Below are 72089 nucleotides of genomic sequence, written 5' to 3'. Positions count from 1 at the left end.
CTATTGGATATGGTGCGTACCATGATGTCTCTTATCGAATTACCACTATTGTTCATGGGTTAGGCATTAGAGACAACCACATTCACTTTAAATAGGGCACCACGTAATTCCGTTGAGACGACACCGTTTGGAGAAACCTAAGTTGTCGTTTCTTAAAGGTTTGGGGCTGCGACGCTTATGTGAAAAAGTTTCAGGTTGATAAGCTCGAACCCAAAGCGGATAAAATGCATCTTCATAGGACACCCAAAACAGTTGGGTATTCCTCCTAATTCAGATCCGAAAGCAATATGGATTGTTTCTTGAACCGGGTCCTTTCTCGAGAAAAAGTTTGTCTCGAAAAGATGAGTGGGAGGATGGTGGAGACTTGATGAGGTTATTGAACCATCACTTCAACTAGTGTATAGCAGGGCACAAAGAGTTGTTCCTGTGGCACCTACACCAATTGAAGTGGAAGCTTATGATAGTGATCATGAAACTTCAGATCAAGTCACTACCAAACCTCGTGGGATGACAAGGATGCGTACTACTTCAGACTAGTACGTAATCCTGTCTTGGAAGTCATGTTGCTAGACAACAATGAACCTGCGAGCTATGGAGAAGCGATGGTGGGCTCGGATTCCGATAAATGGCTCGAGGCCATAAAATTCGAGAGAGGATCCATATATGAAAACAAAGTGTAGACTTTGGAAGAACTACTTGATGGTCGTAAGGCTGTTAGGTACATATGGATTTTAAAAGGAAGACGGACAATAATGGTAAGTATCACCATTAAGAAAGCTCGACTTGTCGTTAAGATGTTTTTCGACAAGTTCAAGGAGTTGACTACGATGAGACTTTCTCACTCGTAGCGATGCTAAGAGTCTGTTGGAATTATATTAGCGATTACTGCATTTTTATGAAATCTTGCAGATAGGATATCAAAACATTGTTTCCTTGACGATTTTCTTGAGGAAAGGTTGTATGTGATACAACCGGAAGGTTTTGTCAATCCTGAAAGATGCTAATAAGTATGCAAAGCTCCAGCTATCCTTCTAAGGACTAGAGTAAGCATCTCGGAGTTGGAATGTATGCTTTGATGAGATGATCAAAGATTTTGGTGTATACAAAGTTTATGAGAAACTTGCATTTCCAAAGAAGTGAGTGGGAGCACTATAGAATTTCCGATGAGTATGTGTTGTTAACATGTTGTTGATCGGAAATGACGTAGGATTTCTGGAAAGCATATAGGGTTATTTGAAAAGTGTTTTTCAATGGAAAACCTGGATTAAGCTACTTGAACGTTGAGCATCCAGATCTATAAGGATAGATCAAAACGCTTAATGGTACTTTCAAATGAGCACATACCTTGACATGATCTTGAAGGTGTTCAAGATGGATCAGTCAAAGAAGGAGTTCTTGCCTGAGTTGTAAGGTATGAAGTTAAGACTTAAAGCTTGACCACGGCAGAATAGAGAGAAAGGACGAAGGTCGTCCCCTATGCTTAAGACGTAGGCTCTACAGTATGCTATGCTGTGTACCGCACCGGTTGTGTGCCTTGCTACATATCTGGCAAGAGAGTACAAAGGTGATCAAGGAGTAGATCACTAGATAGCGGTCAAAATTGTCCTTGGAGTAATAAGGACATGTTTCTCGATTATGGAGGTGATAAAGAGTTTGGCGTAAAGGGTTACGTCGATGCAAGCTTTAACACCTATCCGAATGACTCTGAGTAGCAAACCGGATACATATAGTGAAGCAACCATTTGGAATAGCTCCAAGTGCAGCGTGGAAGCAGCATTTACAATATGACCTAAAAAATTGCGAAGTACATACGGATCTGAATGTTACAGATCCGTTGACTAAAACCTCTCTCACAAGCAGAACATGATCAAACCCCAGAACTCATTGAGTCTTAATCACATGATGATGTGAACTAGTTTAATGACACTAGTAAACTCTTTGGATGTTGGTCACATGGTGATGTGAGCTGTCAGTGTTAATCACATGGTGATGTGAACTAGATTATTGACTCTAGTGCAAGTGGGAGACTGTTGGAAATATGCCCTAGAGGCAATAATAAAAGTGTTATTACTATATTTCTTTGTTCATGATAATAGTCTTTTATTCATGCTATAACTGTATTATCCGGAAATCGTAATACACGTGTGAATACATAGACCAAAATATGTCCCTAGTGAGCCTCTAGTTGACTAGCTCGTTGTGATCAACAGATAGTCATGGTTTCCTGGCTATGGACATTGGATGTCGTTGATAACGGGATCACATCATTAGGAGAATGATGTGATGGACAAGACCCAATCCTAAGCCTAGCACAAAGATCGTGTAGTTCGTATGCTAAAGCTTTTCTAATGTCAAGTATCTTTTCCTTAGACCATGAGATTGTGCAACTCCCGGATACCGTAGGAATGCTTTGGGTGTACCAAACGTCACAACGTAAGTGGGTGGCTATAAAGGTGCATTACAGGTATCTCCGAAAGTGTCTGTTGGGTTGGCACGAATCGAGACTGGGATTTGTCACTCCGTGTAAATGGAGAGGTATCTCTGGGCCCACTCGGTAGGACATCATCATAATGTGCACAATGTGACCAAGGGGTTGATCACAGGATAATGTGTTACGGAACAAGTAAAGAGACTTGCCGGTAACGAGATTGAACAAGGTATCGGTATACCGACGATTGAATCTCGGGCAAGTACAATACGTTAGACAAAGGGAATTGTATACGGGATTGATTGAGTCCTTGACATCGTGGTTCATCCGATGAGATCATCGTGGAACATGTGGGAGCCAACATGGGTATCCAGATCCCGCTGTTGGTTATTGACCGGAGAACGTCTCGGTCATGTCTGCATGGTTCCCGAACCCGTAGGGTCTACACACTTAAGGTTCGATGACGCTAGGGTTATAAAGGAAGTTTGTATGTGGTTACCGAATGTTGTTCGGAGTCCCGGATGAGATCCCGGACGTCACGAGGAGTTCCGGAATGGTCCGGAGGTAAAGATTTATATATGGAAAGTTGTTGTTCGGGTTCAGGAAAAAGTTCGGGTTTTTTCGGTATTGTACCGGAAAGCTTCCAGAAGGTTCCGGAGGATTCCGGAGGGGTCCGGAGGTCCGGAAATTGTTCCACCACGTCCAATACAGAAGCATGGGCTGTAAGGGGGCACCCTAGCCTTAATGGGCCAGGGGAACCAGCCCCCCAAGGCCCATGCGCATGGGAGAGGGGAAACCCTAAGGGGGAGGGCCTCCACTTGACTTGGGAGGCACTCCTCCCCCCCTTGGCCGCACCCCTTCCTTGGAGGAAGGGGCAAGGCTGCGCCTCCCCCCTCTCCCTTGCCCCTATATATAGTGGAGGGGAGGGAGGGCAACCATACCTGAAGCCCTGGCGCCTCCCTCCCTCCCGTGACACCTCCTCCTCTCCCGTAGGTGCTTGGCGAAGCCCTGCAGGATTGCCACGCTCCTCCACCACCACCACGCCGTTGTGCTGCTGCTGGATGGAGTCTTCCTCAACCTCTCCCTCTCTCCTTGCTGGATCAAGGGATGGGAGACGTCACCGGGCTGTACGTGTGTTGAACACGGAGGTGCCGTCCGTTCGGCACTAGGATCTCCGGTGATTTGGATCACGACGAGTACGACTCCTTCAACCCCGTTCTCTTGAACGCTTCCGTTAGCGATCTACAAGGGTATGTAGATGCACTCTCCTTCCCCTCGTTGCTGGTTTCTCCATAGATAGATCTTGGTGACACGTACGAAAATTTTGAATTTCTGCCACGTTCCCCAACAGTGGCATCATGAGCTAGGTCTATTGCGTAGATTCTTTGCACGAGTAGAACACAAAGTAGTTGTGGGCTATGATTTTGTTCAATATGCTTGCCGTTACTAGTCCAATCTTGTTTCGACGGTATTGTGGGATGAAGCCGCCCGGACCGACCTTACACGTACTCTTACGTGAGACAGGTTCCACTGACTGACATGCACTTGGTGCATAAGGTGGCTAGCGGGTGCCAGTCTCTCCCACTTTAGTCGGAATGGATTCGATGAAAAGGGTCCTTATGAAGGGTAAATAGCAATTGGCATATCACGTTGTGGTTTTGCGTAGGTAAGAAACGTTCTTGCTAGAAACCCATAGCAGCCACGTAAAACATGCAAACAACAATTAGAGGACGTCTAACTTGTTTTTGCGGGGTATGCTATGTGATGTGATATGGCCAAGAAGAATGTGATGAATGATATGTGATGTATGAGATTGATCATGTTCTTGTAATAGGAATCACGACTTGCATGTCGATGAGTATGACAACCGGCAGGAGCCATAGGAGTTGTCTTTATTTATTGTATGACCTGCGTGTCATTGAACAACGCCATGTAATTACTTTACTTTATTGCTAACCGGTAGCCATAGTAGTAGAAGTAATAGTTGGTGAGACAACTTCATGAAGACACGATGATGGAGATCATGATGATGGAGATCATGGTGTCATGCCGGTGACGATGATGATCATGGAGCCCCGAAGATGGAGATCAAAAGGAGCAAAATGATATTGGCCATATCATGTCACTATTTGATTGCATGTGATGTTTATCATGTTTATGCATCTTGTTTACTTAGATCAACGGTAGTAAATAAGATGATCCCTTACAACAATTTCAAGAAGTGTTCTCCCCTAACTGTGCACCGTTGCTACAGTTCGTCGTTTCGAAGCACCACGTGATGATCGGGTGTGATAGATCCTTACGTTCACATACAACAAGTGTAAGACAGATTTACACATGCAATACACTTAGGGTTAGCTTGACGAGCCTAGCATGTACAGACATGGCCTCGGAACACGGAGACCGAAAGGTCAAGCATGAGTCGTATAGTAGATACGATCAACATGAAGATGTTCACCGATGATGACTAGTCCGTCTCACGTGATGATCAGACACGGCCTAGTTGACTCGGATCATGTAATTACTTAGATGACCAGAGGGATGTCTATCTGAGTGGGAGTTCATAAGATGAACTTAATTATCCTGAACATAGTCAAAAGACCTTTTGCAAATTATGTCGTAAACTCGCGTTTTAGTTCCACTGTTTAGATATGTTCCTAGAGAAAATATAGTTGATAGTTGATAGTAGCGATTATGCGATCAGTAGAAAGCTTATGTCCTTAATGCACCGCTCAGTGTGCTGAACCCCAAACGTCGTTTGTGGATGTTGTGAACATCGGACATACACGTTTTGATAACTACGTGATAGTTCAGTTAAATGGTTTAAGTAGAGGCACCAAAGACGTTTTCGAAACGTCGCGGAACATATGAGATGTTTCGAGGGCTGAAATTGGGATTTCAGGCTCGTGCCCACGTCAAGAGGTATGAGACCTCCGACGATTTTTTCTTAGCCTGCAAACTAAGGGAGAAAAGCTCAATCATTGAGCTTGTGCTCAGATTGTCTGAGTGCAACAATAACTTGAATCGAGTGGGAGTTGATCTTCCAGATGAGATAGTGATGTTTCTCCAAAGTCATTACCACCAAGCTGCTAGAGCTTTGTGATGAACTATAAGAAATCAGGGATAGATATGATGATCCTTGAGATATTCGTGATGTTTGACACCGCAAAAGTAGAAATCAAGAAGGAGCATCAATTGTTGATGGTTGGTGAAACCACTAGTTTCAAGAAGGGCAAGGGCAAGAAGGGATACTTCATGAAACGGCAAATCAGCTGCTGCACCAGTGAAGAAACCCGAGGTTGAACCCAAACCCGAGACTAAGTGCTTCTGTGATAAGGGGAACAACCACTGGAGCAGAATTACCCTAGATACTTGGTAGATAAGAAGGCTGGCAAAGTCGATAGAAGTATATTGGATATACATTATGTTAATGTGTACTTTACTAGTACTCCTAGTAGCACCAGGGTATTAAGATACTGGTTCAGTTGCTAAGTGTTAGTAACTCGAAATAAAAGAGCTACGGAATAAACGGAGACTAGCTAAAGGTGAGCTGTCGATATGTGTTGGAAGTATTTCCAAGTTTGATGTGATCAAACATCGCACGCTCCCTCTACCATCAAGATTAGTATTAAACCTGAATAATTGTCATTTGGTGTTTGCTTTGAGCATAGACATGATTGGATTATGTCTATTGCAATACGGTTATTCATTTAAGGAGAATAATGGTTACTCTATTTATTTGAATAACACCTTCGATGGTCTTGCACCTAAAGGAATGGTTTATTGAATCTCGATCATAGTGATACACATTTTCATGCCAAAAGATATAAGATAGTAATGATAGTACCACTTGCTTGTGGCACTGCCATGTAAGTCATATTGGTATAAAACGCATGAAGAAGCTCCATGTTGATGGATCTTTGGACTCACTCGTTTTTGAAAAGTTTGAGACATGCGAACCATGTCTATTGGTGTATACGCATGAAGAAACTCCATGCAGATGGATCGTTTGGACTCACTTGATTTTGAATCACTTGAGATATGCAAATCATACCACATGGGCAAGATGACTGAAAAGCCTCGTTTTCAGTAAGATGGAACAAGATAGCAACTTGTTGGAAGTAACACATTTTGATGTGTGCAGTCCAATGAGTGCTGAGGCATGAAGTGAATATCGTTATGTTCTTACTTCACAGATGATTCGAGTAGATGTTGAGAATATTTACTTGATGAAACACAAGTCTGAATTATTGAATGGTTCAAGTAATTTCAGAGTGAAGTTGAAGATCATCGTGACAAGAGGATAAAATGTCTATGATAAGATATAGAGATGAGTATCTGAGTTACGAGTTTTGGCACACAATTAAGACACTGTGGAAATTGTTTCCGCCTGGAACACCATAGTGTGATGGTGTGTCCGAACATCATAGTTGCACCCTATTGGATATGGTGCATACCATGATGTCTCTTATCAAATTACCACTATTGTTCATGGGTTAGGCATTAAAGACAACCACATTCACTTTAAATAGGGCACCACGTAATTCCGATAAGATGACACCGTATGAACTATGGTTTTGGGAAACCTAAGCAGTCATTTCTTAAAAGTTTGGGGATGTGACGCTTATGTGAAAAAGCTTCAGGCTGATAAGCTCGAACCCAAAGCGGATAAATGCATCTTCATAGGACACCCAAAACAGTTGGGTATACCTCATGTCTTAGATTCGAAAGCAATAAGGGATTGTTTCTAGAATCGGGTCCTTTCTCGAGGAAAAGTTTCTCTCAAAAGAATTGAGTGGGAGGATGGTGGAGACTTGATGAGGTTATTGAACCATCACTTCAACTAGTGTATAGCAGGGCACAAAGAGTTGTTCTTGTGGCACCTACACCAATTGAAGTGGAAGCTTATGATAGTGATCATGAAACTTCAGATCAAGTCACTACCAAACCTCGTGGGATGACAAGGATGCGTACTACTTCAGACTGGTACGTAATCCTGTCTTGGAAGTCATGTTGCTAGACAACAATGAACCTGCGAGCTATGGAGAAGCGATGGTGGGCTCGGATTCCGATAAATGGCTCGAGGCCATAAAATTCGAGAGAGGATCCATATATGAAAACAAAGTGTAGACTTTGGAAGAACTACTTGATGGTCATAAGGCTGTTAGGTACATATGGATTTTAAAAGGAAGACGGACAATGATGGTAAGTATCACCATTAAGAAAGCTCGACTTGTCGTTAAAATGTTTTTCGACAAGTTCAAGGAGTTGACTACAATGAGACTTTCTCACTCGTAGCGATGCTAAGAGTCTGTTGGAATTATATTAGCGATTACTGCATTTTTATGAAATCTTGCAGATAGGATATCAAAACATTGTTTCCTCGACGATTTTCTTAAGGAAAGGTTGTATGTGATACAACCGGAAGGTTTTGTCAATCCTGAAAGATGCTAATCAGTATGCAAAGCTCCAGCAATCCTTCTAAGGACTAGAGTAAGCATCTCGGAGTTGGAATGTATGCTTTGATGAGATGATCAAAGATTTTGGTGTATACAAAGTTTATGAGAAACTTGTATTTCCAAAGAAGTGAGTGGGAGCACTATAGAATTTCCGATGAGTATGTGTTGTTAACATGTTGTTGATCGGAAATGACATAGGATTTCTGGAAAGCATATAGGGTTATTTGAAAAGTGTTTTTCAATGGAAAACCTGGATTAAGCTACTTGAACGTTGAGCATTTAGATCTATAAGGATAGATCAAAACGCTTAATGGTACTTTCAAATGAGCACATACCTTGACATGATCTTGAAGGTGTTCAAGATGGATCAGTCAAAGAAGGAGTTCTTGCCTGACTTGTAAGGTATGAAGTTAAGACTTAAAGCTCGACCACAGCAGAATAGAGAGAAAGGACGAAGGTCGTCCCCTATGCTTAAGACGTAGGCTCTATAGTATGCTATGTTGTGTACTGCACCTGAAATGTGCCTTGCCATGAGTCAGTCAAGGGGTACAAGAGTGATCTAAGAATGGATCACAGGACAGCGGTCAAAGTTATCCTTGGTAACTAGTGGACTAAGGAATTTTCTCGATTATGGAGGTGATAAAGAGTTCGACGTAAAGAGTTACGTCGATGCAAGCTTAACACCTATCCGGATAGCTCTGAGTAGAGATACCGGATACGTATAATGGAGCAACAATTTAGAATAGCTCCAAGTAGAACAGTTATTTGGAATAGCTCCAAATAGAACGTGGTAGCTACATCTAGGAGATGACATAGAGATTTGTAAAGCACACACGGATCTGAAAGGTTCAGACCCGTTGACTAAAACCTCTCTCACAAGCAACATGATCAAACCCAGAACTCATTGAGTGTTAATCACATAGTGATGTGAACTAGATTATTGACTCTAGTAAACTCTTTGGATGTTGGTCACATGGCGATGTGACCTGTGAGTGTTAATCACATGGCGATGTGAACTAGATTATTGACTCTAGTGCAAGTGGGAGACTGTTGGAAATATGCCCTAGAGGCAATAATAAATTGGTTATTATTATATTTCCTTGTTCATGATAATCGTTTATCATCCATGCTATAATTGTATTGATAGGAAACTCAGATACATGTGTGGATACATAGACAACACCATGTCCCTAGTAAGCCTCTAGTTGACTAGCTCGTTGATCAATAGATGGTTACGGTTTCCTGACCATGGACATTGGATGTCATTGATAACGGGATCACATCATTAGGAGAATGATGTGATGGACAAGACCCAATCCTAAGCCTAGCACAAAGATCGTAGTTCGTATGCTAAAGCTTTTCTAATGTCAAGTATCTTTTCCTTAGACCATGAGATTGTGCAACTCCCGGATACCGTAGGAATGCTTTGGGTGTACCAAACGTCACAACGTAACTGGGTGACTATAAAGGTGCACTACAGGTATCTCCGAAAGTGTCTGTTGGGTTGGCACGAATCGAGACTGGGATTTGTCACTCCGTGTAAACGGAGAGGTATCTCTGGGCCCAGTCGGTAGGACATCATCATAATGTGCAAAATGTGACCAAGGGGTTGATCACGGGATGATGTGTTACGGAACGAGTAAAGAGACTTGCCGGTAACGAGATTGAACAAGGTATCGGTATACCGACGATCGAATCTCGGGCAAGTACAATACCGCTAGACAAAGGGAATTGTATACGGGATCGATTGAGTCCTTGACATCGTGGTTCATCCGATGAGATCATCGTGGAACATGTGGGAGCCAACATGGGTATCCAGATCCCGCTGTTGGTTATTGACCGGAGAACGTCTCGGTCATGACTACATGTCTCCCGAACCCGTAGGGTCTACACACTTAAGGTTTGATGACGCTAGGGTTGTAAAGGAAGTTTTGTATGTGGTTACCGAATGTTGTTCGGAGTCCCGGATGAGATCCCGGACATCACGAGGAGTTCCGGAATGGTCCAGAGGTAAAGATTTATATATGGGAAGTCCTGTTTTGGTCAACGGAAGAGTTTCGGGGTTTATCGGTAATGTACCGGGACCACCGGGAGGGTCCCGGGGGTCCACCAAGTGGGGCCACCAACCCCGGAGGCTTGCATGGGGCAAGAGTGGTGAGGGACCAGCCCCTAAGTGGGCTGGTGCGCCTCCCACAAGGCCCAAGGGGCAGCTAGGAGGAAAAAAAGGAGGAAACCCTAGGCTTAGATGGGCCTAAGGCCCACCCTAGGGGGCGCCTCCCTCTCTCCCCTCTTGGTCGCCCCTTGTTTCCCATCTAGGGCTGCCGCCGCCCAGGGGTGGCAACCCTAGAGGGGGCGCACCCTCCTCCCTCTCCCCTATATATAGTGAGGCCTAGGGCTGCCCATAATATGCGATTCGATCTCTCGTTCGTGCAGCCCTGCATCTCTTCTTCCTCCTCTTCTGTGGTGCTTGGCGAAGCCCTGCAGGATAGCCACGCTCCTCCACCATCACCACGCCGTTGTGCTGCTGCTGGATGGAGTCTTCCTCAACCTCTCCCTCTCTCCTTGCTGGATCAAGGCATGGGAGACGTCACCGGGCTGTACGTGTCTTGAACGCGGAGGTGCCGTCCGTTCGGCACTAGGATCTCCGGTGATTTGGATCACGACGAGTACGACTCCTTCAACCCCGTTCTCTTGAACGCTTCCGCTTAGCGATCTACAAGGGTATGTAGATGCACTCTCCTTCCCCTCGTTGCTGGTTTCTCCATATATAGATCTTGGTGACACGTAGGAAAATTTTGAATTTCTGCTACATTCCCCAACACATATCCCTGACGGTTTCTGGGTCGTGTGGGAAGGACCCCCTATCGCCCACACTCACTTGGCGACGGTTCCAAATGCTGTCGCAGAAAGGGTTTAAAAACCGTGTGTATAGCACTGACGCATACCAGTGTATATATATTTTTTGATATGTTCCTAGAGAAAAGTTGAAAGATGATAGTAGCAATGATACGGACTGGGTCCGTGATCTGAGGATTATCCTCATTGCTGCATAGAAGAATTATGTCCTTGATGCACCACTAGGTGACAAACCTGTTGCAGGAGCAGATCCAAACGTTATGAACATTTGACAAGCTCGGTATGATTACTAATTGATAGTTTAGTGCGCCATGCTTTATGGCTTAGAACCGGGACTTCAAAAACGTTTTGAACACCACGGTGCATATAAGATGTTCCAAGAGTTGAAATTAGTATTTCAGAATCATGCCCGTGTCGAGAGGTACGAGACCTCTGACAAGTACTTTGCCAACAAGATGGAGGAGAATAGCTCAGCTAGTGAGCATGTGCATAGAATGTCTGGGTACTACAATCGCTTGAATCAAATGTGAGTTAATATTCCAAATAAGATAGTGATTGCCAGAGTTCTCTAGTTACTATCACCAAGCTACTATAACTTCGTTATGAACTATAATATGCAAGGGATGACAAAAATGATTCCTGAGCTCTTCGCAATGCTGAAATCAGTGAAGGTAGAAATCAAGAAAGAGCATCAAGTGTTGATGGTTGACAATACCACTAGTTTCAAGTAAAAGGGAAAGGGAAAGAAAGGGAACTTCAAGAAGAATGGCAAGCAAGTTGCCACTCCCATGAAGAAGCCAAAAGCTAGACCCAAGCCTCAAACTGAGTGCTTCTACTGCAAAGGAAATGGTCACTGGAAGCAGAATTGCCCAAAACATTTGGCTGATAAGAAGGATGGCAAAGTGAACAAAGGTATATTTGATATACAGGTTATTAATGTGTACCTTACTAGTGTTCGTAGTAGCCCCTGGGTATTTGATACTGGTTCAGTTGCTAAGATTAGTAACATGAAACACGAGTTACAGAATAAATAGAGACTAGTTAAGGGCGAGGTGATGATGGGTGTTGGAATTGATTCCAAGGTTGATATGATCAAACATCGCACGCTCACTCTACCTTCGGGATTAGTGTTGAACATAAATAAATGTTATTTGGTGTTTGCGTTAAGCATGAATATGATTAGATCATGTTTATTGTGGTTATTCATTTAAGTCGGAGAATAATTGTTGTTCTGTTTACATGAATAAAACCTTCTGTGGTCATACACCCGATATAAATGGTTTATTGAATCTCGATCATAGTGATATACATATTCATAATATTAATGCCAAAAGATGCAAAGTTGATAATGATAGTGCAACATACTTCTGGCACTGCCGTTTAGATCATATTGGTGTAAAGCGCATGAATAAACTCCATGTGGATGAATTTTGGAATCACTTGATTATGAATCATTTGATGCTTGTGAACCATGCCTCATGGGCAAGATGACTAAAATTCCGTTCTCCAGAACAATGGAGCGAGCTAATGACTTATTGGAAATAATACATACCGATGTATGCGATCCGATGAGTGTTGAAGCACGCGGCGGGTATCATTATTTTCTAACCTTCACAGATGATTTAAGCATATATGGGTATATCTACTTAATGAAACACAAGTCTTAAACATTTTAAAAGTTCAAAGAATTTCAGAGTGAAGTGGAGAATCATGTAATAAGAAAATAAAGTTTCTATGATCTGATCGTGGAGGCGAATATTTGAGTTACGAGTTTGACCTTCATTTAAAACAATGTGGAATAGTTTCACAACTCACGCCACCTAGAACACCACAGCATAATGGTGTGTCCGAACGTCATACTCGTACTTTATTAGATATGATGCGATCTATGATGTCTCTTACCGATTTACCACTATTGTTTTAGGGTTATGCATAAGAGACAGCTGGATTCACGTTAAATAGGGCACTGTCTAAATCCGTTGAGATGACACCGTATGAACTATGGTTTGGCAAGAAACCTAAGCTCGAACCCAGATCGGAGAAGTGCGTCTTCATAGGATACCCTAAGGAACAATTGGTTACACCTTCTACCACAAATCCGAAGGCGAGATACTTGTTGCCAAGAATGGAAACTTTCTAGAGAAGGGGTTTCTCTCAAAAGAAGTGAGTGGGGGGAGTAGAACTTGATTAGGTAATTGTACCTTCTCTCGAATAGGAAAGTAGCTCATCAGAGAAATATGTTCCCGTGATGCCTACACCAACCACAGAGGAAGCTAATGATAATGATCATGAAACTTTGGATCAAGTTACTACAGAACCTCGTAGGTCAACCAGAGCACGTTCCGCACTAGAGTGGTATGGTAATCCTGTTCTGGAAGTCATGTTACTTGACCATGATGTACCTACAAACTATGAAGAAGCTATGATGAGCCCAGATTCCGACAGATGGCTTGAGGCCATGAAATCTGAGAAAGGATCCATGTATGAGAACAAAGTGTGGACTTTGGTGGACTTGCCCGATGATCGGCGAGCCATAAAGAATAAATGGATCTTCAAGAGGAAGACGAACACTGATGGTAATGTTACTATCTACAAAGATCGACTTGTCGCAAAAGTTTTTGTCCAGTTCAAGGTGTTGATTACGATGAAATTTTCTCACTTGTAGCGATGCTTAAGTCTGTCTGGATCATGTTAGCAATTGCCGCATTTTATGAAATCTGGCAAATGGATGTCAAAACTGCATTCCATAATGGATTTCTTAAAGAAGAGTTGTATATGATGCAACCAAAAGGTTTTGTCGATCCTAAAGGTGCTAACAAAGTGTGCAAACTCCAGTGGTCCATCTATGGACTGGTGCAAGCATCTCGGAGTTGGAATATACGGTTTGATAAGTTGATCAAAGCATATGGTTTTATACATACTTGAAGTGAAGCTTGTATTTACAACAAAGTGAGTGGGAGCTCTGTAGCATTTCTAATATTATATGTAGATGACATATTGTTGATTGAAAATGATATAGAATTTTTGGATAGCATAAAGGATATTTGAATAAGAATTTTTCAATGAAAAAATCTCGGTGAAGCTGCTTACATATTGAGCATCAAGATCTATAGGGATAGATCGAGACGCTTAATAGGACTTTCACAAAGCACATACCTTGACAAAGTTTTGAAGAATTTCAAAATAGATCAGTTAAAGAAAAGGTTCTAGCATGTGTTGCAAGGTGTGAAGTTGAGTAAGACTCAAAGCCAGACCACAACACAAGATAGAGAGAGAATGAAAGTCATTCCCTATGCCTTAGCCATAGGTTCTATAAAGTATGCCATGTTGTGTAACAAACCTGTTGTGTACCTTACCATGACTTTGGCAAGGGGGTACAATAGTGATCCAGGAGTAGATCACTAGACAGCGGTCAAAATTATCCTTAGAAGACTACAGAAATATTTCTCAGTTATGGAGGTGATAAAGAGTTCGTCGTAAAGAGTTACGTCGATGCAAGCTTTTACACTGATCCAGATGACTCTGAGTCTCAATCTGGATACATATTGAAAGTGGGAGCAATTAGCTAGAGTAGCTCCATGCAGAGCATTGTAGACATAGAAATGTGCAAAATACATACGGATCTAAATGTGGCAGATCCATTGACTAAACTTCTCTCACAAGCAAAACATGATCACACCTTAGTACTCTTTGGGTGTTAATCACATAGCAATGTGAACTAGATTATTGACTCTAGTAAACCCTTTGAGTGTTGGTAACATGGCGATGTGAACTATTCGTGTTAAATCACATGGCGATGTGAACTGGATTATTGAATCTAGTGCAAGTGGGAGATTGAAGGAAATATGCCCTAGAGGCAATAATAAAGTTGTTATTTTATATTTCCTTATATCATGATAAATGTTTATTATTCATGCTAGAATTGTATTAACCGGAAACTTTATACATGTGTGAATATATAGACAAAACACTGTGTCCCTAGTAAGCCTCTACTAGACTAGCTCGTTAATCAAAGATGGTTAAGTTTCCTAACCATAGACATGTGTTGTCTTTTGATGAATGGGATCACATCATTAGGAGAATGATGTGATGGACAAGACCATTCATTAGCTTAGCATGTTGATCATTCAGTTCTATTGCTATTGCTTTCTTCATGTCAAATACATATTCCTTCGACTATAAGATTATGCAACTCCCCGATACCGAAGGAATACCTTGTGTTCTATCAAATGTCACAATGTAACTGGGTGATTATAAAGATGCTCTACAGGTATCTCCAAAGGTGTTTGTTGGGTTGGCATAGATCAAGATTAGGATTTGTCACTCCGAGTATCAGAGAGGTATCTCTGGGCCCTCTCGATAATGCACATCATAATAAGCCTTGCAAGCAATGTGACTAATGATTTCGTTGCGGGATGATGTATTACAGAATGAGTAAAGAGACTTGCCGATAACAAGATTGAACTAGGTATGTAGATACCGACAATCGAATCTCGGCCAAGTAACATACCAATGACAAAGGGAATAACGTATGTTGTCATTACGGTATGACCGATAAAGATCTTCACAGAATATGTGGGAACCAATATGAGCATCCAGGTTCTGCTGTTGGTTATTGATTGGAGAGGTGTCTCGGCCATGTCTACATAGTTCTTGAACCCGTAGGGTCCGCAAGCTTAACGTTCGATGATGATTTTATACTATATGAGTTATGTGATTTGGTGACCGAATGTTGTTCAGAGTCCCAGATGAGATCACGGACATGATGAGGAGTCTTGAAATGGTCGAGAGGTAAAGATTCATATATTGGACGATGATATTCGGACACTAGAAGTGTTCCGGGAGTACCGGGTACATATCGGGTCCCGGAAGGGGTTCCGGGCATCCCCTCGGCAACTACAAGGGCCTAATGGGCCAAGAAGGGGACAGACCAGCCCCTAGGGGGCTGGTGCGCCCCATGTGGGCAAAAATAAGGGGGGAAGGAAAGAGGGGAAGAGAGAAAGGAAGGGGAGCAATTCGGCCTCCCCCTTCCTTCTCACCTCCCTCCTCCTTCCTTCCCCCTCCGGATGAATATGGAAGGGGGGAGGCTGAATTGGGAGGCACCCAGGTAGGATTCCTCCTACTTGGGATGCCCCCTTGGCTGCCTCTCCTACCCTCCAACCTATATATATGGGGAGGGGGCACCACTAGAACAAACACCAACAATTGTTAATCGTGTGTGGCGCCCCCCTCCACAGTTTACGTCTCTAGTCATATCTTCGTAGTCCTTAGGCGAAGCCCTGCACGGATCACTTCACCATCACCGTCACCATGTTTTCGTGCTAACGGAACTCTCCCTCGACACTTTGCTGGATCAAGAGTTCGAGGGACGTCATCGAGCGGAACGTGTGCATAACTCGGATGTGCCGTACGTTCGGTGCTTGATCGGTCGGAACGAGAAGAAGTTCGACTACATAAACCGCGTTGTCAAACGCTTCCGCTTTCCATCTGTGAGGGTACGTGGACACACTCTCCCCTCTCGTTTCTATGCATCTCCTAGATAGATCTTGCATGAGCATAGGAATTTTTTTGAAATTGCATGCTACGTTTCCCAACAATATTACTCATATCATGCATATGTTGTCTTGCAATGCTTAGTTTTTACATCATATACACAATATTGAATGCCATCTCCTTAGTTGACACATCATATATGCGATTGCCCTCTACTCACTTGCTTAGTATATAAATCATATATTTGAATTATACCATGCCATGATGTTTACATAGACAGCATGTGTCTGAATTATGGCATGCCAACCCATTTTCTAAAGACATAATATAGTTATATCATCTCATCCTATTTACATAGTCATCATATTTTGAATTATGTCATTCTATCCGTGAATTATATCATGCCATCATGTTTCCATCGACGGCATGTTTGTGAATTATGGCATGCCAACCACTTTAATAGACACATCATATAGTTATGTCATGTCATCCTATTTACATAGTCATCATATTTTGAAGTATGTCATTATATCTTATTTAGTTAGCCATCATATATGTGAAATTGTGTCATGTTGTCCTGTTTAATTAGCCATCATATATGTGAAGTTATGGCATGCTATCCTGTTTGGTTAGACGACATAAATGTGAATTATTTCATGCCCTGTTTTCTTCCCTACTATCCATTGCACCTGTGTATCTTACAATGTTTGTACATTCAATTTCTTTTCTTGTTTATCAGCCATTTGAACTGGAGGGGGTGCTAGCAGTGTCTATGGGAGTAAACGGTCTTCAGAAAAGATTGTGCTACCCGTCGATGTAGATAGAACCACAGTTGTACTTGCCCAAGAACCAGCCCCCACACATAACCCAGACTCACGCAGATTGTACCCCTACCCGGTTGGATAGAGTACCAGCTACACCCTTTCTAACCACAACCCCAGTAGATAGTAACCCAGTTCCAGTTGACACAGCACCGTCTCCACCACAGAGCACCCAAACACGAGCAGTTAGTAAGGCAACTACAGTGCCCAAAGCACGAGGACCACCACTCTGAACCCCAAGTTAATGCTTAAAGCAGAAGAAGAATTATTCTCAGGTCAGGTTCCGTAGCTATGGTTCATATCCCTTTGCTCTTGCATCATGTATTTACTCGTACCAACTAATTTCAAATTTGAAGGATGCAATAAACACCAATGGCACAACAGGTATGTTTTAAACCTGTTTGTTTAAACGTGTTTGCTGTTGTAACTTGCTCTATGTCGATTTCAGTTTCAATTGAATAAACAGTAATGTTCTCATGACATGAACATTACAAGTGTTGTTATTGTTGTGTAGTTTCCCACACTTGTATTCTATCTATTGATACGTCTCCAACGTATCTATAATTTTTGATTGTTCCATGCTATTATATTACCTGTTTTGAATGATTATGGGCTTTATTATACACTTTAATATTACATTTGGGACTAACCTATTAACCGGAGGCCCAGCCCATATTGTTGTTTTATTGCCTGTTTCAGTATTTCGAAGAAAAGGAATATCAAACGGAGTCCAAACGGAATGAAACCTTCGGCATCGTAATTTTTTGGAAGAATATCATCCTGGAGGATTGGAGATCAAGTCAGAAGATCCTCGAGGAGCCCAGGAGATAGGGGCGCCCTCCCCCCTACATGGCGCGGCCTCCTATCTCGTGGACCCCTCGAGCATCCCCCGACTGACTTCTTTCACCTATATGGTCCCACGTACCCTAAAAACATCCATGGAGAAGATAGATCGGGAGTTCCGCCGCCGCAAGCCTCTGTAGCCACCAAAAACCTCTTGGGAGCCCTTCTCGGCAGCCTGCTGGAGGGGGATCCTTCACCGGTGGCCATCTTCATCATCCCGGCACTCTCCATGACGAGGAGGGAGTAGTTCACCCTCGAGGCTGAGGGTATGTACTAGTAGCTATGTGTTTGATCTCTCTCTCTCTCGTGTTCTCTCTCGTGTTCTCTCTCGTGTTCCCTCTATGGCACGATCTTGATGTATCCCGAGCTTTGCTATTGTAGTTGGATCTTATGATGTTTCTCCCCCTATACTCTCTTGTGATGAATTGAGTTTCCCCTTTGAAGTTATCTTATCAGATTGAGTCTTTTATGAGAACACTTGATGTATGTCTTGCCGTGCTTATCTGTGGTGACAATGGGATATCATGTGCCTCTTGATGTATGTTTTGGTGACCAACTTGCGGGTTCCGCCCATGAACCTATGCATAGGGGTTGGCACACGTTCTTGACTCTCTGGTCGAAACTTTGGGGCACTCTTTGAAGTACTTTCTGTTGGTTGAATAGATGAAACTGAGATTGTGAGATGCATATCGTATAATCATGCCCACGGGTACTTGAGGTGACAATGGAGTATGTAGGTGACATTAGGGTTTTGGTTGATTTGTGTCTTAAGGTGTTATTCTAGTACGAACTCTTGAATAGATTGATCCGAAAGAATAACTTTGAGGTGGTTTCGTACCCTACCATAATCTCTTCGTTCGTTCTCCGCTATTAGTGTCTTTGGAGTGACTCTTTGTTGCATGTTGAGGGATTGTTATATGATCTATCTATGTTATTATTGTTGAGAGAACTTGCACTAGTGAAAGTATGAACCCTAGGCCTTGTTTCCTACCATTGCAATACCGTTTACACTCACTTTTACCACTTGTTACCTTGCTGTTTTTATAATTTCAGATTATAAAAACCTTTATCTACTATCTATATTGCACTTGTATCTTCATCTCTTCGCCGAACTAGTGCACCTATACAATTTACCATTGTATTGGGTGTGTTGGGGACACAAGAGACTCTTTGTTATTTGGTTGCAGGGTTGTTTGAGAGAGACCATCTTCATCCTACGCCTCCTACGGATTGATAAACCTTAGGTCATCCACTTGAGGGAAATTTGCTAATGTCCTACAAACCTGTGCACTTGCAGTCCCAACAACGTCTACAAGAAGAAGGTTGTGTAGTAGACATCAAGCTCTTTTCTGGCGCCGTTGCCGGGGAGGTGAGTGCTTGAAGGTATATCTTTAGATCTTGCAATCGAATCTTTTTGTTTCTTGTTTTATCACTAGTTTAGTTTATAAAAGAAAACTACAAAAAAATGGAGTTAAGTTTGTCTCGTACGCTTCGTCTTTTTAATATCTTTCGTGAGTATGATGAAAAGGAAAATTGTGCTCAAGTGCTAGAAGAAGAAATCTATAGAATGTTTGATACTAAATCTTTGAATGATGAGCATGATTGCAATGTTGTTAGTATGAATTCCTTGAATATCCATGATGCTAATGATATGCAAAGCCACAAGCTTGGGGAAGCTATGTTTGATGAATATGATATTTTTAGTCCCCCAAGTTTTGATGAGCAAATTTATTATGATGAAAGCAAGCCTCCTATTTATGATGATTATATTGATTAAAGTGGGTTTGGAAGAGTGTCAACTTTAGGAAGTAATGATCCCACTATTTTGGAGGATGTTGAATCTTATTGTGATGAACATGAAAGTGGATTTGGAAGAGTGTCAACTTTATTTAGTGATGATTCCACTATTTCGGAAGAGGTTCCAATTGATTATGAGAACAAAGTTGCTACCTATGATGATTATTGTGATGACTTGTATGCTATTAAGAATAATTATAAACATGAAACTTGTCATCATGATTTTAGTTTTCAATTGGATTATGCCTCACATGATAATTATATTGTTGAATTCATTCATGATGCTACTGAAAATTATTATGAGGGAGGAATATATGCTTGTAGGAATTGCAATAATGTCAAGTTTCCTCTCTATGTGCTTAAAATTTTGAAGTTATGCTTGTTTTACCTTCCTATGCTAGTTGATTATTGTTCCCATAAGTTGTTTGCTCACAAAGTACCTATGCATAGGAAGTGGATTAGACTTAAATGTGCAGGTCATATTCTTCATGATGCTCCCTTTATGTTTCAATTCTTATCTCTTATGTGAGCATCATTGTCATCATCATGCCTAGCTAAAAAGGCATTAAAGAAAAGTGCTTGTTGGGAGACAACCCAATATTTACCCTTACTGTTTTTGTGTGTCCACATAATTATGCTACTGTAGTAATCATGTTTTATAGCTCTTGTTTCAATAAAGTGCCAAGTAGAACCTTTGGGAAGACTTGGGTGAAGTTTATATGATCTTGCTGTAAAAAACAGAAACTTTTGCACTCACGAGAATGGCTGCCATTTTTTACTGGAGAGCGCTTTTAGGTTGATTATTTTTGCAGGTAATTAATAGACAAATTACTCAGGTCCAGAAATTTATTTCATAATTTTTGGGGTTCCAGAAGTATACGTTTGATACAGATTGCTACAGACTGTTCTGTTTTTGACAGATTCTGTTTTTCGTGTGTTGTTTGCTTATTTCAATGCATCTATGGCCAGTAAATTAGTTTATAAACCATAAGGAAGTTGGAATACAGTAGGTTTAACACCGAAATGAATTTAGAATGAGTTCATTACAGTACCTAAGTGGTGGATTTATTTTCTTATACTAACGGAGCTTACGAGTTTTGTGTTGAGTTTTGTGTGGTTGAAGTTTTCAAGTTTTGGGTAAAGATTCGATGTACTATGGAATAAGGAGTGGAAAGAGCCTAAACTTGGGGATGCCCAATACACCCCAAGGTACTATTAAAGGACAACCAAGCAACTAAGCTTGGGGATGCCCCGGATGGCATCCCCTCTTTCTTCTTCGTTCATCGGTAATTTTACTTGGAGCTATATTTTTATTCACCACATGATATGTGTTTTGCTTGGTGCGTCATTTTATTTTGCTAGTTTTTGCTTTCTGTTAGTTAGAATAATGTTTTGCATCTTTAGTTTCAGTAAAAAAGTCAAGGATAGCCTTTGCCATGCTTATTTTGCTAGTATACATGTTGCTGTTTGAAAACAGAAAGTTTGCCGCTGTTGCAAAAATTCCCTAGAAAAGTTAGAGAATGGTATAATGTTTAATATTTTTGCATATTAAGATATGATAAATTTATTACATTGGGAATTTTATTTCATAATTTTTGGAGTCAGGAAAGTATTGTTACTCTTGCATTCTTTACAGACTGTACTGTTTTGGCAGATTGCTGTTATGTTTGCATTGTTTGCATATGTTTGCTTGTTTAATGATTCTATTTGAGGATAGGAGTATTAAATATGCAGAGACATTTAGTATTCAATGTTGAATAATAATGTTAGTGATTTGTTACAGTAGAAGATGATAAGGTTTTGCATTGGTTTATACTAACCGATCTCACGAGTTCTTGTTGAGTTTGTTGTGAATGAAGCTTTTGATAAAAAGAAGAGAAACCATGATATGAGAGGAATTAAGGAGACACAAAAGCTCAAGCTTGGGGATGCCCAAGGCACCCCAAGATAATATTTCAAGAAGTCTCAAGCATCTAAGCTTGGGGATGCCCCGGTAGGCATCCCACCTTTCTTCTTCAACAACTATCGGTTAGTATCGGTTGAGCCTAAGTTTTTGCTTCTTCACATGAGTTGTGCTATCCTTGCAATGTCATTTTATTTTGTTTTTCTTGCTGCTTGAATACAATACCAAGATCTGAAATTCTTTATTGAGAGAGAGTCTTCGCATAGTTGCAAAATCATTTAGCTACTCATTGATCTTCACTTATATCTTTCGGAGTAGTTTGTCGTTTGCTCTAGTACTTTACTTATATCTTTTTAGAGCACGGCGGTGGTTTTATTTTGTAGAAATTAATGAACTCTCATTCTTCACTTATATTATTTTGAGAGTCTTAAAAAGTATGGTAATTTGAATGAAAACTATCATAGGAAGTGAATTGGATGCTATGATCAATATGTTGCTTAATAATTGTTTTGAGATATAAAGGTAGTAATGTTAGAGTCATGCTAGTGGGTAATTATGAAATTGAGAAATACTTTTGTTGAAGTTGGCAAGTCCCGTAGCATGCACGTATGGTAAAAGTTGTGTGACAAATTTGTTGCATGAGATGCTCTTTTGATTGTCTTCCTTATGAGTGGCAGTCGGGGACGAGCGATGGTCTTTTCCTACCAATCTATCCCTCTTGGGGCATGCGTAGTAGTACTTTGCTTCGAGGGCTAAGTAGACTTTTGCAATAAGTATATGAGTTCTTTATGACTAATGTGAGTCCATGGATATACGCACACTCATCCTTCCACTTTGCTAGCCTCTCTTATTACCGCACAACTTTCGCCGGTATTGAACCCATTATTTACCTTCCTCAAAACAGCCACCATACCTACCTATTATGGCATTTACATAGCCATTTCGAGATATATTGCCATGCAACTTGCCACCGTTCCGTTATTATGACACGCATCATAATTGTCATATTGCTCTTTGCATGATCATGTAGTTGACATCGTATTTGTGGCAAGGCCGCCTTCATAATTTTCATACATGTCGCTCTTGATTCATTGCATATACCGGTACACCGCCGGAGGCATTCATATAGAGTCATATCTTGTTCTAGCTTTGAGTTGTAATTCTTGAGTTGTAAATCCATATAAGTGTGATGATCTTCATTATTAGAGCATTGTCCCAGTGAGGAAAGTATGATGAAGACTATGATTCCCCCACAAGTCGGGATGAGACTTCGGACTTTATAAAAATAAAAGAGGCCAAAGAAGCCCACCAAAAAGAAAGAAAAAAAGAGAGAAAAGTAAAAAAAGGGAAAAAGAAAAAAATAAAGAAAGAAAAAGAAAAAAATGAGAGAAAAAGAGAGAAGGGACAATGCTACTGTCTCTTTTTCCACACTTGTGCTTCAAAGTAGCACCATGATCTTCATGATAGAGAGTCTCATATGTTGTCACTTTTATATACTAGTGGGAATTTTTCATTATAGAACTTGGCTTGTATAGTCCAATGATGGGCTTCCTCAAAGTGCCCTAGGTCTTCGTGAGCAAGCAAGTTGGATGCACACCCACTTAATCTCTTTTGTTGAGCTTTCATATATTTATAGCTCTAGTGCATCGGTTGCATGGCAATCCCTACTCACTCACATTGATATGTATTGATGGGCATCTCCATAGCCCGTTGATACGCCTATTTGATGTGAGACTATCTTCTCCCACCTTTTTGTCCTCACAACCACCACCATATACCACCATAGTGCTATGTCCATGGCTTGCGCTCATGTATTGCGTAAGAGTTGAAAAAGCTGAAGCGCGTTAAAAAGTATGAAACAATTGCTCAACTCGTCATCGGGGTTGTGCATGATGGGAGTATTTTGTGTAATGAAAATGAAGCATGGCCTAACTATATGATTTTGTAGGGATAAGCTTTCTTTGGCTATGCTATTTTGATAGGACATGATTATTTGTTAGTATGCTTTGAAGCATTATTATTTTTATGTTTTATAAGATTTTATCTTGTATCATTTGGATCTGAACATTCATGCCACAATAAAGAAAATCACATTGAGAATCATACTAGGTAGCATTCCACATCAAAAATTCTGTTTTTATCATTTACCTACTCGAGGACGAGCAGGAATTAAGCTTGGGGATGCTTGATACATCTCCAACATATCTATAATTTTTGATTGATCCATGCTATTATATTACGTGTTTTGAATGATTATGGGCTTTATTATACACTTTTATATTACTTTTGGGACTAACCTATTAACCGGAGGCCCAGCCCATATTGCTGTTTTATTGCCTATTTCAGTATTTCGAAGAAAAGGAATATCAAACGGAGTCCAAACGGAATGAAACCTTCGGTATCATGATTTTTTGGAAGAATATCATCCTGGAGGCTTGGAGATCAAGTCAGAAGATCCTCGAGGAGCCCAGGAGATAGGGGCGCCCCCCCCCCCCGATAGGGCACGGCCCCCTGTCTCGTGGACCCCTCGAGCATCCCCCGACCGACTTCTTTCGCCTATATAGTCCCACGTACCCTAAAAACATCCACAGAGAAGATAGATCGGGAGTTCCGCCGTCGCAAGCCTCTGTAGCCACCAAAAACCTCTCAGGAGCCCTTCCCGACACCCTGCCGGAGGGGGGATCCTTCACCGGTGGCCATCTTCATCATCCCGGCGCTCTCCATGACGAGGAGGGAGTAGTTCACCCTCGAGGCTGAGGGTATGTACCAGTAGCTATGTGTTTGATCTCTCTCTCTCTCGTGTTCTCTCTCATGTTCCCTCTATGGCACGATCTTGATGTATCCCGAGCTTTGCTATTATAGTTGGATCTTATGATGTTTCTCCCCCTCTACTCTCTTGTGATGAATTGAGTTTCCCCTTTGAAGTTATCTTATCGGATTGAGTCTTTTATGAGAACACTTGATGTATGTCTTGCCGGGCTTATCTGTGGTGACAATGGGATATCATGTGCCTCTTGATGTATGTTTTGGTGACCAACTTGCGGGTCTCGCCCATGAACCTATGCATAGGGGTTGGCACACGTTCTTGACTCTCTGGTAGAAACTTTGGGGCACTCTTTGAAGTACTTTGTGTTGGTTGAATAGATGAATCTGAGATTGTGAGATGCATATCGTATAATCATGCCCACGGGTACTTGAGGTGACAATGGAGTATCTAGGTGACATTAGGGTTTTGGTTGATTTGTGTCTTAAGGTGTTATTCTAGTATGAACTCTTGAATAGATTGATCCGAAAGAATAACTTTGAGGTGGTTTCGTACCCTACCATAATCTCTTCGTTTGTTCTCTGCTATTAGTGTCTTTGGAGTGACTCTTTGTTGCATGTTGAGGGATTTTTATATGATCTATCTATGTTATTATTGTTGAGAGAACTTGCACTAGTGAAAGTATGAACCCTAGGCCTTGTTTCCTACCATTGCAATACCGTTTATGCTCACTTTTACCACTTGTTACCTTGCTGTTTTTATAATTTCAGATTATAAAAACCTTTATCTACTATCTATATTGCACTTGTATCTTCATCTCTTCGCCGAACTAGTGCACCTATACAATTTACCATTGTATTGGGTGTGTTGGGGACACAAGAGACTCTTTGTTATTTGGTTGAAGGGTTGTTTGAGAGAGACCATCTTCATCCTACGCCTCCTACGGATTGATAAACCTTAGGTCATCCACTTGAGGGAAATTTGCTACTGTCCTACAAACCTGTGCACTTGCAGGCCCAACAACGTCTACAAGAAGAAGGTTGTGTAGTAGACATCATCTATGTTGCTTTGTCTTAAACAGATATGATTTGAACTGTCTCTATCTTGATTTGGCAACATAAACTAGAATGATATAGACCATACAGTGACCATACTACATAGATATATGTTTGTTTCATGCTATTATCTTGTCCACCTTACTACTGAACTGGTTTACCAAAATGTCATATACAACATGGTAAACATGTGATCTATCTGCTAGCTTTTCTTTTAGAATCTGGACAAAATATTGGAGAAGAGTACCTTGTTATGCAATGGTAAAGGAAGTAATGCAGATAAGGTTCAAGATAGTGAGACATCCTTGTTGATCTCCAAGAAAGATGATAAAAACTATATTGAAGACACTGAGACAACCCCGAAGTCTTGTCTTGATGTAGTGTTCGAGTTACTGGCCACTACTGCTGGCACCAGCTCTTCGAACTCGCTGCCTGAATCAATTCGGCTTCTTGAGTCTCAACTTCAAGTTGAAAGACATCGATCAGATGTGCTGCGATAGGAAGCCGAAGGACTGAGGAAGTCCCTGCAGAATTCAGATGCACACTTTCTGGTGCAACAACAAGCGCTAGAGGATTTCAGCGCCAAACAAGAGAAAGCTAATAAGCTTGCTAAGCGTCTTGCCAGCATGGTGGATACCCAGGATATTGTTTCTTAAGCACTTGTGAAGTGGTTTCAGTGTTGGATTTGTCTTGATGTGGTGTTTATTTGCATTGGTCGCCAACTTTGACAACCAGTGTATGTAATATGATGCTTTGTTCCCCATATTTGCACTGGTGGCAAACTTTGATGCCTGGTGGATGTAATATGTGTAATAGCCATGATAGCCTAGCGTAAGTTGCTTGCTTATTTATTTCCTTGTTGTCTTGTTTATTTGTTTCCTTGTAGTCAGTGTTGTTCTTTTCCCGCGGTTTGCTAGTGGCCGCAATAACCTATTTTTCAAAACTAGGCCACAATAACCATGGGCTACATATTTACTGCAGTGACCATGGGCCTCCTACGGGCCGTAGAAACAATGGGCCTTCTACAAGCCGTAGAAACAATGGGCCTTCTACGGGCCATAGAAACAATGGGCCTTCTATGGGCCGTAGAAACAATGTGCCTTCTACGGGCCGTAGAAACAATAGGCCTTCTACGGGCCGTATGATCGATTGGCCAAACATGGGCCAATAACGGACCGCATTATGGGCCGTAAACAGGCTAGAGTTGGAATCGTCCATTCATGGGCCGAGCATAACGGGCCGTCGTTAATCGGCCGTATTTGATGACGTTGTGAAAACGACACAACAGATTAACGAGCCACAAACGGGCCGAATTTAATCACGGGCTGAATTTGGCCCACAATCGGAACAGGCCAGTTACGGACCGTAAGTAATTGAATGCTGCATATCAGCCCAAGAATAAATGGGCCCTCAGAAGTCTGAAAGATAACACGGGCTGGAAACGGCCCAATGGAATAATGGGCCATTAATGGGTATAAAGCGATACACTGTTCATTACGGGCCAGTTTCACCATGGGCCTTTAATGGGCCAAGAGTTACAAAGGGCATCATATGGGCCGGAAGACTTCATGGGCCATACATGGGCCAGAAGTTACAACGGGCTGGAATCATATTGGATGGCCCATATGACGCTATTGGGCCTAATTCGGATATGCCATAATGGGTCGTGAGTTAGCAGGTTGTAAATGGGCTATATGCGAATAGGCCGCTAGCAGGCTTTAAGTGGGCCGGCCATTACCTTTTGACCAAGTCAAACGGGCCTGCCTTTTGACCTGAATGGGCCACTGTTGGGCTGAGACACGTGTTGACATATCATAGGCGCGTCTCGTCCATTCGCTGGATGACAACTGTCTGAATGTTGGGCCGACACATGGATCTGCCGGCGGATGAGAATTTTACACATGGAAAATCCCCATTGGTCCGGGCTGTTAACGGGTTATCGGATCCAAACCGGAACCCGATAGCTTAACTACGACCCATTATGGTGGATGCCACGTGTCAGTTACCCTTGACAAAAGCACTTCCATGACGCGCCATTTATCGTCACGGAAGTGGACACTTCCGTGATGATAATTTTGGTAATGTCGTGGAACACTTCTACGACAACACATGTATGACTATCTTGATTCTGTCATAAAATTGTCATGGATGTACATGCATGACAGAAAACATGACCTACTATGACAAACACGTATCATCACGGAAGTGTATTTTTTTGTAGTGATGGATGCGCGCGTATTCAATTTAAAATGATCGCTATAGAGGAAAAAACAGTTGGTACTCCACTGGTCCACTTCGGAACTTGCTTGCTAGGGTTGTTCTCTTCTTCTCACTCTCTCACTCTCTCTAGATCTAAACAAGACCGTGGTGTCCACTCTCTTTGTCTCTCTCTATCTCTTCTATCCGGTTGACACATATTCGACCGGATACCTTCCGCTGGTGCTCGTCGGTGGTGAGGGAGGAAGCTGACGCGCGCCATCTTATCTGACTTGGCGCCAGCATGGGAGGTCCTCCTCACCCTTGCTCCCCGCCATCGAGTTGGTAGATCCCACCGCCTACCTCACCACATCCCGCCGACCGATGGTATAACTTTTTTTAGAACCGGCCTTGTTCTGATGGCCCAGCTCCCAACGTCGATGCATCCCTTTTTTCATCAAGTTAGGATTGCTCCCCATGTCGATGCATCCTACATGTGGATCTTCTTCTAGTATTACAAAGCTCTCCATGTACCTAGCTCCGTCGGCTTGTCGAACACTCGAACACCACCTAAATTTTTACTATTAGAGGAAAAAAGGTACTACAGATACTGGCTAACGAACCAATCTCTTGGTTGGAAAGGGAAATAAAGATGTTGGCCTGGCCGGTCTCTTGGTCAAAAAAGGACAGGAAGTGGGGGTGTTGGGTCGACAATGCAACCAAGAATGAGCATGTATAGATTTCTTGTGGTCACATAGGAAAGGTCACTGACGAGAACAAAAAATGCACAAATCCAGACATGCTTTGCATGTTTGTCGCACTCGGCAACACCTCTGCCTCACCACTTTATGCATCGGTGGATGTAAAATGTGCTTGTGCCTCCCCTGTCCCTATGGCCTTACTGCTGCTGTTAATCTAACATCACAGGTAAAATGAAACAAAGCCACTGTTAATGTGATGTCGCTGTTAATCCAACATCACAGGTAAAATGATACAATGCCACTGTTAATGTGATGTCGTTGTTAAGTAATGTTGTTGTCAGTCTATTGCCATTGATAAAATGAATCAATGCCACCACCATTTTATGAAATGCTTATGTCTTGCTTTATTTCTCATAAAGAGTGTTTTGGGCCGTTACACTAAACTCTGACACCAGTAACATAGCTGCATCTCCGTTGAACTGCACAAAATTAAATTGCACAATGGTTGACATGATGATGTGTTTCTCCTTTCTGTGTCACCCTTTGTTAGAACGATCATTCCTATTAACCATGCGCGTACATACTGATCAAGTGCTACTCCTATTTTGTCATCCGATAGTGATAATGCAATTGTTATGCATGTTAATGTAAGCCCCGTTAATCTAGTGCCAGTGTTGATTTGATGTGATGGCACTTCTTAGTTAATGACAATTTTTCATGCTGTCACTGTAATGCCATTGATAACATATGAGATGATGATGTTACTCATATGCCACTGCAAAAAAATGACACTAGTTAAATAACCCTGTTACATATTTGTGCAAACATGGTTGGCTATATCCATATGGTGTCTATTTGTGCAAACCGAAGCACAAACTTCAATTTTAGTGGAACCTGTTGTCAGCTGACCTCACGGTGCTCTAGGTATTCCTGCATTCTTAACTAGGTAGAATGACCAACGCAAGATGAAATAAGCTTATTCGTACGTTGACTTGCTGCTTGCAGTGTGGAACGAGCATGTCATGTGTGCAGGAGCAAACAAGCACTGAAGTCGCTCCGTCAATGCAAGATAAAAGAGACTGAGTCATTGATGGCCTGGCCTGCGAGTAGGGGTCGTGCAAACAGCGGTGCATTATTTTAGTGGAACTGCACCAAAAAGATATTGGGGTTAGTCAAACAAATTTTCTACAACCACACAGAAGGAATTGCGCTCATCGATTGCATAGAATTTCCTCCGTGCCATCATATGAGATCCCAAGGTGGAAATCAACTAACCACTTATAAAATTATGCATAATCTTCCTCACACAGGTCAGTATCCCCTTCGTCCAGAAGATCGTGTTTTGTCATGCCGAGCAATTGATATCTGCTACTGTTGTGATAGCATTTAAGTACAGCGCTTTCCTATCTTTTTGCATTCAGGACAATGGAGATGATTTCAGTGGAACTGCACAAAATGGTCTGATGTTGAGTGATCTCTATTGCCTCCTCTATTTGCTGCAATGTGTGAGCGTAAATTGCAAGATGAGCCATCAAGCTTGCTGTGGAGTTGCCAACATGCTCAAAGTGCATGCAACATTGAGGAGAAAGAAGCATGCCCAGGAAATTAATGCCTGCGTACGGAGGCCCTTTGCTCAGAGAAGCATTTATCATTTTTTTTCTTTATTTCTACACATTCTCACAGCTTTGTCTCGGTTATAGTCTTGTGAATCATTTAGATGCGTAAACACGCTGAACTTAAGTGCTTGTGAATGTGCTTGTGAATGTTAGCTAGTATGCATACCGTATCTTGTGAAGCATAGTTTAGTGTGAATGTTACCATGTCAACCTTTACAATCTATGTATATTGTGGGCGTGTTATTTGACCCCTCATTTTGCTGCGCTACGATCAGTGTGAGTGTCTGCATGCAGTACACCTTCCTCTAATTTGGTGGATGCCAAGCTGGTCCTAAAAGGACCTATAACTTTTTTTCAAGTTGAAAAATCTTACCAATGAGGAGCCATAATTAAGCTGGAGGCATCTCTTTTTTTCGAATGGGCAATAAGCTGGAGAGATGGAGAGTGTCTCTAATGGCTGCCTCTATGTTGGGGAACGTAGCATGCAATTTAAAAAAAATTCCTACGCTCACGCAAGATCTATCTAGGAGATGCATAGCAACGAGAGGGGGAGAGTGTGTCCACGTACCCTCGTAGACCAAAAGCGGAAGCATTAGGTTAAGGCGGTTGATGTAGTCGAACATCTTCACGATCCAACTGGTCTAGTACCGAACGTACGACACCTCCAAGTTCAACACATGTTCAGCTCAATGACGTACCTCAAACTCTTGATCCGGCAGAGGGTCGGTCGAGGCAGAGTTTCGTCAACACGACGGCGTGGTGACGGTGATGATGATGTGATCTGCGCAGGGCTTCGCCTAAGCACTACGACGCTATAACCGGATGAGTAAACTATGGAGGGGGCACCGCACACGGCTAAGAGAACAATTGATCTGCCTTTGGGGTTCCCCCCGCCCCCGTATATAAAGGAGGGGAGGAGGAGGCGGCCGACCAGGAGGGGCGCGCCATGGGGTGAGTCCTACTAGGACTCCACTCCTAGTAGGATCCTCCCCCCCCCCCTTTTTTCCTTTCTTACCTGAGGGGAAAAGGAAGGAGAGGGAGAGGAAGAGGTAAAGGGGGCGTCGCCCCCTCCCCTAGTCCAATTCGGACTGCCATGGGGGGGAGCGTCCACCCCTTCTGGCCCTCCTCTCTCTCCACTAAGGCCCATGTAGGCCCAATACTTCCCGGGGGGTTCCGGTAACCCCTCGGTACTCCGGTAAAATACCCGAACCACTCGAAACCATTCCGATGTCCGAATACTACCTTCCAATATATGAATCTTTACCTCTCGACCATTTCGAGACTCCTCGTCATGTCCGTGATCTCATACGGGACTCCGAACAAACTTCGGTCATCAAAACACATAACTCATAATACAAATCATCATCGAACGTTAAGCGTGCGGACCCTACGGGTTCGAGAACTATGTAGACATGATCGAGACATATCTCTGATCAATAACCAATAGCGGAACCTGGATGCTCATATTGGTTCCTACATATTCTACGAAGATTTTTATCGGTCAAACCGCAATAACAACATGCGTTATTCCCTTTGTCATCGGTATGTTACTTGCCCGAGATTCGATCATCGGTATCCTCATACCTAGTTCAATCTTGTTATCGGCAAGTCTCTTTACTCGTTCTGTAATGTATCATCCCATAACTAACTCATTAGTCACATTGCTTGCAAGCCTTATAGTCATGAGCATTACTGAGAGGGCCTGGAGATACCTCTCTGATACACGGAGTGACAAATCCTAATCTCGATCTATGGCAACCCAAAAAACACCTTCGGAGACACCTGTAGAGCATCTTTATAATCACCCAGTTACGTTGTGGCATTTCATAGCACACAAGGTGTTCCTCCGGTATTCGGGAGTTGCATAATCTCATAGTCAGAGGAACATGTATAAGTCATGAAGAAAGCAATAGCAATAAAACTTAACGATCATTATGCTAAGCTAACGGATGGGTCTTGTCCATCACATCATTCTCTAATGATGTGATCCCGTTCATCAAATGACAACACATGTCTATGGTCAGGAAACATAGCCATCTTTGATTAACGAGCTAGTCAAGTAGAGGCATACTAGGGACACTCTGTTTTGTCTATGTATTCACACATGTACTAAGTTTCCGGTTAATACAATTCTAGCATGAATAATAAATATTTATCATGATATAAGGAAATATAATAACAACTTTATTATTTCCTCTAGGGTATATTTCCTTCACTCTAGTGTTAAGGCCCTCCAGTGCGAAACACGGGCTACCGACTAGGCCGATACAAAAGCCTATCCATCTTAAAGCCCATTTGGTTTTGTTTTTTGCGAGGAAAAGCCCATATTTCTTGAAGTGGGGGCGATCCCAGAAAAATCCTCCTTCCTCCTCGCTTCAACTTATATTGCAGCTCGCTGGAATCTCCCGCTTCCGTCGCCCCCCAATTCCCCCCGCTCCCCATCTTCCTCACTCGTACAGAAAACGCATGCTCCTCTTCTTCCACTCCTACAGAAAACCCCAACCCTCCTTCTTCCCCACTCGCACTGCCACTAGGCTCATCTTTGGCTACTCTGCTCAAACTCGTGAGCTCAGAGCAACGCCACAAGGAAATAATGGAGTCAGCTGGCCCTAGCGCCAAGAAGATGAGGCTCCCGCCAGCGATGACGCCAATTGTAGATCCCGCACCTGGCAATGCCGGGAGAAGCAGCAAGATCTGAGGAACCCGTAGAATCTCGGGTGGACCACATCAGCGATCTCTCGGACACCATCCTTGGGGAGATCGTCTCGCTTCTCCCCACCAAGGATTACTGCCGCACCCAAGTCCTCTCAACTCAGTGGCGGCCTCTATGGTGCGCCACGCCCCTCAATCTCGACTGTCGTCGGCTATCTGTCGTTCATGATTTTGAACTCCTCAGAGCCATCATCTCCTCCCACCAGGGCTCCGTTCAATGCATCTTCATCCCGACACGCTACCTGTTATCCATACCCTGCATGGTGGACGCTTGGCTGACATCCCCTGAATTTGAAAAACTCCAGGAATTTGAGTTCTACCATTACCACGAAAGATTCATACCATGAACCGAACACCAAAAATTTGTGCCCACACCACCATTGTCCATCTCGTGGTTTTCCTCCTCTCTCCACACCGCCATCTTCGCCCAGTGCCATCTACCAGACGATTTGGTACAAATGCTTCAACTTCCACTGCTAAAAAAACTTTTGCTTGTGGTGGTTTATCTGTCAGAGGCCTCACTTCATATCATCATCCACTCCAGTTGCCCTGCCTTGGAGCGCTTGCTGATTATTTTGGGAATAGAAATCCATATCAATTGTCTCCAAATAAAGTCGCCTCACCTTAAAAGTGTTGGAATTTGTTTTGAAGGACAGCAACTCATCATCAAAGATGCCCCTTCACTCCAAAGGTTGCTCGTTCATTATTGTTATATACCTTCGCAAATAACTGTCATCTCTGCGCCCAAACTGGAGACCTCGGGTATAATTCGTGATCCGTTTAATGATCACAAGTTGGTGTTTGGCTCCACACTTATTCAGGTGCCGTATATTATCATCTACACATTTATAATCATAAGTGATAACCCACAAGTGTAGGGGATAATTGTAGCCCCTTTATATAAGTAAGAGTGTCGAACCCAACAAGGAGCTAAAGGTAGAACAAATATTCTCTCAAGTCCTATCTGCCACTGATACGACTCTATGCACGCTTAGTGTTCGCTTTACCTAGAAAAAGTATGAAACTAGAAGTACTTTGTAGGTGTTGTAGGATAGGTTTGCAAGATAATAAAGAGCATGTAAATAAAAAGTATGGGCTGTTTAGATAAAGAAGCAATAAAGTAAATATAGCGAGTGTGGAAAAGTGGTGGTAGGAGTTGTGAAATTATCCCTAAGCAATTGACTACTTTACTAGACCGGTAATCACTATTGCAATTCTATTTGAGGGAGAGGCATAAGCTAACATACTTTCTCTTCTTGGATCATATGCACTTATGATTGGAACTCTAGCAAGCATCCGCAACTACTAAAGATCATTAAGGTAAAACCCAACCATAACATTAAAGTATCAAGTCCCCTTTATCCCATACGCAAACAACCTACTTACTCGGGTATGTGCTTCTGTCACTCACGCCACCCACCATAAGAAAATCATGAACATATTGCAAACCCTACAGCGGGGATCCCACACGCTTGCGCGACACGAAGAGCACCATAGGACAACACCAATAATAAAACATGCAACTCAAACCAATCATAGCAATTCATCAATCATCGATAGGACAACGAAAATCTACTCAGAGATCATAGGGTGGCAACACGTCATTGGATAATAATATGAAGCATAAAGCACCATGTTCAAGTAGAGGGTACAGCGGGTTGCGGGAGAGTGGACCGCTGAATATAGATGGGGGAAGGTGATGGAGATGTTGGTGAAGATGGCAGAGGTGTTGATGAAGATCGCGGTGATGATGATGGCCCCCGGCAGCGCTCCGGCGCCACCGGAAGGGGGGGGAGAGCCCCCCTTCTTCTTATTCTTCCTTGACCTTCTCCCTAGATGGGAGAAGGGTTTCCCCTCTGGTCCTTGGCTCCCATGGCATGGGAGGGGCGAGAGCCCCTCTGAGATTGGATCTATCTCTCTGTCTCTCTCTGTTTCTGCGCTCTCAGATTCTGCCCTGGCACCGTTTCTTTTATATCCGGAGATCCATAACTCCGATTGGGTTGAATCTTTCGCCCAGATTTTTCTCATAAAATTAGCTTTCTTGCGGCAAAAGAAGAGCGTCAACCGCCTTACGGGGTGCCCACGAGGGTCCAGGACGCGCCTGCCCCCCTGGGTCGCGCCCCCTGCCTCGTGGTCCCCTCGGGCACCGTCTCGCGTTGTTTTTTCTTCGCAAAAATCATAAATATTCCAAAAATATTCTCCGTCCGTTTTTATCCCGTTTGGACTCCGTTTGATATTGGGTTTCTGCGAAACATAAAACATGCAACAAACAGGAACTGGCACTAGGCACTGGAACAATATGTTAGTCCCAAAAATAGTATAAAAAGTTGCCAAAAGTATATGAAAGTTGAATAATATTGGCATGGAACAATAAAAAATTATAGATACGACGGAGACATATCAATAAGCTGCATTATTCATTTGTGTGCATAAGTTTTATATCATCTTGGAGTACACTTTGGGTACTAATATTATGTTACATGCTCAATGAAGAGTTTGTCCATGGATAGCCTATCAATGTTGCTAGATTCTGTCAAGATCTTATATATCGGAATGTGTAGTTATGATCTGAACATAATTATTGGCTTGCTGGGATGCTTTTGATGTATGGAGAATTTATATATAAAGATGATGATTTCATGCACATTGAAAGCCCGTGTATATTGTACTAGAATTAACCATTCAGTTGTCGCTCTTTCGACATACTCTTTTTTCAGACCTTAACTGTTTTCAATCTTCATGTCTACTTAGGCACAGACACATGGAGAGAAAAATATAACCAATCGGTGGCGTAATAAGCACTGGGATTTTCTCAGTTCTCATGACATTCGTTTGAGGACAATAACGATAGAAGGATATGCATCTAACCAGGCAAACAGAAGCTTTGTCACATTCTTCCTATTGAATGTGAGGTTACTATTGTCCATGAGGCTTAAGTTTTTCAACAAGAAATTTCTCATGGGCGGACATGTTGAACGGCAAAAAAAGAAGTTTCAGGTGGACAAATGGGCTTCTGAACGTGCTCGACTTCTACTTACAACAACTTGTGGTCATGCTCCAATAAAATTTTTGGCACATGATGTTGATTTTATGGACGGGACCGATCCGTTTGTTTGTGAGTGCCAAAAACAGTGGTTTGGTTAGATGTTATTGCCATGTTCAATCTGGGTTTTGTCTAAATTTGATGAACAATTAATCCTTGGGCTTTTGTACCGTTTGTAAGCTTGAGTTACATGTTGTTGCCCTCGTACTCCCCTCTGTCTGCCACTACACTGCCGCATCTTCCACGGCTCCTGTTCGTTCCCGTCCGAGGCCTCGCCGTCGTTCTCCGCCTTGGTTTGCTCGTTGTGCCCGCCGCCGTCTGGCGTTATCAACATGGTCAACAACCGAGAGGAATCAGGAGATGAATGTACGTGGAGAGGTTGACAGTAGGGACCCACTAGGGTCATGGCATTACGCAAGCAGGTGCCTCATTATTACAAGCCAAAAAAGTACTTCCTCCTAATTGTTTGACAACTAGGTCCCACACCATTGTCAATGTAGTCAATAAACAAAAACAAGCGGCTAACACCAGGGACCCGGCAGCTCGCCCAGTTGTTTTTTAGTTTTAGAGACGAAGCTCAATACGTGATGTGCGGGAGTTGTGGCCCATCTAGCCCACGCTTATGCTTTTATTTAAGCACATGACAAGCCCAGTTGATATCTTTTTTCTTTTTGAAAATGACTAGCCCAGTTCTATTTTTTTGGAGAATACCCAACCGACGCCTACTTGCTTTTCTCAGCTCTGCTGGGCTACAAATCTTTCAAGACGAGGAGGGATGTATTCGGCTTCCCCAGAAAATGGGCTATAAGTAGTAAGAAATGGGATGTAAATTTTTAAACCAAAGCCAACCGGCAATTACATTCAAATATCGTATTTTCTAGATTTAAAGATTTAAATTCATTCATTTTTTGCGGATAATTTTTTTGAATTTTATTTTGATATAATTTTTTTAAAAATATTTTTAACGTGACTCGAAATTTCGTGATTAAATGAGTTTGGACCCCATCGAATATGCAAATTTTCGTTGAATTTTTTAGCAGTGCCCAGAATATGGTCTGTAATGCTAATAAAAAGAATACATGCTTCAAAATATCCTTAAGAATTAGCAAATGGGCTATAAATTATTGAAAATAATGAGTTGTATGTTGTTTTCCACATATTTGAAGGCTGACTTCTGGGCCTACTAAGTTGACGATGACACTGTCCTAAAAAAATTGACGCATACGCAAGGCTTTGTCAACTTAGTTAACAAAGAGAAGTGACTGTAGGATGTCCATCCAACGGCTATCATGCTTCTTCAATCTCTGATCTTCCTGCTCCAGCCACCCAAACCAGCACCAGCGGGACTGCCTGCTCCCTCCTCCCATGGCCATTTGTGCTGCAGCCAGGCCATCCCTCTACCCACATGCGCATCCTGTTATTTTCCGGTGACGTCAGCCTCACCCCACAGCCGACCAGTCAGCCCTCGTACTCCCCTCAGCGTGTGCATCCGCTGTTGTGGCTTCACCGGCTCTGGGTCGTTCCCTTCCCGGGCCTCGCCCTCGTCCATCGCGTTTGTGCTCTCGGTGTGGCGTGGTCAACATGGTCAACAAACAACAGCCATCGAAAGAGAGATGTAAGTGGAGGCTGACAATAGGGACCTACACAAGCAAGTGCCTCCTTATTACGTGAAAAAAAGATTTCTCCTGCTGACAGCTGGGATCCATCGGCTGTATCTTCACACAGAAGTTAGTGCCTCCTTGTTATGCGAAAAAACTATTCCTCCCGATGATAGCTGGGACCCGACAGATTTGGTGGCTGACTTGTGGGCCTACCATGCTGACGCGTATGCAGGGCTTTGTCAACTTAATCAATAAATGATTCTAGCAGATGGATCATAGGATGTTAATCCAACAGTCGTGCTGCTTCTTCAACCTATGTTCTTGCTCCTATCCCCCGTGGGCGGCAGTGCTGCCGCGCACCTGAACTAGTCAAGTTTCCCACTCCTCTCTACCTGCGACTCCACTATCGCGTCTTTCCCATATCCGAGTCGTTCAAGTCTAGGGCCTCGCCGTCGTCCATCTGCCTTGGTGTGCGCGGCACGGTGTGGTCAACATGGTTAACAAACGAGAGTCATCGGAAGATGACTGTACGTGAGATGCTGACAGTGGGACGCACCACGCCCATGGACGCATGCATGCAACTGCATCCTTTTGGCCCTGGAAAATAATGTTTTCTCCCGCTGACAGCTAGGACCCACCAGCTACATCTTCGCACGCAAGGAAGTGAGTCCTTATTACGGGCAAAAAAATGATTCCTCCCCCTCATAGCTGGGACCATCAGCTATATCTTCGCATGCAAGGAAGTGCCTCATTATCCTCCCTGACAACTGGGACCCACCGGGTCGAACTGTACGTAGGGTTGTCTCTCTGGTAGCGAATGTGTACGTATATATTGGTCGATCGGTCTCTCCGCAAGGATGAACCATGGCCGAGTAAGGAGCGGCACGTGTGACGTAGCAGTTGAGGCAGTCATGTATAAATCATGTACACGTACGTACAGCCACACTGCAAGAAAGTAAATACGGCTACGTATGTACATACGGGCAGGGTCTCGAACATGTACACGCACATACTTATGGCTAGAGCTCATGTACATGGAGAGGCAACAGACGGCAGCGACATCGTCCTGTTCATTGGTAGCTAACCGGCTGGGTCAGAACAAAGGAAACAACATCGTGTTCACCGGGAGCCAAACGACCAGGTCGAAACGCGTCCTGATCATCGAGAGCGAAGCCACTGGGTCGGAACACATCATGTTCATCGGGAGCCAACTGGCTTCGATGGAATAGTTGGAACGGGGTCTAGCATACCGCAAAACGGAGGAAACGGGCATCTGTTCGACTGCGTATGGTCGAAATGGGGTCCTGTTCATCGGGAAGGGTCTAGCGAACCCCAGAACGGAGGAAACGACCTTTTTATTCGAGTGCCTACGGTCAAAATGGGGTGTTGTTGATCGGGAGGGGTGTGGCGTACCGCAAAACAGAGGAAATGAACTTGTGTTGGAGCGCCTACGGTCGAAACGGGGTCCTGTTCATCGGGAGCGGTGTGGGGTACCGCAAAACGGGACTCCACGGGCTACTGTTCATCCACTGTCTACTGCCTCGCTCCAGCCTCCACCGGCTACTGTTCATGCACTGTCGACTTCCTCCAGCCTCCACCTGCTATTGTTCATCCACCATCGACTTCCTCCAGCCTCCACCAGCTACTGTTCATCCATGGGGGTCCTGTTCATCCAGCCTCCACCGGCTACTGTTCAACCAGCCCTCCACGGGGTCCTGTTCATCAACCCTCCACCAACTACTGTTCGTGGAGCCTCCATGTGGTCTGTTCATCCACCCTTCACGGCCTCCCTCGGGGTCTTGTTCATCAACCCTCCACCGACTACTGTTCATGGAGCCTCCATGTGGTCTGTTCATCCACCCTTCACGGCCTCCCTTGGGGTCCTGTTCATCCAGCGGCAACTGCCTACTACTACCACAGGGTCATGTTCATCCAGCGGCAACAACCTACTACTACCAAGGGGCTCTGTTCATCCAACCCCCACCGGAAACTATTCATCCAACCCCCAACAACGCTGATTGTTCATCAAGAGGCAGCAGGTTCGATCGGCTTCAGTTAGCAGCAGTAGCGAAGGAATCGCTCGATCGAGTTCGGTTACCAGTCAGGGATCGATAGATCGCTCGGGTTCAGTAACGCGTAGCCAGTGCAATCGCTCGGGTTCAGTAAGTGAACGCCTCGCTCGGGTTCAGTTAGAGCCCAACGCCTCGCACACACGCGCGTACATGTACGAGAAAAATGCGCAATCCCTCCATGCATCGCTCGGCCCCGATCACCCACCGTAAGTGGGAACTCCATGATATTTTACTCGCCCTCACTTCTACCATGATTTTTTCGTCATGGACGGCCCAAAGAATGTCATGCAGCTACGTCTCCGGCCCGCCCAGGACGAAAAACCAATTTTCTGTCATGATTTTTTGTCATAGAAGTAGGAGCCCACCACATCTATGATGATACGTGTTTTTCTCACAATTATCGTCATAGAAGTGTCATAAGCATGACACAAAAAAATTTGTTCGGACCAAAATGTCACGGATGTGTCTTTTTCTTGTAGTGTGACTGGCTTTGACCAGCCAAGCCAACATGGGAAAAGAGATGGTAAATCGCTCTTTGGTTCGGGAAAAAACTAGCTTGCGCCGGCGGCAGTGCTCTGGATGATGCGGGTGCTAGCGAGGAGAGACTGCAAAAATGCCTGGAGCGAGCTAGGTGTCCGCGCGGTTGGAAAAGCAAGCAGGGGCACGCGTAATGGCCAGAGCTTCGCCGCCGCCGACGTCCAGTGGAGGCGACGGGCAACGCTATGCGGGCAGTGAGCTAGATGACATGGGGTGGCTCATGGAGAGGGGAGAAATGACAGTGGGCTCACCTATAGCACGTACGCGTGCTCAGACGCGGCGGATAAGCACCGAAGCGACGGTTGCGTCGACGGCAGCGGGTGGTAGAGCGCGGGCTCGCGGACTGGGTGACCTCGTGGAGAAGGGGCTTCTTGGGGAGGACGTGCGAGGCTTCACTAGGACCATGGGGAGCTTAGGAAGCTGATAGGAAGAACTGGAGCTTGCCGGACAAGGATCTCGCGGCGCGGCGGCAGTCACCGGAGTCGTGGAATACGATTTGGGCGTCGGCGATTTAGGGCCTCCGGCGTCTTTTTCCTTTGGTGTGGTTTACTAGGACGGCGAGGTGGAGCATCTGGACATGGCGAGCCGTGGTGGATGCCTATGCCGCTACGACCAACCCATGCTGCTCCCGATGAGGACACCAGCCGGCACAGGAACAAGGACACCGACCGACATAGCGACCGAGACACGGCCGTTTCAGAGCCCCTCGAGCGTTGGCTCGGCATCATCGTTGTCGACATCCTAGCATGCCACCGGAGCGCTTGTCCAGCCGGTGCACTCTAAGTGCTTGATGAAATGCCAGTTAGAGAGATAAGGAGAGGTAAGGAGAGAAGAAGAGATAGGACGAGTAGGATAGAAAAATACTGCCACCTGGACTATGGCCAGTCAAAAACATGCAAGTCAGCTCGAAAACCGCTTCAGTTATGTTGAGGGACGAAATTTGTCCAGTATTAAAAGTTTAAGGTGCAAGTTGTCCGGTTTTATAGTTGAAGGACTAAATCTAGACTCCGTCAAGAGTTGAACGATGAAAAATGTACTTTTTCTAATATATATAATTGTCTAAGGCTGGTCATAGTGGGAGTAACATAGGTAGTAACATAGATGCCACATAAGCAAAAATATTGATGTGGCAAGTAGTTAATGAGGAGAGAGGAAAATAGAGTAACCTAATATGATTAGAGATATAGAACCCTAAAAGGGGTATGGAAGATAAAAAAAATGCCTGGTTTTTCTTTCTGGAAAGACAATATTTCTTTCATCCTTTTGCATTGAAATAACAAATTGAAATCAAAATAATATGATTCAACCTCAGACCCTTTTAAATGTAGCAGATAATAGTGGAGCTCGAAAATTGATGTGTATTCGAGTCATAGGAGCTGCTGGTAATCAGCGATATGCTCATATTGATGATGTTATTGTTGCTGTAATCAAAGACGCACCATCACATAGCGCTTTTCAATGTAAAATGAGTCTACAAGACAATAAATGAGCATATGTATATTACTACATATATGACACTTCCCACTATAAGGGTAGTAACATAGAGCAGTAAAGTATGCATGTTACTACTCTAAGTTACTCCCCACTATGACCAGTCTAAGTCTGAAAAAGTTGTCATATTTTAAAGCTTGCCTCTCACGTGGGAGTGCCACTATGAAAGCACATTCAGTTGCACAGATCTTCGTGACTGGTTATTTGCAGGGCTTGCCGTGACTTTTGACCAACCTGAAATGGACAATCATATTTAACAAGGGCATCATACGACATTTCTTTGTTTCCGTTCGCGCAGTTCAACGAGTTCATCAGGGGAATCTGGAACCTGCTCTCAAGTTTATTGCAATGCACTGTCGGTGATTGTACTCCTTGAGTTGAAAACTCTTTCAGTGTTTCGAAATTTTTATTACTGTATTTTTACTCAACGTTGTTTCCGTCTACGGATTTTTTAACTGCGTACTCCTTGAACACTGTCGGTGGTTGTGCTCCTTGGGTACCGTGTGGGCAGAGGCCACGCCGCACCCGGGATCCGCAACGGCGTCAACTCCGCACCACGCCACCACCGGCCTGGCTCACTAGGATCGATCTGCGGGTGTACCTGCTCCTGCCACTCTCTCTATGCGTCGTACTCTTGCGATTATTGAATGGCTATGCCCTTCTTTTCTGGGGAACCATTGTTGAATGGAATGGAAAATGCAAACCGCGCTACACCTCCCCACGATCCGCATTTGACGCCGTATCACGAGCCTTGTCGCCCGCGGAGCGCCGATGCACTCACCACCAAGCACCAACCAAGCACAGAATCACTGATGGACAAACCGATGTTTTCGTATGAATTTCTACAAACATATGCGGAATTTCTGTATCTTTCGTTTCAGTTTTTCGAATGTATGAAGAGTAACCACTACTGGTGCCAAACTACGGTCGAGTTTCAGTGGTATCCTCTGGCCGACGAGGAGGCGTCGCTCCATCGCCTGACCATCTGCAGCAGGATCTCGTTCCACGTGTCGATGGGGCCCGGGAGGCACCAGTGCACGCAGTCGTTCGGCACCCGCTCCCTCTTCTTCTCACCGCCGGCGCCGGCTAACAGGGACGCGTTCATGTACGCGCCCGGGTGCCCGTCGGCGCGCATGTCCGCCAGCCTCGTCACCTCGAGCGCCTCCACCGTCACTGCCGACCCGCGCACCGTGGCCTCCGCGGCCGCCGTCGCGGCCTCCTCCGCCTCCGTCCGCCACATCTCTCTGTCCATGTACAGCATCTCCTTCTCCCCCGGCGCGTACGGCTCCGTGCGCGCGCACGCGTCCGGGCTGTCCCACTCCCCGTCGAAGTGCGCCGGCGAGAACGTCGCAACCATCGCCAGCTTCTCCCTCCCGGGACTGGCCCTTGCCCGGGCGATGACCTCGCGGAGCGCGTTCTTGACGGCGAGGCGAAACACGCCGAAGAAGCCCGTGTTCGTGCGGTTCGGCTCCGGGCAGTGGTGGCACCCGATCACCGCGCCGTGCTCGTAGTACATGGCTGGGTGCATGAACCAGTGCCCGATGGAGAGCACCACCACGTCGATGCCCGGGAGCTCCGCCACCCACCGCTCGTCCGGCTGGTCGAGGTACAGCTTGTTGTGGTCGGGCCCGCCCGGCGCCGACGACTTCTCCGTGCCGTTCACCAGGAACGGCGACCAGAACACCGACACCGTCGCGTTGTGGGACCTGAACGCCCACCGCCGGAACTTGCGCTCCTCGCCGCCGTCGAGGACCAGCTCTGCGGGGAACTCCGAGCCGAGGAGGCACACCAGCGACTCGCACTGGTTCCGCGCGAGCGAGTCCCCGACGAACGCGACGTGCCGGCCGCGCACCTGCTCCAGGAACTCCGCGGGCGCGAACGGCGGGAGCGCGCACCCGCGCGGCTGCCACCGCCAGTTCAGGTACCCCGTGTCCGGTCGCCCGTTCGCCATGCAGTTCTGCCCGTCTTTGATCGTCGCGCCGCAGCTCGTCCCGTTGTACCGCGGCCCCGCCGCGTCCCGCACCCATTGCCCCTCCGAGTAGTCGCACCGCGGCGCCGGTGCCGTTGACCCCTGCTTTCTTGAGGCCGCCCCTGCAGCACCCTGCTGCTTATTCCCATCTACAAACCAAGAACAACAAAAATAGCGTCATTGTGCCGTCCCGCATCTACAATGGCGATGGATCAGCGGGTCTCGAGTCTTTGAGATGGTTACCGTGGGGCGGCGAGGTGGATGTGGAGGAGGGGACGGCGACGGGAGGAGGGGAGAGGAGGTAGTGGAGGACGGCGAGAGGGACGAGGGCGTAGAGCGACAATGTGAGGATCTTCTTGGTGAGGCGTGGAAGCTTCTGCCGCCAGGAGCTGGAATGGTGGCGAGGTGTGGAGGCACCCATGGCAGCCGAGGAAGCTTGGCTATCTTTAGGTAGATCGTTCGTTGCTGAGAGGAATGGGGGCTCAGACTTGGATCTGGCGACTAGTTTCCAAATGGAGGAGAGTGAGAGAGAGGTTAGTGGAGATGAGATCGGAGTATATTATACCAAATGAGGTACTTGAATGTACCAGCAGGAGTATACCGTCTTCATAAATCATAGTTCTTCTTTGCGAGAATCCCGAGCATTAGACTTTCCAACATTAAAATGACTATATTATAGGAGTCCTTTTACGCTCCATCCGGTTGATGTGGACCGTCCGTCGGAGCTGATTCGATGGTCCAGATTCAGATGTCACGTGTATTATATTAAAAGTCGAAGGGCATTTTCAGAAGAAAAAATTATTTTGAACTGATCAAATTTTCCCTCGCAAATATTTGAAGGGTATTCTCGGTACGAATTTGAGGAGTATTTTCAGTTCGATTTTATCCCGTTCGCTAGGGTTTATTCCTCGCCACCGCTAGGATTTTACTCCTCGCCGGCAGGATCTAGCCGCACGTCGCGGCCCCTCCCTCCCCCACCCCAATTCCCTCGCAATCTCGCACCACCTTTTCAATGCCCTCCCTGCGGCGGCCACCGGCAAAGATTCGGCGCCATCCCACCTCCCAGTCCTCCATGCGGGTGCCTATAGCCACAAGGTTATAGGCAACATTTTTCCCACACCTCATTTGGTTGTTTGCGTCGTCTACATCACCTCTTCGTCATGGGTGCAACTTTGATCTAGCCATGCATCTAATCCGAAGGCTCGTTGCTGACGGGGTACTGCGGGACTGGATGAAGCCGGACGGCCTCAATGGCCAACCCCATTCGTCCAGCCCCGACTGCAAGATCTATGAAAGTTCAATCCTTGCATTCATACACTTATACATTTAATTCAACATTTATTCTTTCAATTGGCTGATGGGTGAGATTTGGAGATCAAGAGAGATGATAAATCTAATAATTTTGAAATGTACTATAAACAATTCATAGCTTATGTTACTCAATATTTACGATGATCGCTTCTTCTTGTGCAATTGCTGGACTGGGATCAACAGATTTGGCATGCGCTTTATAAAAAAATTTAAATTCACATGGGATATCCACCGTTTGAAGATTAGTGTTAATTCTTATTATGATGTTTTAGCCTTGTTAAAGACAGAGTAATGATCCTCGCAAAAAGCAAAGAGAAAAGAATAAGCATTCGATACTTGCATATGTTGCATTTCGTTCTTCTGTGTTTAGTTATGCCCAACGTTTGTTACATGTACACATTTGACAAGGTTAGTACAAGTAGTAATTTTTTCTCTGTTTTGCAGGGTTATGATAGAACATGCTATGTGATTTCCTGAGGCAGGATGGATGTACCATGGCCACCCCATTGTGCTCCTGAAGGTGATCCCTTCAATTCAGCGCACGCCCTACCATGCCACACCATGGTCGTTGCAGCACCTGCAGAGGCCCCATATGGTACGTGCTTTACTCTTGTTATCCTATACTCTCTTTTATTGACTTTGCGGCCTGCCTACGAGACATTAGTTGTGTCATTTCCTGGGATAGTTGAGATTCCGTGTTGACTCATGCATTATTTTTCCTTCTATTGTGAGGCTATGCTCATGCTTCTCTTGTATGAAAATAAACATATCATAACCCATTATTATTCTAGGGTTGCTCGTGCACTATAATTGGTCTGAACCTTGCCCAGACACTGTTACTATCACATGGTTGTAAAAAGCAAATATAGATTTCTATGAGCTCCCGTAGAGACCAAATTTATTTCAAGCAAAGTATTGTAACCGATATTATTGAAGTTTTACAATTTGACTCATCCGCAATGGACTAAGAACACTGCTAGAAATCCTTTTTCGGGACTAAAACCCAACCACGCCCTACTCTATCACTTTATGGCCAAGGGTACACTCCACATGTAAGAATGAACCACACTGCTCGAATAACTGCTTGCATCTTCATCGTCTTCAACCACAGCTGCATCTGATAGCCTATCATGGTATTGCTTGAACATTTTCCTGTATTTCATTTTGTTGTAGGGTGAATCGACAAGCACAACAGGTAGCTCTCTTCTGAATTTGTCGACGTAGGACTGCATGCGAAGATATGTTAGTATCATTTCATAAGTTTCAGAAAATGACAGAATTTTAGGTGTTACTCTATGTACTTGGTCATATTGCATTCTCATATTTTTTCCCGTAAATAATTCGATGTTCTTCAGCATGTACAGTGCACAACAAAAAGTACAACATTTTATTTTGTTAGATTAGCATTTCACGTATTAACAATTTAAAACAAAAATAAAAGCTAATATTGTTGACTGACGTCTCATCGGATTTTGACACTTTAATAAGCTCTACTAGCCAATGCGTCACATTAACCGTGCTCCATTTTTTTCGTGTGGTTTTTGAAAAAAAAAGTTTGTCAAACCTATTAACACTGGATCTAGTTTTGAGTATCTCGGAGCAAGGAATCCAAGATTTGAACGCACGGTTTAAGAGATAAAATGTTGTAAATAAACGGATCTACGGAAAAATGGAAAACTCTCATGTTGCGACAGTGCGTCACTTGTGAAAAGATGTGAGTGATCTCTGCAGTACTCTCAATTAGTTTCTTTTTTTTTAAATTAGAATCCTCAATTAGTGATTTCGTACACAGGCACAAGGTCCATGGACCTACCTCGTCTCACCGTCGCCGTATTGTTGTCCTTCTACAAGCCCAAGTTTCCTGACTCGTTTCACTTCCCCATTCAGGCCCTCCTCTCCCTTCGTTTCGACCGCGACCTCCTCCGAATCCACCGGCCGGCGGCGACCTCCTCTTCCCCCGGCGACCCTAACTTCCTCGGTAAGCCCCTTCACCCCCCCTGCTCTCACATCCATTTATTGCTTTCTAGCACGCGTGCATCCTTACGTTACTCGCGAATCCGCTGTTACCGCAGCCCCACCGATGCAAGCCGCCGCGAGATCGCTCGCCGCGGCACGCCGCCTCGCGCCTCGCAGCTGGCGCCCCCTCCCCCTCCCCCGCTTCCACACCGCCTCGCCCCACGATCCGTCCCCGGATCCGGGCCCAGACGTCGACCCAGGGCTCGTGAGCACGCTTAGCCGCGTGCTCAGCGACTTCCGTGGCCCGCGCCACGACCTCCCCGCCGCGCTCCGCGGCTTCGCGCCGCGCATCACCCCCGACGCGGCGGCCGCGGTGCTACGCCGGTGCCGCCACCTCCCCGTGCCGTCTCTCCGGTTCTTCCTCTTTGCCGCGGGGCTGCCCGGGTTCTCTCACCTGCCGGATTCGCTCCTCATCCTGGCCAATTCGCTCGCTGGTGCGCGGCTCTTCCCGCTCCTGCGCTCGCTGCTGTCTGACCTCCCACCGGCTGCGCTCTCGCGGGACCTCTTCCCGCGGTTGTTCCGTGCTTACTCACGTGCGCTTCTCCCGGGTGATGCGATCCGGGCCTTCTCCTCCATGGCGGGGTTCGGCTTCCACCCAACGCTGGCCGATTTCCACTCGCTGCTATTCGCCTTGTGCCATAATGGCCTTGTAAATCATGCTGAGGTCTTCTTCAAAGAGTCGGGGACCCATTTCGATGTCTCAGCCAAGACCTACACCATCCTGATCTCTGGGTGGGCTGTTGTGGAAAAGCCGGAAAACGCGCAAAAGTTATTTGATGAAATGGTTGAGAGAGGTGTTGAGCCTGATGTGCCTGCCTACAATGCATTGATTGATGCCTTATGCCGCGGAGGTGATATTGCACGTGCGCAGGAACATCTGAAAGATATGCAACAGAGCCGTGGGCTTGTTCCAGATGCTGCTACTTATGGTCCATTCCTTCGTGCTGCCTGTGCATCCAAGGATGCTCAGGATGCTCTTCGTGTACTAGATAGGATGCGCATGCATGACCTCACACCAAATGTATTCACATATAATGCTATAATTCGGTTATTGTGCGAACTGGGAGAGATTGAGGAGGCTTATAATATCCTTGGTGAGATCATTACGCGAGGGGAAAAGCCTGATGTTTGGACATACAACACTCTGCTTAATGCACATTGTAAGAAGAATGAGGTGAACAAGTCTTTGAGGCTTATTGCAAGAATGGATAAAGGCTTGTGTGTGCCAGATCGTCATTCTTACAACATGTTACTAAAAATGTTGATTGGTGTAGGAAGGATTGATAAGGCTGTTGAGGTATGGGACGGGATGGAAACACGTGGCTTTCACCCAGGCGCAGCAACTTATGCTGTCATGATCCATGGGTTATCTTGCAAGAAGGGAAGATTAGAGGAGGCCTGCGGCTATTTTGTGATGATGGTGGATGGAGGTATCCCACCCTACCAGGCTACTTGTGAGGTTTTGAGGGATAGGCTGACAAGGCATGGTCTGAGGGATCAACTCGAGGTCCTCATTGATAGGATGAGGCGGAGCACTTCCTGCACGATACAAGAAATGGCAAGTATCATGCGCAGTAGTAAGAGGGCTGATGAAACTAGAAGCGCGAGCGGTGGCCAAGAACTCCCAGGGCATGATCTTGATGAGAATGAATGGAGGGGGAAATGGAAACTAGGAGATTGAAGAGTGATTCATAAGGCTTGCCTACAAGCCCTCTACGGTGTACTATTTTGTTGTTTGTCTCCCTATTTATTGATAGTAAAATGTCCAGTCTATGTCATATGGAAGTTGTACTAATACAATAGACTAAGTAGAGTGGTTAGTTAATGAAAATAGGATAGAATGCTCAATTCCTGGTCAAGCGATTGGTGATGGAGTTTTAAGTGTGCCTAGCTTTTCCTTGTCAGCTTCGTGTACTTCTCCTTGAGAATCAGGATGCTATCAATAAATTCCAACATTAAAACTGTTTCTCATTTGCTGATATGAACTAATATTCCACTCTAGCTTTTACTTTTTCATACTATCATACGTACGTCTGTCAAGATGCTTCAAATAATTCTTTCAGCAGGATGCCTTTATTGCTATTAAATGTAATACCTTGCAAATCTCTACTATTAAAGGAGAGTTTGTTGGTTTCGTTTCCATTGCTTCCACCCCTCCCAGCGAGATATGCCCCCCTCCCACTGATTTGTTTCCAAACCACGTGATAACCCTAATTATTATTTTTGAAACCGACCCCACCTTCTCGTTTCTGGGGAAAGAAATCCTGTAGTTGTCCGTACACAATCTCAATCACATACACCTTTGCCTATGGATTCCCTTTGCACAACATGCCTCAATCTCAACCCAATAACTTTTTTCCTATGTCGAACCAGTAGAATAAAGTTGACGTCATTGCTACGCCCTACGCATGGGTATTGAGCTAGTACTATTTAAAACCTGTGCTATATTTCTTACCCATTATGAGTTAATACCCTGACACATTAGTCATTTAATTTCACAATATGCAGTTCTTCTGTATAGTATCATTACTGTTGACTCATTTGCTGAATCTCTGTTTACAGGCTAATATGGATTCAGAGCCCTCATCGCAGAACCCAACAGACATGACGGCATTTGTAAGTACTGATATTATACACTTGTAGCGTCATAGCACTGTAGGCACACCGTTCACATTAATAATATTTCATCTGTCTTCTGGTGGAATAATTGGCTTAACGTAAGACCTAAATTATCTTTGATGAGTTTGTACATTCTGTATGCATCAAATTGGAGTGTTCGCATATTCTAGCAGTACTGAAAGTAGTTGCTATTTTAACTAGTAAGCTGAAAAACATTGGCGTAGCATTGACGTAGTAGATCGTGAGGTTAACAGTCAAGTTATGTACTAGTTGTTTCCAACCTTTGAAGAAGTCCTATTCCGCCTTTGAGGAACCATAGGTGTATCCCTTTGTCTAACAGTATAATAAATAATTTTTACTTTGTACTGATGTTAAGCTTTCTATTTCAGGTGCAAAACCTCCTCGGTCAGATGGTGAGTGCCTTTGAATACGTTTTCGTTAATATGTACTCTTGAGTCTTTACAAACACTTTACACTCATTAACTTGATGATGGATTTCAGCAAACAAGGTTTGAGTCTATGTCCCAGAACATCGTGTCAAAGAATATCCTTATCTGCGGAATATCATTATTTTGTTTCTACCACAATAATTTTTTCATGGCCACATTGGTTCATTATCTTATGCCATCACACAATTTACTAGGGACAACATTATATTCTAGTATATCTGATGTCAGGTTATTATGATGTCATATGCATTTATGATGCTGATACATAAAAAATAGTATTCTACAATGTTATCTGTTTCTTTTTAAATTCTTGTTTGGAAACTCGTAACATTCATCAACTTTTTGATATTAACAGAAACACACCAAATATACGTGCATATATGATATATCAATATATCGCACGCCGTTAGGCAATAAACATGGAAATTAGAAACATTGTTGTTCACCAGCAAAACTAGAAGCGGTATACTCCAGTTTGGCATCCCTTAGTTTTGAGTTTTGTTTGTAAGATCCTTTGTTTGATTAGCTTATGTTTAGCGCAACTTTATACTTCATAAGTTGATAGTGCACCAAGATTTTTGCTACATCAGTGCAAGGCTAGTGACAAGCATACTAGAATAAATAATCAAAGTACCTATTCTATCATATTGACATCAGAAGTACTCCCTGCATAATGTGCTTTTTTTATTTACAAAATCCATCTCAGTTTGAGTGCATCAAATTTGAGCCAAATTGATTGTTGCATGAATTGGACATGCGTGTGGACTGCCATACTCTGTTTTCTTTAACTCCATTGCACTAGATGAAATGGGAACCAAGATCGATGAGCTGGAGCAGAGCGTCAACGATCTCAAAGCTGAGATGGGCACCACCGACGTACCTGTCAAGAAGCCCGATGAGGCAAAGCCTGCCGACTCCGCATAACTCATGTGTAGGCAAGAGATTGGGTAGTAAAGATTTGGTGGCTATCTGACAGAAGTTTCGGCATTCATGTGTATCTGATGGTTTCCCATGGACCATAGCTCTATGCTCTTGTACTACCGAGTGTGCTACCTGTTGCTTTCACTGGAGCTTCAGCTCTCCAGAGCCCAGACACCATTATCAGTTGATAGGTTGTTTCCCTATGATCATTCTCGTACTGTTGGTTTGTCTGTTTAAAGTTGATGCAAGAGCCAGACGATGTCTCGACAATTTTTATGGCAGTGGGCCTATTGGGTTGTTTCCCCTATGCAATTTTTGTGTGACACGCTGCTCTTCTGTAGATTCTGTTCAAAGCTGGATTGCGTTGCATGATGAATTTTCCTCAGATGGCTAGCAAAACATGACGCTGTTGCCTGATTCACCGTCTCTGTTCGACAGTGCCACTTTCATGTGACAGTCTACATCTACAAGCGTCGCATTTATCTTGTGTCTCACGAGTCTGCCTGTCTGAGCGCCTTGCGTACGGACCCTTGCCCGAACAGCCGACCGTAGGTTAGAGCAACTCCAACGCGCCGACTCATTTCGTCCTCGCGCGTCTGTTTTGGTCAGCGCGGACAAAAAGGTTGGCCCAACACGCCGACCCAAACGGACGCGCGTCCGCTTGCCGATCCATTTCTGGTTCAATTTTAAGCCTCATTTACGTCTAGGTTAGAGCTACTCCAACGTGCCGACTCATTTCGTCCTCGCGCATTCGTTTGGGTTGGCACAGACAAAAAGGTCGGCACAACACGCCGGCCCAAACGGACGTGTGTCCGCTTGCCGACCCATTCCCGGTCCAATTTTAAGCCTCATTTACGTCTAGGCTAGAGCAACTCCAACGCGCCGACTCATTTCGTCCTCACGCGTCCGTTTTGGTCGGCGCGGACAAAAAGGTCGGCCCAACACACTGACCCAAACGGACGCGCGTCCGCTTGCCGACCCATTCCCGGTCCAATTTTAAGCTTCATTTACGTCGCCGTGGACACGAAACAGACGCGTGCGGCACCTGCCTACTCCTTCCCTGGCCCGCTAGTCGGTGGCATATTGGTCATCCTCTTTCATCCCATATCGACAGCAAACCCTCGCCTGCCTCCGCCGCGTCACCATCGCCGCCCATTCCCAGTGCCTCTGCCAGCAGCCGGTGCCGACACACCTCCCCCAACGCCGCCACCTCCATGTCGCCGCCACCACCGTCTCACCGTCGGGGGCATCGAAGCTTCCCACACCCACCTCCCAACGCCATCACGAGCAGGAAGCTGCGTCGCCGCCCCAGCCAGCTCCTTCGTCCTGACGCCAGCACACGTCGGACGGCTCCAGGCGAGCCACCTGGTCCACGGGGAGACTCGCGTCTCTTCGTCGGCCAGCTCCTTCGTCGATGTCGGTGTCAAAACCGGCGGATCTCGGATAGGGGGTCCCGATCTGTGCGTCTTAGGCTGATGGTAACAGGAAGCAAGGGGCACAATGTTTACCCAGGTTCGGGCCCTCTCGATGGAGGTAAAACCCTACTTCCTGCTTGATTAATATTGAAGATATGTGTAGTACAAGAGTAGATCTACCACGAGATCATAGAGGCTAAACCCTAAGAGCTAGCCTATGATGGTATGATTGTAATTGTGATCGGCCTTCTAAGGACCATGCTCTCCGGTTTATATAGACACCGGAGGGCTAGGGTTTACATGGAGTCGGTTACAAGGAAGGAAATATAATATCCGGATCGCCAAGCTTGTCTTCCACACAAAGGAGAGTCCCATCCGGACACGAGCCGAAGTCTTGAGTCTTGTATCTTGACGCTTATATAGTCCGGACGATGTATACAGTCCGGCTGTCCGGATACCCCCTTATCTAGGACTCCCTCAGTAGCCCCTGAACCAGGCTTCAATGACAATGAGTCCGGCGCGTAGTCTTGTCTTCAGCATTGCAAGGCGGGTTCCTCCTACGAATACTCCAAGATGATTATCGAACACGTAGACCGTGTCCGGATCTGCAAGATGATCTTCACACACCATAGTAGGGAACATATCATAAATCTGTTCTGTTGGCAATTTTTATACGTCATGCCCTTGCATCGTGGCCTGGTCCAACACGGTCCGGCGTCTCCTGCTCCACCTCGACTCGTGTTGCGAGGCGGTTTTATTGGCACGTCCTGCCAAAGCAGAGATCGTGTTCCCCTTAATACGGGATTTTCATCAATATGGGCATATGTGACCCCACGGCGACCGTTGGTATGATTCCGTGTATTTTAGATAAGTCTCAAGCGGTCACGCTGAGGACTCTTGGTATTCATCCCTTTTATAAAGGGGGTCAAGGCCTACGCCTCTTCTCCACCTCTCCTGCTCCTTATCGCACCTCGAGCTCCAGTACTCAAGACCTAAGCTCCAACACCCCAGATCCTTCAGGATGTCCGGATCCGATGCAACAGGCTGGTGGGTGGCCTCCTCGATTCAAGAGGAGGACATTGCGAAGCTTAGGGAGGTCGGATACCTGACCGCCAATATATAGCACCGGCTTCCCGCCTCGGGGCAAGTTGTCCCCACGCCGGAGCCCAACGAGAGCGTCGTGTTCGTTCCTCACTTCCTCCGAGGTCTAGGCCTCACCCTCGACCCCTTTGTGAGGGGGGTCATGTTCTACTATGGGTTGGATTTTCACGATCTGGCTCCAGAGACCATCCTCCACATCTCGTCTTTCATTATTGTGTGCGAGGCTTTTCTCCACATCAACCCACACTTCGGCTTATGGCTGAAGACCTTCAATGTGAAGCCGAAGATGATCGAGGGGCGACATGCGGAGTGCGGAGGCGCTATAATAAGCAGGAACGCCGATGCCCCATGGCCAGAGGGTTCTTTTCCAGAAGTATCCGATGTATGGCAATAGAGATGGTTCTATGTCACTGCTCCCAGAGGCACAAAGTGGGTCGCTGCCCCCGAGTTCCGCTCCGGCCCCCCGTCACAGTTAGCGTCTTGGACCGACGTGGGACAGAATTATGGGCCTGCTGGCGATGTACCAGAACTGCAGAATCATATCCGGGAGCTTATCGAGAGGGACATAAATCTTGTCAGCATAATGCAAGTGATGCTAGTCCGGCGGATGTTGCCGTGCAAACGTCGACCTCTCCGGATGTGGGAGTTCAATCCGGAGGGTCCGCGGACTATTAAGCACTTCTTCAGCCTGAAGCTCGAAGGAATGTGTAAATTATTCTTTGGACCACAAGTAAAGTGTCCGGACACCACCGAGGATGCGGGCCTAAGCTGCAATCGCCTAGATGCCCAAGTAAGTAACCTTAAAGCCGGACACTTCATTTATATTTATCATGACTATTATTATAACAATCCCTCCACGGCCAGGAATGGCTTGACAAGGCAAAGAGAATGAGGTGTCCGGTGCCACTTCTTGAAGGCTCGCCTAGTCCAACCATTGCAAAGATGTTGGACCGGGCGCTCAGCAAAATCCCTTCAGGGAAAGGCGAAGGAAAGGGCAGTGAAGCCGAACTTCACGCGCTGCGCATCCAGACCGGGGAAATCGCTAACCCTCCTATGGAGGATAGCCGGGAAGGGGAGGTCAAAGCCTCCTCCCCACGCGGGAAGAAGAGGGCCACCTCCAAAGATTTGGAGGGGGAGATGCCCAAGCAAGGGAAGAAAGCATCACCGAGGGGCTCTGCCGCGACGGGCGCCCTCATCACGTCGTGCCCACCAACGGGCCAGCTCTCCACCGAGCCGTAAGTTATTCATTAATTCGAAGGGGTGATGTTACTCCGAGATCCATAACCAGGACTTCGTCTTTTGTAGTCCGGTGAGCAGCTCTTCTCAACAGAGTTCATCTTTGGGGGACCTTCATCCGGAGATGATGGAGAGTGAGACTCCACCCAACTCTCCACCTCATGAAGCGGGCGACACGGAGGTGTCGTCACGGAGGAGTCCGGATCTGCCGAAGCCGGAGGCTAACACGTCAGCCGCCCTAAGCCCGGAGCGTTTGGCTCCTACGGGGGGTGATGAGAAGGGTCCGACGCAGTTCAGTGTCCGACCGGACGTACTGTCGGGCCGTCTGGAGCGAGCCGCGCTCTCGGAGGAGCACCGCTCTTTAATGAGCATGGTGCTCAGGAAGATTTCATCCGCTACCAGCGGTTTGAATGAGGCATTTACAAACCTGCTCAAAGGCTTTGAGGTATGTAGTAAAAAATGCACAATTTTTTGATTATGAAGCGCGCGCTAGGAGTGATCCCTATAGATAGTAGCCCCTGAGACCCTGGTTGCTCGCCGTAGGCGGCAAACGGGGGATCATATACTAATGGTTGCACCATTAATATGTGCAGGTATACAAGGATCCGGCAGCCGACCAGTCTGTTGAAGTTGCCGAACTAAGGAGGCAAATCGGATCCATTGATGTCGATATCACGCTGGTGAACAAGCGGCTGGAGGAGTCACAGGGTATGTGCTTCGGCTTCCCTTATTATGATGTATAGGGAAATGCAAGAGGGGCATAACATTAATGCCATGTGTTTGCGCTGCAGATGGTGTTGCTGCCATGGAGGCCCTAAGGGCGGAGCTTGCTCAGGCCAAGGAACAAGCTCAGGCTAGCAATGTGGCTGCCCTAAAGGCGGCCGAAGAGTTGAGAGCCGAATAGGCTGTTCATCACCGAAGCGACGAAAAGATGGCCAAAATGGCTAAAGAATTGAAAAATGCCGCCGACCGGTATGCGCTCCTGGAAAAGGAGAATAAGGCTAGTTCGGCCGAGCTGGACAAGGCACTAAATGCCGCCAAGGAGATGCGGGCCGAGATCCGAGGTATGCGGGAGGAACACCAACAGGCCGACAAAATCATCGCTGGGGGCTCGTACCTACTGCGGACGAAATTTTTGGATCCGAAGTATGCGCCCCTAGCTAGGCGCTTTAGTACGACAGACGCGTATGCGGACCTGACGAATAGTACAGCTGACGTTGTCAAGTTCTTCGAGGATCAAGGTGATAAGGAAGTGGAGAAGCTTTTCTGGTCGCAATTCCATGCTCCCACTCGCCCGCTGCCGCTAAATGAGAAGGTGGTTGCTATGGCGGAGCTCCACAGGCTGTCCGAGCTTGCAATGCGGTCTGTAATAGATCATCTTTGGCCACAGGGGCCCAAGCCGGACAGCTACTTTGGTTTGTTCCAGCAATTCCTTGGGGTCGTGTCCCGGATTGATGCCATGAGGAGGTCGGCGTGCATAGAGGGTGCGCGGATGGCTCTAGCCCGCATTAAAGCCTATTGGACGGATATGGATGCCACTGTAATAGCGAGCCACGATCCGGCGGGAGGCCAATATTCGGCCGAGCACTACTTGGCGCAAGTCACGGAAGGTGCCCGCCTAATAAAGGCGCAGTGCTCGAAGAATGTTGTATTCGAGTGATAATGTCGAATCATTGTAGAAAACAATGTTTTAGTTTAATTATGAGGCTATGTTTATACTTTTGCCCGGAAGTATGATTGTATCCCCTTTGCGACCATTTTTATATGTAGAAGTAGTCCGAAAGATAGCAGTCGTTGGCTTTAGCCCCCGTGCATATAATGCGGGGGTGTTTGCAAAAAATATGCTTAATCACACTTGATCCAACGTCTTGGTCCATTAAGGAGGTGATCACACGTCGAACTAGGCAACCAGACTATATAGCTATAACACTTTCGCTTAGCCATGGGAGTATAATGGTGGGGCTACTATGTAGCCCCTGGTACCTTCGCATGCATCCGAATACGGGCGCGTGTGTACATGGTCGGGAAACGACCCTTCGTTAATGCGGAGGAATCTTTAGGGATTCCGGTGAGTCTTTGAGTGGTTGAACAGTCTCTCGCTGTATCATGACAGTCAGTTTTTGGCTTTCTCTACTGAGGCGCTCATCCGGAATAACCAGGGCACAATCGCAGTAGTTCTCCTTTGGCCTGCCTTAGTCGGTGATAACGGAACGTAAGGTGGCAAACCCAGGAGCCGGGCAAACCCAACATTTGACCAAAGACATGATTCAGAGCTGATGCATATACGGACAAACTCGTGACGCCGAACACTCCCGAGGGTATTCAGTCTTTGTAAAGGAAAAAGAGGCTGACAAGAGCCTATTATAAACCCTTAATTCCTAGGTACGTGCATTTTAGTCTGCCGTGGCCAAATGCCAATAACGCCAGTATCCTCTGTGGGTATAGAACCCATGGGATGGTTAAACAACAAGAGGCAGTAGAAAAGGTTTACACAGGGGCTTAATCTAAAAAGAAACCTGTTGAACGGGGCCCTGCTGCACGTCTGCGCCTTTGTCTCTGTTGTGCCGTATCTTGAGAGGGTTTCGCGCGAACGTTGTCTGTAAAAAAATAAAAACTCATAGGAGAGTGCAACGTAAGTATGCGATTAATAATAAAAATGTAAGATGTTGGCCTGCCAATAAGGTCGAGCCAAGTGTGGGGCTGTATTAAATATATACAGCCCCTGGTTTCCGTTATGGGATTACGTATACGGTGCCCTATTTGAATTTTATCCGGGCTACCGGACTCGTCTAACCGTGTCTGTGGTCGTAATGACCAGTCATGTTTTCTGATATTGGAGGCCGCTTATAGTCCGGCCGCCAGGGCCGTCGCGTGTTCCTCTGCACGTGAGAGGCGCTCTTTGATTCCGCTAGCGGTGATGACACCACGTGGACCGGGCATCTTGAGTGTAAGGTAGCCATAATGCGGCAATGCATTGAAGAGGGCGAAGGCCGTTCTTCCAAGCAATGCATGATAGCCGCTTTGGAAGGGTGCGATGGTGAAGAGAAGTTCTTCGCTTCTGGAGTTGCCTGGGGAGCCGAATGTTACTTCTAGCACGACGGAGCCCCTGTCGTAGGCTTCAACGCCTGGTATCACCCCTTCAAAGGTGGTGTTGCTTTTGCTAGTTCTGCATGGGTTTATCCCCATTCTGCGGACAATGTCCTTGTACATTAAGTTGAGACTACTGCCGCCATCCATGAGGACACAGGTGAGACAGTATCCGTCGATTATTGGGTCAAGCACCAAGGCCCGTGATCCTCCGCACCGAATACTAGTTCGGCCGTCCATGTGGTCGAAAGTGATCGGATGAGACATCCAGTAATGAGATGTGGGTACGATGGGCTCTATATCGTGTGCGTCTATGGGCGCACGTCCGTGCCTTCTCGTGGATGTGTGAGTCGCGTGGATCATGTTTACTGTTTTAACCTCTGGCGGGAATTTTTTCTGTCCCCCAGTGTTCGGCTGGCGAGGTTCATCCTCGTCTTCGCTTGGTGTGTCCCTCCCCGTGTGTTCAGCATTTAATTTGCCGGCCTGCTTGAAGACCCAGCACTCTCTATGGGTGTGGTTCGCAGGTTTCTCCGGGGTGCCATGAATTTGGCATAGTCTGTCCAGGACTCTATTCAGACCGGACGATCCCTCTTTACTGCCTTGAATGGATTCTTTTGCTGATCAGGTCGAGAGCCCCTGAATCCGGCGTTGACCGTCGTGTTATCTGGGCTCTCTTCCTTATTTTGGCATTTGTTTTTATTACGCCATGGCTTCCCGTTGCCAGCCCTTACTTCGGATGTGCTGGGGTTGCTAGTGCCTTTACGGGCCAGCCAGCTATCTTCACCCGTGCAAAAGCGGGTCATAAGGCTTGTTAAGGCTGCCATTGTCCTTGGTTTTTCTTGGCCGAGGTGTCGGGCAAGCCATTCGTCACAGATGCTGTGTTTGAATGCCGCTAAGGCTTCGGCGTCCGGACAATCGACAATCTGATTCTTCTTAGTGAGGAATCTATTCCAAAGCTGGCGGGCGGACTCTCTGGGCTGTTGGATTATGTGACTTAGGTCGTCTGCATCCGGAGGCCGTACATAAGTCCCTTGGGAATTGGCCCTAAAAGCATTTTCGAGTGCCTCCCAACTCCCAATTGAGTTTTCGAGGAGGCTTTTCAACCAGTGTCGAGCTGGTCCCTTCAACTTGAGGGGAAGGTATTTGATGGCGTGAAGGTCATCCCCACGAGCCATGTGAATATGCAGGATAAAATCCTCGATCCAGACCCCTGGGTCTGTGGTGCCGTCGTATGCTTCTATGTTCACAGGTTTGAAGCCTTGTGGGAATTCATGGTCCAGTACTTTTTCGGTGAAGCACATGGGGTGAGCAGCCCCTCTGTATCTAGACGCGCTGTGGCATATAGTCGGCTGTTGTTGTGTCCGGAGTTTATTCAGGACTGGTACCTGGCTTGTATGAGCGTTTGGGTGACCATATTCCTTCGCCGGGGTGTGTCTTTTAGATCCATAGATGGACCTGGCTGCACCGGCCTTCTTATCCAGATGCTCACATAGATCATGCGCAGTGTCCGCAGCCGCTCTGTTATGGTTTTGAAGCGGTACGTCTGGTTTCTTGGTCGAATTTTCTTTTGGTGGAACGGTCGTGTCGTCGAATTCTCGCAGTAGCTTGCGCTTCGGATAGCTTTTCGTATGGCGGTCATCGCCATATCTTTCTTCAGTGTCTAGCACTTTATTCCATCTTAGGCTGAGCTTTTCCTGTGCGGCCTTGAGCCGTTGCTTCTGCTTTTTTAGACTTCTTGCGGTGGCCATAAGCATTCTGTGGAGGTTGTCTCGTCCCACTTGTTCGTCCGGGATGATGAATGCATCGTCGTCCGGACTGTCTTCCTGTTCTGAGGCGGCTTCATGAGCTCGTCCCTCCGGATCATTGTGATCGGGTATTTGCTCCGAACTTGATTTGGCATGACCTGGCTCATCTTGCTCCATCGCTGGGTCCATGTGGTCATTGTTGCTTTCGGAGTTTGCGGGTATATCGACCCTTCTTACGCTCTTGCCGCTATTTTTGCAATTGCTGGACTTTGAGCGGCGTCTGTGCTGCCTTTTTGGCTTTTGCCCGGGTGTTTTATCGTCCGGATTATCGCTGCCGTCCTTATTGGGCGTATCTACCATGTATATATCGTGTGACAAGGTAGTAGTCCCGCGCCCCAGGGATTCTGGAGCTTCTCCTGCATCGTCGTCCATACCGTCGATGTCTTCAGAGTCGAAGTCAAGCACGTCGGTTAAATCTTTGATCGTGGCGATGAAGTGGGTGGTGGGTGGGCAGCGAATTCCTTCGTCACCTTCTTCCCACTCAAGCCAGACATAGTTCGGCCCAGAGTCTCCTGATAAAGAGGGAGACTTTAAAGAGTTTAGCATGTCGTCGAAGGGCGAGTGCTGAAAGATGTCTGCAGCAGTAAACTCCATTACCGGAGCCCTGTTGGAAATATGCCCTAGAGGCAATAATAAAAGCATTATTATTATATTTCCTTGTTCATGATAATTGTCTTTATTCATGCTATAATTGTGTTATCCGGAAATCGTAATACATGTGTGAATAACAGACACCAACATGTCCCTAGTGAGCCTCTAGTTGACTAGCTCGTTGATCAACAGATAGTCATGGTTTCCTGACTATGGACACTGGATGTCATTGATAACGAGATCACATCATTGGGAGAATGATGTGATGGACAAGACCCAATCCTAAACATAGCACAAGATCGTATAGTTCGTTTGCTAGAGTTTTCCAATGTCAAAGTATCTTTTCCTTAGACCATGAGATCGTGTAACTCCCGGATACCGTAGGAGTGCTTTGGGTATGCCAAACGTCACAACGTAACTGGGTGACTATAAAGGTAGACTACGGGTATCTCCGAAAGTGTCTGTTGGGTGACATGGATCAAGACTGGGATTTGTCATTCCGTATGACGGAGAGGTATCACTGGGCCCACTCGGTAATGCATCATCATAATGAGCTCAGAGTGACCAACTGTCTGGTCATGGGATCATGCATTACGGTACGAGTAAAGTGACTTGCCGGTAACGAGATTGAACGAGGTATTGGGATACCGACGATCGAATCTCGGGCAAGTAACATATCGATAGACAAAGGGAATAGCGTACGGGATTGATTAAATCCTCGACATCGTGGTTCATCCGATGAGATCATCGTGGAGCATGTGGGAGCCAACATGGGTATCCAGATCCCGCTGTTGGTTATTGACCGGAGAGTCGTCTCGGTCATGTCTGCTTGTCTCCCGAACCCGTAGGGTCTACACACTTAAGGTTCGGTGACGCTAGGGTTATGAAGATATGTATATGCAGAAACCCGAATGTTGTTCGGAGTCCCGGATGAGATCCCGGACGTCACGAGGAGTTCCGGAATGGTCCGGAGGTAAAGAATTATATATATGAAGTGCTATTTCGGGCATCGGGACAAGTTTCGGGGTTATCGGTATTGTACCGGGACCACCGGAAGGGTCCCGGGGGTCCACCGGGTGGGGCCACCTATCCCGGGGGCCCACATGGGCTGTAGGGGGTGCGCCTTGGCCTAGATGGGCCAAGGGCACCAGCCCCTATAGGCCCATGCGCCTAGGGTTTCCACCATGGAAGAGTCCATGTGGTGGAAGGCACCCCTAGGTGCCTTGGGGGGGAGGGAAACCTCCCCTTGGCCGCCGCCCCCCCTAGTAGATGCCATCTACTAGGGCCGGCGCCCCCCTGGCACCCCTATATATAGTGGGGGGGAGAGGAGGGATTTTACACCAGCCCCTGGCGCCTCCATCTTCCCCCGTTACGTCTCTCCCTCGTAGTCTCGGCGAAGCCCTGCTGCTGTGACGCCCTGCATCCACCACCACGCCGTCGTGCTGCTGGATCTTCATCAACCTCTCCTTTCCCCTTGCTGGATCAAGAAAGAGGAGACGTCTCCCGTCCCGTACGTGTGTTGAATGCGGAGGTGTCGTCCGTTCGGCGCTGGTCATCGGTGATTTGAATCACGTTGAGTACGACTACATCATCACCGTTCTTTTGAACGCTTCCGTGCGCGATCTACAAAGGTATGTAGATGCATCTAATCACTCGTTGCTAGATGAACTCCTAGATGATCTTGGTGAAACGAGTAGGAAAATTTTTGTTTTCTGCAACGTTCCCCAACAGTGGCATCATGAGCTAGGTCTATGCGTAGTTCTTCTTGCGCGAGTAGAACACAATTTGTTGTGGGCGTAGATTTGTCAACTTTCTTGCCGTTACTAGTCCTTTCTTGCTTCAGCGGTATTGTGGGATGAAGCGGCCCGGACCAACCTTACACGTACGCTTACGTGAGACCGGTTCCACCGACTAACATGCACTAGTTGCATAAGGTGGCTGGCGGGTGTCTGTCTCTCCTACTTTAGTTGGAGCGGAATCGATGAACAGGGTCCTTATGAAGGGTAAATAGAAGTTGACAAATCACGTTGTGGCTTTAACGTAGGTAAGAAAACGTTCTTGCTAGAACCCTAATCCAGCCACGTAAAACTTGCAACAACAATTAGAGGACGTCTAACTTGTTTTTGCAGCAAGTGGTTTGTGATATGATATGGCCAAAGTTGTGATGAATGATGAATGATCTATATGTCATGTATGAGATGTTCATGCTATTGTAATAGGAATCACGACTTGCATGTCGATGAGTATGACAACCGGCAGGAGCCATAGGAGTTGTCTTTATTCTTTTATATGACATGCGTGTCATCAAGAAACGCCATGTAAATTACTTTACTTTATTGCTAAACGCGTTAGCCATAGTAGTAGAAGTAATAGTTGGCGAGCAACTTCATGGAGACACGATGATGGAGATCATGATGATGGAGATCATGGTGTCAAGCCGGTGACAAGATGATCATGGAGCCCCAAGATGGAGATCAAAGGAGCTATGTGATATTGGCCATATCATGTCACGTTTATTATTTGATTGCATGTGATGTTTATCATGTTTTGCATCTTGTTTACTTAGAACGACTGTAGTAAATAAGGTGATCCCTCATACTAATTTCAAGAAGTGTTCCCCCTAACTGTGCACCGTTGCGACAGTTCGCTGTTTCAAAACACCACGTGATGATCGGGTGTTTTATTCAGACGTTCACATACAACGGGTGTAAGACAGATTTACACATGCAAACACTTAGGTTGACTTGACGAGCCTAGCATGTACAGACATGGCCTCGGAACACAGAAGACCGAAAGGTCGAGCATGAGTCGTATAGAAGATACGATCAACATGAAGATGTTCACCGATGTTGACTAGTCCGTCTCACGTGATGATCGGACACGGTCTAGTTTAACTCGGATCATGTAATACTTAGATGACTAGAGGGATGTCTAATCTAAGTGGGAGTTCATTAATAATTTGATTAGTTGAACTTAATTATCATGAACTTAGTCTAAATATTTTACAATATGTCTTGTAGATTAAATGGCCAACGTAGTCCTCAACTTCAACGCGTTCCTAGAGAAAACCAAGCTGAAAGACGATGGCAGCAACTATACAGACTGGGTCCGGAACCTGAGGATCATCCTCATAGCTGCCAAGAAAGATTATGTCCTACAAGCACCGCTTGGTGACGCACCCGTTCTCCCTGCAGAACAAGATGTTATGAACGCTTGGCAGGCACGTTCCGATGACTACTCCCTTGTTCAGTGCGGCATGCTTTACAGCCTAGAGCCGGGGCTCCAAAAGCGTTTTGAGAGACATGGAGCATATGAGATGTTCGAAGAGCTGAAAATGGTTTTCCAAGCTCATGCCCGGGTCAAGAGATATGAAGTCTCCGACAAATTCTTCAGCTGTAAGATGGAGGAAAACAGTTCTGTCAGTGAGCACATACTCACTATGTCTGGGTTGCATAACCGCTTGACTCAGCTAGGAGTTAATCTCCCGGATGATGCGGTCATTGACAGAATCCTCCAGTCGCTTCCACCAAGCTACAAGAGCTTTGTGATGAACTTCAATATGCAGGGGATGGAAAAGACCATTCCTGAAGTATTTGCTATGCTGAAATCAGCAGAGGTAGAAGTCAGGAAGGAACATCAAGTGTTGATGGTCAATAAAACCACTAAGTTCAAGAAAGGCAAGGGTAAAAAGAACTTCAAGAAGGACGGCAAGGAGGTTGCCGCGCCCGGCAAGCAAGCTGCCGGGAAGAAGCCAAAGAATGGACCCAAGCCCGAGACTGAGTGCTTTTATTGCAAGGGAAGCAGTCACTGGAAGCGGAACTGCCCTAAGTACTTAGCGGATAAGAAGGCCGGCAAAACAAAAGGTATATGTGATATACATGTAATTGATGTGTACCTTACTAGTGCCCATAGTGGCTCCTGGGTATTTGATACCGGTGCAGTTGCTCACATTTGTAACTCAAAGCAGGGGCTACGGAATAAGCGGAAACTGGCAAAGGACGAGGTGACGATGCGCGTCGGGAATGGTTCCAAGGTCAATGTGATCGCCGTCGGCACGCTACCTCTGCATCTCCCTTCGGGATTAGTTTTAAACCTTAATAATTGTTATTTAGTGCCAGCTTTGAGCATGAACATTGTATCGGGATCTCGTTTAATTCGAGATGGCTACTCTTTTAAATATGAGAATAATGGTTGTTCCATTTTTATGAGAGATATGTTTTATGGTCATGCTCCTATGGTGAATGGTTTATTCTTTATGAATCTCGAACGTGATGCTACACATGTTCATAATGTGAGTACCAAAAGAAGTAAGGTTGATAATGATAGTCCCACATACTTGTGGCACTGCCACCTTGGTCACATAGGTGTCAAACGCATGAAGAAGCTCCATGCTGATGGACTTTTAGAGTCTCTTGATTATGAATCATTTGACACGTGCGAACCATGCCTTATGGGTAAAATGACCAAGACTCCGTTCTCAGGAACAATGGAGCGAGCAACCGACTTATTGGAAATCATACATACTGATGTGTGCGGTCCAATGAGTGTTGAGGCTCGCGGTGGCTATCGTTATGTTCTCACCCTCACTGATGATTTAAGTAGGTATGGGTATATCTACTTAATGAAACACAAGTCTGAAACCTTTGAAAAGTTCAAGGAATTTCAGAGTGAGGTTGAAAATCAACGTGACAGGAAAATCAAGTTTCTACAATCAGATCGTGGAGGAGAATACTTGAGTCACGAGTTTGGCACACACTTAAGAAAATGTGGAATAGTTTCACAACTCACGCCGCCTGGAACACCTCAGCGTAATGGTGTGTCCGAACGTCGTAATCGCACTCTATTAGATATGGTGCGATCTATGATGTCTCTTACCGATTTACCGCTATCCTTTTGGGGCTATGCTTTAGAGACTGCCGCATTCACTTTAAATAGGGCACCGTCGAAATCCGTTGAGACGACACCAATTGTGGTTTGGGAAGAAACCTAAGCTGTCGTTTCTAAAAGTTTGGGGATGCGATGCTTATGTCAAGAAACTTCAACCTGAAAAGCTCGAACCCAAGTCGGAAAAATGCGTCTTCATAGGATACCCAAAAGAAACTATTGGGTACACCTTCTACCTCAGATCCGAAGGCAAGATCTTTGTTGCCAAGAATGGGTCCTTTCTGGAGAAAGAGTTTCTCTCGAAAGAAGTAAGTGGGAGGAAAGTAGAGCTTGATGAAGTATTACCTCTTGAACCGGAAAATGGCGCAACTCAAGAAAATGTTCCTGAGGTGCCTGCACCGACTAGAGAGGAAGTTAATGATCAAGATACTTCTGATCAAGCCCCTACTGAAATTCGAAGGTCCACAAGGACACGTTCCGCACCAGAGTGGTACGGCAACCCTGTCTTGGAAATCATGCTGTTAGACAACGGCGAACCTTCGAACTATGAAGAAGCGATGGCGGGCCTGGATTCCGACAAATGGCTAGAAGCCATGAAATCCGAGATAGGATCCATGTATGAAAACAAAGTATGGACTTTGACTGACTTGCCCGTTGAGCGGCGAGCCATAGAAAATAAATGGATCTTTAAGAGGAAGACAGACGCGGATGGTAATGTGACCATCTATAAAGCTTGGCTTGTCGCTAAGGGTTATCGACAAGTTCAAGGGGTTGACTACGATGAGACTTTCTCACCGGTAGCGAAGCTGAAGTCCGTCCGAATCATGTTAGCAATTGCCGCATTCTATGATTACGAAATATGGCAAATGGACGTCAAAACGGCATTCCTTAATGGTTTCCTTAAGGAAGAATTGTATATGATACAGCCGGAAGGTTTTGTCGATCCTAAGAATGCTGACAAAGTGTGCAAGCTCCAACGCTCGATTTATGGGCTGGTGCAAGCATCTCGGAGTTGGAACATTCGCTTTGATGAGATGATCAAAGCGTTTGGGTTTACACAGACTTATGGAGAAGCCTGCGTTTACAAGAAAGTGAGTGGGAGCTCTGTAGCATTTCTCATATTATATGTAGATGACATATTTTTGATGGGAAATGATATAGAACTCTTGGATAGCATCAAGACCTACTTGAATAAAAGTTTTTCAATGAAGGACCTTGGAGAAGCTGCTTATATATTAGGCATCAAAATCTATAGAGATAGATCGAGACGCCTCATAGGTCTTTCACAAAGCACATACCTTGATAAGATATTGAAGAAGTTCAATATGGATCAATCCAAGAAGGGGTTCTTGCCTGTGTTACAAGGTGTGAAATTGAGCTCAGCTCAATGTCCGACCACGGCAGAAGATATAGAAGAGATGAGCGTCATCCCCTATGCCTCAGCCATAGGTTCTATTATGTATGCCATGCTGTGTACCAGACCTGATGTTAACCTTGCCGTCAGTTTGGTAGGAAGGTACCAAAGTAATCCCGGCAAGGAACACTGGACAGCGGTCAAGAATATCCTGAAGTACCTGAAAAGGACTAAGGAAATGTTTCTCGTTTATGGAGGTGACGAAGAGCTCGTCGTAAAGGGTTACGTCGACGCTAGCTTCGACACAGATATGGATGACTCTAAGTCACAAACCGGATACGTGTATATTTTGAATGGTGGGGCAGTAAGCTGGTGCAGTTGCAAGCAAAGCGTCGTGGCGGGATCTACATGTGAAGCGGAGTACATGGCAGCCTCGGAGGCAGCACATGAAGCAATATGGGTGAAGGAGTTCATCACCGACCTAGGAGTCATACCCAATGCGTCGGGGCCGATCAAGCTCTTCTGTGACAACACTGGAGCTATTGCACTTGCCAAGGAGCCCAGGTTTCACAAGAAGACAAGGCACATCAAGCGTCGCTTCAACTCCATTCGTGAAAATGTTCAAGATGGAGACATAGAGATTTGTAAAGTACATACGGACCTGAATATAGCAGATCCATTGACTAAACCTCTCCCTAGAGCAAAACATGATCAACACCAGAATTCCATGGGTGTTCGATTCATCACAATGTAACTAGATTATTGACTCTAGTGCAAGTGGGAGACTGTTGGAAATATGCCCTAGAGGCAATAATAAAAGCATTATTATTATATTTCCTTGTTCATGATAATCATCTTTATTCATGCTATAATTGTGTTATCCGGAAATCGTAATACATGTGTGAATAACAGACACCAACATGTCCCTAGTGAGCCTCTAGTTGACTAGCTCGTTGATCAACAGATAGTCATGGTTTCCTGAATATGGACACTGGATGTCATTGATAACGAGATCACATCATTGGGAGAATGATGTGATGGACAAGACCCAATCCTAAACATAGCACAAGATCGTATAGTTCGTTTGCTAGAGTTTTCCAATGTCAAAGTATCTTTTCCTTAGACCATGAGATCGTGTAACTCCCGGATACCGTAGGAGTACTTTGGGTATGCCAAACGTCACAACGTAACTGGGTGACTATAAAGGTAGACTACGGGTATCTCCGAAAGTGTCTGTTGGGTGACATGGATCAAGACTGGGATTTGTCACTCCGTATGACGGAGAGATATCACTGGGCCCACTCGGTAATGCATCATCATAATGAGCTCAGAGTGACCAAGTGTCTGGTCACGGGATCATGCATTACGGTACGAGTAAAGTGACTTGCCGGTAACGAGATTGAATGAGGTATTGGGATACCGACGATCGAATCTCGGGCAAGTAACATATCGATAGACAAAGGGAATAGCGTACGGGATTGATTAAATCCTCGACATCGTGGTTCATCCGATGAGATCATCGTGGAGCATGTGGGAGCCAACATGGGTATCCAGATCCCGCTGTTGGTTATTGACCGGAGAGTCGTCTCGGTCATGTCTGCTTGTCTCCCGAACCCGTAGGGTCTACACACTTAAGGTTCGGTGACGCTAGGGTTATGAAGATATGTATATGCAGAAACCCGAATGTTGTTCGGAGTCTCGGATGAGATCCCGGACGTCACGAGGAGTTCCGGAATGGTCCGGAGGTAAAGAATTATATATAGGAAGTGCTATTTCGGGCATCGGGACAAGTTTCGGGGTTATCGGTATTGTACCGGGACCACCGGGAGGGTCCCGGGGGTCCACCGGGTGGGGCCACCTATCCCGGGGGGCCACATGGGCTGTAGGGGGTGCGCCTTGGCCTAGATGGTCCAAGGGCACCAGCCCCTATAGGCCCATGCGCCTAGGGTTTCCACCATGGAAGAGTCCATGTGGTGGAAGGCACCCCTAGGTGCCTTGGGGGGGAGGGAAACCTCCCCTTGGCCGCCGCCCCCCCTAGTAGATGCCATCTACTAGGGCCGGCGCCCCCCTGGCACCCCTATATATAGTGGGGGGGGGAGAGGAGGGATTTTACACCAGCCCCTGGCGCCTCCATCTTCCCCCGTTACGTCTCTCCCTCGTAGTCTTGGCGAAGCCCTGCTGCTGTGACGCCCTGCATCCACCACCACGCCGTCGTGCTGCTGGATCTTCATCAACCTCTCCTTTCCCCTTGCTGGATCAAGAAGGAGGAGACGTCTCCCGTCCCGTACGTGTGTTGAACGCGGAGGTGCCGTCCGTTCGGCGCTGGTCATCGGTGATTTGAATCACGTCGAGTACGACTACATCATCACCGTTCTTTTGAACGCTTCCGTGCGTGATCTACAAAGGTATGTAGATGCATCTAATCACTCGTTGCTAGATGAACTCCTAGATGATATTGGTGAAACGAGTAGGAAAATTTTTGTTTTCTGCAACGTTCCCCAACAAGCCCAACATGGCTCGGCTGGCTCAGGAGTGTGCGGACCGGAACCAACGACCGGATACGAGTCCGGGGGTCCGGGGATATAGGTCTCCACAGAGATGTGGCCTGTGTTTGGCTCTACCGCCGATGAGCATGCGGCCTGCGGGGTGGGGTCCATCCCTTCGTCCTCGGGCAACACAACCTGTTCCGGATTTAGATCCAGGGCTATTGCAGGGATGATGTTCCGAGCATTGTCCGACAACAGGTCTAGGCCATGCTCGTCACGACTGTCCGGCGTTCCTGGCGCAGGCTCGAATCCGTCGAAGATCAAGTCTCCGCGGACATTTGCAGTGTAGTTCAAGTTTTCGAACCTGATCTGGTGGCCAGGGGCGAAGCTATCGATCTGCTCCAACTGGCCAAGCGAATTGGCCCGCAGTGCGAAGCCGCCGAACACAAAGATCTGTCCGGGGAGAAAAGTCTCACCCTGGACCATGTTGTTGATGACTGAAGACGCCATCAAGCCTTGAAGCGACGACACAGAGGAACTCTCAATGAAAGCACCAATGTCGGTGTCAAAACCAGTGGATCTCGGGTAGGGGGTCCCGATCTGTGCGTCTTAGGCTGATGGTAACAGGAAGCAAGGGACACAATGTTTACCCAGGTTCGGGCCCTCTCGATGGAGGTAAAACCCTACTTCCTGCTTGATTAATATTGAAGATATGTGTAGTACAAGAGTAGATCTACCACGAGATCGTAGAGGCTAAACCCTAAGAGCTAGCCTATGATGGTATGATTGTAATTGTGATCGGCCTTCTAAGGACCATGCTCTCCGGTGTTTATAGACACCGGAGGGCTAGGGTTTACATGGAGTCGGTTACAAGGAAGGAAATATAATATCCGGATCGCCAAGCTTGTCTTCCACGCAAAGGAGAGTCCCATCCAGACACGAGCCAAAGTCTTGAGTCTTGTATCTTGACGCTTCTATAGTCCGAACGATGTATACAGTCCGGCTGTCCGGATACCCCCTTATCTAGGACTCCCTTAGTCGATGCCCGCAAACTATTTGACAGCTTATCAAGGTACAAAATGGACTCCGCCGACGAATTCTTTTTCCACAGTTTCCTTTGCGACTTCGACGATTCCTTGCCCGATGATGAGGAGGAGATCTTGGCTGCCGTGTTGGTCCATCACCACCTTAATAGTAAGCAGCCGTTGTTCCGTGGCTCGATCCCGGGGCACCTTCCGACATTGAATCATAGTCGAGAGAGCGACCATTTCCTTCTTTGGAAGGACTACTTTGACACCACCAATCCACTGTTCAAACATCAGAAATTCCGGCGGCATTTCTGTATGGGTAGGCATATTTTCAACCGTATTAGAGAGGGGGTGGTCGGATACGATAACTTTTTCGAGTGCAAAGAGGGTGCCCTTGGAAAGACTGGCTTCTCATCTTAATGCATTGTAGCCATTCGGATGCTTGCATACGGAGTGCCCGGTGATCTCATCGATGAGTACGTCCGTATGAGAGAGTCTACATTCCTAGACTCCATGTACAAGTTCTGCAAGGCTGTGATTGCTGTGTTCAGTCCTGAGTACTTGAGAGAGCCAACTCCTCAAGATACAACCCGCTTGTTGGCGATGAATGCCAGCAAGGGCTTCCCAAGGATGCTTGGCAGTATAGACTGCATGCACTGGGAGTGGAAGAACTACCCTTCTGCTTGGTAAGGGCAATATAAGGGCCATGTCAGGGTTTGTGCTGTCATACTTGAGGCCGTGGCCTCACAAGATCTTTGGATCTGGCACTCTTTCTTCGCCATGGCCGAATCACACAATGATATCAACGTGCTTCAACGCTCGCTGGCCTTTGCAAGGCTTGCCAAAGGCAACAGCCCGCTGGTGAATGTTACCATCAACGGCCACAACTACGACAAAGGATACTACATAGATGACGATCTCTATTCTTAGTGAACCACTATTGTCAAGACAATCTCCAACCCTCTCGGAGAGAAGAGTAAAATATTTGCCCAAGAGCAAGAGAGTGCTAGGAAGGACGTCGAGCATGCCTTTAGTGTTTTGCAATATCGATGGAGCATCGTTCGGTATTCTGCTAGGACTTGGAGCACCAAGAAACTATGGGAGGTCATGACAGCTTGTGTGATCATGCACAATATGACCGTAGAAGACGAGCATTTGGAACGTATCTACGATCAAAGGTTTCAATTTTAGGGTGAGAATGTTGTGCCTGAGCATGGAGAAGCGGCAACTTTTGAACAGTTCATCCAATTTCATCATGAAATGCGTGATTGAGAAACTCACATGCATGTGCAAAATGATTTGGTTGAGCATGGCTCATGTTGGCAACCAATAGATGCATCTTCTTTTCACATGTATTTGAGACAATTTATTATTTATTTGGCTTGTAAAACTATGCTTAATTTAGTTGGTTTTTAAACTATTCTTTATTTGGTTGTGGAACTATGCTATTTTTTATATGTTTGCTTGTGAAATAATGCAAAATGTACGCATATTTATTGAAAAAGGGCGGCAGCCGGCCACGCCAGCAAATGTGGGTCGGCGCGTTGTGTTGGAAATATGCCCTAGAGGGAATAATAAAATGGTTATTATTATATTTCCTTGTTCATGATAATTGTCTATTGTTCATGCTAAAATTGTATCAACTGGAAAACGTAATACATGTGTGAATACATAGACCACAACATGTCTCTAGTGAGCCTCTAGTTGACTAGCTCGTTGATCAATAGATGGTTATGGTTTTCTGACCATGGACATTGGATGTCATTGATAACGGGATCACATCATTAGGAAAATGATGTGATGGACAAGACCCAATCCTAAGCATAGCACAAGATCGTGTAGTTCGTTTGCTAAAGCTTTTCTAATGTCAAGTATCAGTTTCTTAGACCATGAGATTGTGTAACTCCCGGATACCGTAGGTGTGCTTTGGGTGTACCAAACGTCACAACGTAACTGGGTGACTATAAAGGTGCATTATAGGTATCTCCGAAAGTGTTTGTTGGGTTGACATGAATCGAGTCACTCCGTATGACGGAGAGGTATCTCTGGGCCCACTCGGTAATGCATCATCGTAATGAGCTCAATGTGACTAAGTAGTTAGTCACGGGATCATGCATTAAGGAACGAGTAAAGTGACTTGTCGGTAACGAGATTGAACGAGGTATTGGGATACCGACGATCGAATCTCGGGCAAGTAACGTACCGGCTGACAAAGGGAATTATATATGGGATTGCTTGAATCCTTGACATCGTGGTTCATCCGATGAGATCATCGTGGAACATGTGGGAGCCAAGATGGGTATCCAGATCCCGCTGTTGGTTATTGACCGGAGAACGTCTTGGTCATGTCTGCATGGTTCCCGAACCCGTAGGGTCTACACACTTAAGGTTCGATGACGCTAGGGTTATAAAGGAAGTTTGTATGTGGT

General features: G+C 45.7%; 2 protein-coding genes across 3 annotated transcripts; one reads left to right on the top strand and one right to left on the bottom strand.

The window, feature by feature from the left end:
* Positions 1 to 42211: 42211 nt before the first annotated feature.
* LOC119305540 (protein ALTERED XYLOGLUCAN 4-like) lies at positions 42212 to 43904 on the bottom strand. Its single transcript, XM_037582037.1, has 2 exons — positions 43601 to 43904; positions 42212 to 43506 (listed from the first exon to the last, which is right to left on the bottom strand). Exons 1-2 carry the CDS (start codon positions 43776 to 43778, stop codon positions 42323 to 42325), a joined length of 1362 nt encoding a protein of 453 aa, XP_037437934.1. The 5' UTR covers positions 43779 to 43904; the 3' UTR covers positions 42212 to 42322.
* Positions 43905 to 46518: 2614 nt separating this feature from the next.
* Positions 46519 to 50998, top strand: LOC119309224 (heat shock factor-binding protein-like). 2 transcript variants are annotated; one of them, XM_037585259.1, is made up of 5 exons: positions 46519 to 46646; positions 49247 to 49300; positions 49693 to 49716; positions 49805 to 49847; positions 50552 to 50998. In XM_037585259.1, the coding sequence occupies exons 2-5, from the start codon at positions 49253 to 49255 to the stop codon at positions 50674 to 50676; spliced, it is 240 nt and encodes a 79-aa protein (XP_037441156.1). In that variant the 5' UTR covers positions 46519 to 46646; positions 49247 to 49252; the 3' UTR covers positions 50677 to 50998. The 2 variants fall into 2 exon arrangements, with proteins under 2 accessions (XP_037441156.1, XP_037441157.1); XM_037585260.1 differs by lacking the exon at positions 46519 to 46646 and adding an exon at positions 46734 to 47858.
* The last annotated feature ends 21091 nt before the right edge of the window (positions 50999 to 72089 follow it).

Source organism: Triticum dicoccoides, chromosome 5B, assembly GCF_002162155.2.
Source record: "Triticum dicoccoides isolate Atlit2015 ecotype Zavitan chromosome 5B, WEW_v2.0, whole genome shotgun sequence".
In the NCBI taxonomy this organism is placed as follows: Eukaryota; Viridiplantae; Streptophyta; class Magnoliopsida; order Poales; family Poaceae; genus Triticum; species Triticum dicoccoides.
This window is presented reverse-complemented; position numbering and strand designations above follow the sequence as displayed.

What these genes read in the sequence shown, in the direction of transcription:
- LOC119309224 (XM_037585260.1), top strand. Translation starts at nt 46,749, where the DNA reads ATGCAAGCCGCCGCGAGATCGCTCGCCGCGGCACGCCGCCTCGCGCCT. An exon ending in CAACAGACATGACGGCATTT is followed by an intron (nt 49,301 to 49,692) that starts GTAAGTACTGAT and finishes TTTCTATTTCAG; the next exon opens with GTGCAAAACCTCCTCGGTCA. An exon ending in CCAGAACATCGTGTCAAAGA is followed by an intron (nt 49,848 to 50,551) that starts ATATCCTTATCT and finishes ACTCCATTGCAC; the next exon opens with TAGATGAAATGGGAACCAAG.
- LOC119305540 (XM_037582037.1), bottom strand. Translation starts at nt 43,778, where the DNA reads ATGGGTGCCTCCACACCTCGCCACCATTCCAGCTCCTGGCGGCAGAAG. An exon ending in ATCCACCTCGCCGCCCCACG is followed by an intron (nt 43,507 to 43,600) that starts GTAACCATCTCA and finishes CTTGGTTTGTAG; the next exon opens with ATGGGAATAAGCAGCAGGGT.